We start from the raw sequence: 72,089 nt of genomic DNA on the forward strand, positions 1-72,089 counted from the left end.
CTCTTACCCTCCTTTCTGACTCCCTGAAAGCAGAAAATAAACTCATGTTGAGAGGTGCACCCCCTGCATCTGTAGGTAGAAGGACATCCTTATTGCCAGAGACAGGGAATCTGGGGCCAAGAAGCCTGTATGAACAACCCTTGGTACTTCGGCTGACTTGGTCTTGGTACTTTACCCCAAGACCAAATTCTGTTTAGATTCTTCACTAATTAAAAACCCAAAAGCCTAAGTTTCTTTGTCCTCTCAATTCCTCGCAAATTTATTGTTTCTTTGTCTAAAACTCTTCCTTCTTTGGCCAATTTTTAGGTCCTATTTCTATGAGACCTCCACGTGCACAAATTAAAATTTCTTTTTCTCCTGTTAAGCTTTGTAGTTTCAGTTTTACTATTAGTCTAGCCACAAGAACTCAAGAGAGGTGGAGGAGGAAATTTCCCCTTCCCTGACAGTATCCTTTGATTACATAATAAACTGGTAAATGCAGGTCCATGTTTCCCTGATATCTGTGAGCTGTTCCAGCACATGACTGAACCTGAGGAGGGGTCATGGGAATTTCTGATCTGTAGCCAAGTCAGTCAAAAGTGTGGGCAGCCTGGGGACCCACTATTTATGCTTGGCCCCTGAAGTGGGGGCAGTTTTGTGGGACTGAGCCCACAACCTGTGGGATCTGCACTAACTCCAGGCAGTTAGTGTCAGAGTTGCTTGGTGTGGGAAAGTCCACACACGTGGTGTCAGAAGTGTTTTGAGTGTGAGAGTAAAGAGCAACAACGAGTTTTTCCTTATACAGGTTTACATACATGACATATTGATTTGCATCAGAACTGAATGCATGAGGTAGGTATTAATAGTTCCATCTGACAGGCAGCTTTAGAGTGTTCCCACAGCCGGGAATTGGTTTTGCTAAGACCAAATCTTCATATTTCTATCGCCTTAGTTTCTGGCAGCTTATTTGTATCCTTCCCATATCTAGCAGGCCAAGAGCTTTTTGTTACTGTCTTTAAACCAGGCACTATTTTGCTTTACCTTTAGTAGCTAGCTGGCTGCTGAGCTGTTAGCAAGCATTTGGCCTATTTGAAAGCATTTGGTGATGACACCTGAGCCATGCTATTTGGCAGCTGAGAAGAATTGTTAAAGGTAGTAAGAGCAGCCAGAGAAACCTAATAAGGCATCGTTCCGGTTTGGAATGGCCACATCTTCTCGCTCTCTCATCCTTGGAGAAATGATTCCCATTTCATTTTCAAAAGTGGAGCTAGTGACACTGATTTTGAAAATAAACCTCAGGGAGAGTCTGAGCCCCTGGATTTCTTTCAAAGCTAGTGTTGCTCCTCTTCTCATCTGGATGACACCAAGTGTTTCATAGGAATGTGCAACATGTACTCTTCCATTTGTAATAATTTAGTATTACCTGAGATATTTGAAAAGGGCTTTATGATCATTTCAGCCCATTACTTCTCACTAGCCCTGCAGTAATTCAGCACTGAAGTCATCAGGCAGATATTATTAGAGCTATTAATACCAATAATAGTGATAAGTTTAATGCTATTGTCATCTTGTCAAATGGCCTGAACCCCAAGGAGCTGAAAATGACGACCGTCGATCTACAAGTATGAAAAAATGGTTTAAATCACATTCACACTATAGTGTCTTAGGATGCTGGGAAAATGTGCTGCAAGAGATTCAGCTTTGCATGCAAAGCACCACTGTCAGATTCCCCAGATGGCTCACTTAAAAGACATCCCACAGTCTAGAAACAACAACAGCAACAACACTACACAGGAATCTCATTATGACAAGGTCATTGTCACATGCAGATACACAACAGATCTATGTTGGATACTACTTAATACAAGTTTTCCCATTACAAGGAAAAGCATTTACGGATAGTCCCATGCAAATACACAAGTGATTCCACTTAGAATATATTTAAAATTTCTAACCGTGGCTTCTATGTCTCAGCAAGACTCATTCTTCTCTTATTAGTTTATCCATTGATTACATGGTTCAGCCTTTCTGATTCTTTAACTCTGAGACTTGTGCATGCTTTTGGACTTCTCAATATGCTTTCCCTTTCCCTGGATTGCTTCTCCACCAGATTGTTTCATGATTGGGTCCTTCTTATCATGCAAATTCAACTCAAGGGTCCTCTCCTCACAGGAGCCTTCACTGATCATGGTAGCTAGAGTCGGCCTTCAATGCAGATGTAGAACTGTTTCCTTTCTTCCTCATAGTGCTTATTAACATCTGAAATTATTTGTTCATGTCTATGTTTGATGTATCCCTCCACTCTGACCACCAGACTACTAGACTGTAAGCTCCGTAAGAGCAGAGAGTTTATCTGTTTTGCTCACCGTATGAGGAGAGATCCTGGAAAAAATTAGGTGCATGATAATTATAATACTTAATACTGCCTAGATCCATAAACCAGGCACACATTGCCCTCACTGCCTCATGTGTATTAATATATTTACTCCTCACAACAACCCTGTGAGTTAGGTACTGCTACAGACTGAATATGTGTGTTCCCATCAAATTCATATGTTGAAATCCTAACCCTCAAGGTGATGGCTTTGGGAGTTGGGATCTTTGGGTGGTGATTAGCTCATGAGGGTAGAACCCTCTTGTTTGGGATTAGTGCGTTATGAAAGAGACCCCAGAGAGCTAGACTGTCCCTTCTGCCATGTGTGATTACAGTGAGAAGATAGCTGTCTATGATTAAGCATGACCTCACCATACCTGGAATATGCTGGTGACTTGATCTTGAACTTTTCAGAATCCAAAACTGTGAGCAATAAACCTTTGTTTTTCATAAGCCAACCAGTCTATGGTATTATGTTATAGTAGCTAGAATGGACTAAAACAGGTACTATTATTGTTCCCACTTTGCAGATGAGAAAACTGAGGAACAGAGAGGCTAGGCATTTGCCTAAAGTTATACAACAGGTAACAGAACTAGGACTTCAACCCATAACTTCTGGGTCTAGAAGACAATAGCACAATGAATGTGGGCTGAAGAAATCAATGAAATAAATAACACATAGGAACATACACATTTATACAATATGTTCATACATTTATAGGAACACATACACAGCCATGTATTTACCAAAGTGCACTTCATTTCTAGAAGTTTAAACAAACTTATGCTGATGCATCTACATGGTACATAACTTTTCAGGTCATCTGACTGGAATTACTCATATTAACTGAGAGTGTGGGAGGAACCAAAGAAAGAAAACTCTCAAGATATCAATATTAACCCCATGGTCATGAAGTTCTAATACAGTTGACAAGATACCTAAGTGCTCCAAAGATATCATAAGGTGGAGTCATTTATAATGCACAAACTAATCATACCCTGAAATAAATTTAAAGTTACAGAAAACAGTTAATCTATTTAAAAATAAATTTCTAAGAACAGCAAAGTTTATAAAAATACACATTTTATAAAATTAAATAATCTAAAATTTTAAATGACCTTAAAAAGCATCTCATTCAACATCCCAAATAGTTGCACGAATTGTTGTTATACTCTTCAGAGCATTTTCATTTGTATACACACACACAGACGAGTGTATACGTATGTCCGTTTTCTCATTTGACTCCCTATATCACATAGAAAGACATATAAAATGATCCTCATTTTACCAATAAACAAATTGAGACTCATAAAATTTTGAGTAATTTGGCCAAGATCCACACTGCTCACAAGTATGGTTGGAGGAGAAGACTTGGAAGAGAAAATGATTAAAAATTTTTGCATGACTGCTATGTGTAAGCACTATGCTAGATGCTTTACATATGCTATTTTATTTAATTCTTACAGCAACAGTTAAAGGAGATCTTATTGGCTGTCCCCATTCACAGGATACAAATCCAATTTTAGAGAAAGAGAACAAATTGCCAAGGGTAACAGCTAATTAACAGGAAGTGAGTGAGGAGGCAAACCCATTTCTGACTACAACACAATGACTAGTTGAAATAATGATTCAATATTCTTATGTGCATTTTGTTATTACTAATGAAAAATCCACATTCACAAGGGTAAGTCTTAGTGATAGAGGTGTAAAATATTATAGTTGGGAAGAGGACTATGTTAAAAGTGATTTTGGTCAGTGAAAACTATGTAAAGTCAATGTTTTAAAAAATTACTTGCAAATCTTAATTCTAACCATTTAGCAGGAAATAGTCTCTTGTCATCCAGTCAATTCCTATTTTTAAAGCCTATCAGCAAAAGAAAAGATAAAGAAAATAATTAAAGCACTCATTGGTAGGAATAGATTTTTGGAATAATTTCTTCATATGTAAATAATTTTCAAGATAGTGGAATAATTTTTGCTATTTTATCTTAATGTTTGATGAGAAAAATTTTGCTAATTTAAAAGTTGGACTCATGCAGTTCTCACTTTTTAATACAAAAGCAAAAAGCATCATGGATAATTTGCATTTGAATCTCTGATGTAAAGTTTCAGTTATTAGGTTGCTAGGCATAGCACAGCGTGAAATCTTTTATTTTAGAGTTGAGCCATATCAACTATTTACATATAATCGTATAATTTCCCCATATCTTCTTTCCAGCATTAATTCACTATCTATTCCAGTGACTGAGCTTAAAATATTTTTCTCCATTTGATTAAGATACTTAAGATAATACAACAATGCTTTTATTAGTCAAAAGTTGTTTTCTTCTTGAAAATCTAAAATGGATTTTTTTTTTTTTTTTTTTTTTTTTTTTTTTTTGCGGTATGCACGCCTCTCACTGTTGTGGCCTCTCCCGTTGCGGAGCACAGGCTCCGGATGCGCAGGCCCAGCGGCCATGGCTCACGGGCCCAGCCGCTCCACGGCATGTGGGATCTTCCTGGACCGGGGCACGAACCCGTGTCCCCTGCATTGGCAGGCGGACTCTCAACCACTGCGCCACCGGGGAAGCCCTAAAATGGATTTTATATATCTATGTGGATATATAACTGTATATATATGAATATACACATACTGATAGCAGCTCTTTTGCCCTTTTTTTGTTTGCCCATTTCTGTTCCCCTGTAACCTTGAAAGAACCTAATTAAAGGAATGAGATCACTAGGCAGTTTAACCTAACTCGTGACTTATGCTCTCCTGAATGAGCACCCCAACTTGCCTAACCTTTTGATTCTTTTCCTAGATTAAAATAAGTAAGAATGAAGGATTAAGTAGTTAAGGAATGACTAGCTCTCTACTCCCAACTGTCCCCTTAGCAATCCTGCAGGCAGATCATGTGGGCAAGATAACATCTGAAGAAAGAATTGGTCTGCATGCAATGGAGAATGATGCAGAACCCAACCTCCTGCCTTGATGATTCACTGAGATTCTGCCCCCTTTTTTCTTTTAAAAACTGTCATGGCTGAGCAGAATCCTTGAAGCTGGTCTCAGGACATGAGTCCACCTTCTCCCCAGATTGCTACCTTTTCAGATTAAAGCATCTTTCCTTTCTACTGACACTTGCTTCTTGATTATTGGCTTTTGAGGGGCGAGCAGCCAAACCTGAGTTTGGTAACAATATGGATATTTATATATACATATGGATATATACATATAGATATATGTCCTGATCTTGGCTACTAGGACATTTCTTTTCTTTTCACAAGATATTAAAATCAACTGGAGATCTATCTAATATCTATCTATCTATCTACCGATCTATCTATCTAACTTTGTCCTTCCTATCATAGTGGTTTAGCATTCCATAAGGAATATACCAGTTAAAATGAAATTATTCTATTAAGGAAGGAAAAAATGATGTAATTTCTTTGAGCAATATTTTGTTTTGATTTGAATATATGTACAATTCAACTAACTCTAAGCTGTCATTACTTCAGAAAAACGAGTAGTGAAAACATGATAATTGTATAATATCTTTGTTCTGCTTGAAATAAAATAGTATTATAAATAATCACCATTATATTCCTTGAAGGTAGAGGCAAAGATACAGCCATTATCTTTTAAATTTTATAAACACACACACATCTGTATTGTTAAATAAGTTGTATGAAAAGTCTTACCTGCTGAAATGTGGATTAGTACTTAGACTTTTGAGAAAATCCAACAACTTCTTGTTCCTTAATTCACAGAACTTAAAAAAATTATTTTATGTGTCATATGTATGATACTTTGGACACATATGGGCTGTTCCATGTTTTTGTTGTTGTTGTTGTTGTTGTTGTTGTTCCATGGTTTTAATGTTTACATATCTCATATTCTGTCAGTTTTTTTTGGAGTAAATGGTTGGAATCTTTTCTTGTGATGAAACTAGCTCTATTACCAAAGATCAAAAAGACAGACTATATGGAAAATAAAACAGAAAATGTACATGAGCTAAAAGCAAATTTTTTATAACAAGAAATGCTGGAACAGGTTACTTTGGTGATAAAGTTGGAATTATTTTCTCTGAAAATGATTAGAAATAGGACATGTGTGAATCTCTCTGTGGGTCGTCTATGTCATTCTGTTTCAAGGAAGGGCAGTGATTTTTATTTTTTAATGGAAATACTTTAAACTTTTTGCTTATAGAAATAAAATGTACTTATAAAATTATAATAGAAAAGAAAGTAAAGCAAACTTGGAATTCTATATTTGAGTACTACTTTGAATATTTTAGTGCATTTCATCCATGTGCCAAAATACAAGTATATTCATTAATTCATTCATTACTCCATATGTAAACAAAAAAAAACCCATGAAGAATGTTGTTCATTATCCTATTATACAAAGGGTTAAGTCATGATCCACTGTAATTGCCCACCAGCATTGCACCCTGAGGGAAATTCAGGATGGAGAAAAACAGTATGAAAAATTAGGTGTTTTGCATAAGGCCCCTAGATAGTTAAGATACAAATCTAAGGAAGAATTTCAGTGACCCCAGATTCTTGCATCTTCCCATATATGGAAAAACATTAAAATCATTAACTTGAGATATCTGGGTTTTTTTCTGTGATTAGCAGTAATCTTTTACCAAGATGTATGCTTGACTACATGTATTTCCAAGCACCCCCCCAAAAAAAAAATCGTATATATACTGGCTCCTCCCCAACCTCTTCAGAGCTACTGACAGGCTGTTTCCTGGGCTATAGTCCTTAGAAAGATCCCTGAATAAAACATAACCCACAACGTTTACATGGTGTGTTTTTGTTTAAGTTGTGATATGTGTACATTTATTCCTTCAGCAAATGCTTATAATGCAATTCTGGGTGTCAGTCCATATTCTAGTCATTGAGGATAGTGGAAAAAAACAAAAACAAAAACAAAAACAGAAAAGACCATGGACTGGTAGGATTTATATTCTAGAGTGAGGAGACAGAAAAAAAAATCGGCAAGCAAATTCGTAGTTCGATTGATGATGATAGAAGCCTTGAAGAAAAAGCAGGGCTAGTCAAGTAATGAGTCTTGCTAATTTACACGGGGTGATCAGGGAAGGCCTCTTTATTCAGATGACTGAGGAAGAGGCCTGAAGAGACTGATGCTCCCACTACAAATGACTTAATAATTTAGAGAAAGTAAAACAACAACATAAACCTATGTGACAGCCTCATGCATTAGGAATCAAAGGAGGCAGGATCATGTCTGGGTTAGACGGAAAAGATCTCCTCGAATCTTGACTTGAATTTCTACTATTCTTTTCTACTAGACTGTAAGCTTCTCCAAACCTGTCTATTTCTCTGATACCAACACAATATCCTTCCTATCATAGTGTGTTGCACGTAGCATATTTGTAATCTGACACCTGAGATTTTAACCTCTCATATTGGATGCTGCTGTGAGGAATAAATTTTCTATGCAACAATGGTCTAATACATCTGATATTTAAGCACACTTTCCAAATCTCTCACAGTTTATATATGTTACTATTTTTTGGTTTATACAAAGAATGAAAGTTGAGTTTTCCTAGTTAATCTTCGAGAGTATACATAATGACAGTCTTTAACTTCTTCAGGAGACTTTTATCTATTAGCTGAGAATGAAGCAACTTTAACCTTTGGGTTATTACCAGAAACACCAGCTTTCCCAAGACACAAGATTTGCCGTATTGCATTTCTCCTTCACCATGATTATACAAAAGGGGCAAGGGACAGGATGATGGCTTTAGATATGCACAGTTCAAATGGCTATGATAATACATTGAGTAGTCCACCTATTAAATACATGAGGTTGTCCATATCTATTATTAAACATTCTTTAATGTCAATAGTTTTTATTGAATTATTCCACATATAAAATTTAAAAGGAAAAAAACCCTTAATTTCTAATGCTTCATAATAGCAATGGAAGGATATATAAAACAAAGAATGTTGCCCACCATCCAGTTCTATAAACCACTACAGTGCTAACCTACAATACACTCTGAAAGGAATTCAAGGCAAAGATCGAGATGAGGCACTCTGTGTTCTGAGAATACCAGCAAAACAGGCTCTTAGATAGTTAGAAATACTTCAGGAGAAAGTTTTTTATGAACCTGGATCCTTGTATCTCATACTTAGAAAAGCACTAAAACCATTAAGTAAGATTATCTGTTCCTAGTGATTAGCAGCAACCTTCTATTAAGATGTGTGCTTGATTGCACATATCCCTTTGCCAAAATCATATATAATACTGGCCTTCCCGCCATCTCTTCAGAACAGTTTGTCAGAGCTATCTGAGAGGCTGTCTCTCTGGCTATAGTCATCAGTAAGACACTGAATAAACTTAACTCACAGCTCTTATATATATATATATATTTTGCATTGACAGATACTAGCCCCAAATACTTTTAAATGCAGAATTCAGAGCAGATAAACATCTCTCTTTCCAGAAATAAAAGCAACACTGAGATATCAAGATCTTGTTTGTATCTCAGAAGTTTATCTAAATGAGTTACCAGCTTTTCAGGGTAGAGATATTCATGTAATGTTTGGGGGTGGTGATTCTGTCATTTGCCTTAGAAGCCTTACCTTTAGTTACATACTTATGAATGCTTCTTATTGGTGGGAATGTAAATTGGTGCAACCCCTATGGAAAACAGTATGGACCTTCCTCAAAAAATTAAAAACAGAACTACCATATGATGCAGCAATTGCATTCCTGGGTATTTATCTGAAGAACACACCACTAATTCAAAAAGATATATGCTCTCCTATGTTCATTGTTTCATTACTTATAACAGCCAAGATATGGAAAGAACCCAAGTGCCCATCAGTAGATGGATAAATATATATATATATATATATATACATATATACACACATAATGGAATATTACTAAGCCATAAAAAGGAATGAAATCTTGCCTTCTGTGACAACATGGATGGACCTACAGGGTATTACGCTAAGTGAAATAAGTCAGACAGAGACAAACACTGTATGATTTCACTTATATGTGGAATCTAAAAAACAAAACAAATGAATAAACATAACAAAACAGAAATACGGTTATAGATATAGAGAACAAGTAGGTGGTTGCCAGAGGGAAGGAGGGTGGCAGAAGGAAAGAAACAGGTGAGGGAGATTAAGAGGTACAAATTTCCAGTTGTTAAATAAATGAGTCACTGGTATGAAATGTATAGTGTGGGCAATATAGTCAATAACTATGTAATATATTTGTATGGTGACATATCATAAGTAGACTTTATCACAGTGATCCTTTTGAAATGTATGGAAATAACAAATCACTATATTGTGTAATAGGAAATACAGTGTTGTAGGTCAATTATACATCAAAAACAAACAAACTCACAGAAAAAGATATCAGATTTGTAGTTACCAGAGGCAGGTGCTGTGGGGAGGGGAACTGGATGAAAGTGGTCAAAAGTTACAAACTTCCAGTTGTCTGATGGAAGAGTGCTAGGGATGTAGTGTGTGGCATGGTGAGTATGGTTAACACTGCTGTGTGTTACATGTGAAGGATGTTAAGAGAGTGAATCCCAAGAGTTCTCACCACAAGGAAAAAAATGTTTCTATTTACTTAATTTTGTATTTATATGAGATGAGGAATGCTAACTAAACTTATTGTGATAATCATCTCATGATGTATGTAAATAAAATCATTATGCAGTACACCTTAAACTTAGTGCTGTATGTTGATTATAATCTCAATAGAACTGGAAGAAAAAAAAATAAAGCCCTTTCTTTGGTCTGATCTAAAACTCTTCTTATAGTTCAAGTCCAGAATATCATACTCTAATGTAATGAGGGACTCATATTATGTGAGGTGACAGAGTGTTTCTGCTCCAATTCATACGGCTGAAGGGAATTACAGATGACATTTTCTCCCGCCCTCCATTCATCAAGCAAATGAAGTAATTGAGACCAAGAAAGATTAAGTGACTTGACCTGGGGTGGTACAAGTTTTCCATGCGAGTCAGAGACAGAAAGTAGATGTGTGTTCCTTATTTCAAAGTGCCTATCTAAGTTACATTGAAGTGTAGCCAACCTGAAATCATGGGCAGAAACTTTACTATGGATAACATTTCAAAGGGAGATTCCATGTAAAAGGGGAAAACAAATGTAACATGTAAATCCTGCAGCAGTCAGTTCAAATTTGTCCTTTAAGGTCAGGCAATGGCACTACTCCATTTCGTATTATCTGGGGGTCTGGATATGACTGAAAAATCAATATGGAACCTCATCATCTTCCAAAGTTATTGAGCATCCTCTGTAAATGTGGTGTTGAAGTAAATGCGCTGCACAGCAGCCTCTTTCACAGTCTGGCCCCAGGGCCAGGGCTGCAATTTCTGCTTGAGATGTTTGCCTCAGACTGGCTTGGTGGCTGTGTCCCAACCAAGTAACATCTTGTTTCCCAGCTAAAATTCTCATCAAAATTCCTTTTAAATTTAGTGATTCCTTATCACCAAACACTATGTTCCCAAATCTTCTAATGCACATACTTTTTTCCAATACTGCTGGCTGTTTATTTTGCATATGTCCTTGCTCAAAAGATTCTCTTAGTCAAGAGACTTTCTATGATTTCACATGGTATATACTCTGACATATTTGTGCCTGGATAAGACTTCTGCTGCTTATGAAAGTGTTTTTAATCATTATTCATGGAAAAGGTTTAATTGTGCATCACCCAACTAGGATGTACTCGGGCAGTTGAACCCAATTATAACATAAGCAGAAGAAAACTAAGAGCAAATAGATGCTGCAAAAATTACATAATGTCTCCACTAATCAAATGTAAATTAATTTTACATTAGCTCATGCTTTGGATTATCCATGCTCCATTGGCTCCTGCTGTTAACTTTTACTATCCATAGATGTGAGATTAATGCGGATTGTTTTTGTTAACATTTGATGAATGTCAAAACATAGATTCTCACTTTCTACCAGTGATCTGTCTCTGATTTTCAGCCTATGCACTCTCATCTCTGTGGGAGTCGGATATATTCACCAGGGTTTTGCAAAATAATGAAATGGAACACTGTAATGAAAGTGCACATCCCTGGTGTCAGGTTTCTTTATGAATTCCAAAATCATTTAGTTCAGTGACTGAGGTTTAGAAGTGCCTTGGATGTGATTAAATGGGGATCAGTACACTCACAAACACTTACTCCTTTTTAAATGCTCACTTTCTAAAATGTCCCTCTCTTTAGAAATGTGAATTAACGTTGTAAAGGCACACATAAGGCCTTGGAAATGTTCTTTCATAATGTGGTATGCTACCTACATACGAGGTAGCATACGAGATTATTAAAGGGCATTTAATAATCTCCTTTTTCTTTTCTTTCTTTCTACAGCTCTGTTTACCTCAAGGCTGTGGGCCAACTGAAGGAGGCCAAAAGAGTTACGTGGTTAAAAAACATTGTTTGGCTTCTGTCAAGAACATATAGCTAGGCTCTTGACCAAAAAGTTATGCTGCTTGCGAAGTTGTAAACCAGATTTTGAATAATCCGATTAAATTAGATATAGGTCCTCAGTCATGTAAATATATGTTCTAAGCATCTCCATGTTATGAATCTATATTTGTATCAGACCTTATCTGATGGTGGATAATGGGCATGTCACATTTTGGCTGACTGAGATTTGTAATAATTTTATATTTTGGAGAAATTCACCATCTTGAGAGTCTTGGCAAAGCCAGAGATGACTTGGTCCCTTCACTGGAAAAACCTGAGCATATTACAGAGTCCAGTTGGGCAGATGCACCTACTTGAGAATTGGACTCTCCAGCTTTTGAATTGAAGAAGCAGAGGCAGTAGAGAACCCATTTTGGTGGCTAGTGGCTGCCTTGTTAGCAGTCATGTCATATTTCTAGGGTCGTTCTAGCTGGGCACCTAGTGCAAGCTATCCCCATTTAAATGGTTCCACGGTATAACGTTGGTGTTGGCCCTAACCATTACCAGTATTCCTTGTTCATGCACAGGTTTTGAAGCTGATTGACTAGACAATTTGTGAATTAGCCACTATCCTTCCAATACATTCACTGTCTGCTTAAATCATCCAAAGTTGGTTTCTACTGCTTGCAATTTACAGCCCTGAGTACTATTGTTATACTGTGCCATACATATTAGTGGATAATTATGCATTTTACATTTTGTTGATAATTTAGCTCCCTACAGGGAGTTTATCAATTGCTACATTGACAGGATTCTTTAGTGAATTAAAAAAAAAAATCACCGTTTTCTTTTTTATGACATTCTATTATTATATTTTCATCTTGATTCCACGGCGGAGATCCCAGTCTTTAGATTTAGTGGTGCACCATGGGCTGAACTTGCATCAGGGAGGATATAGTTTTAAAGATTTATAATTTGGTTCTATCTTGTTCATGTGTTTGGTTACTGAGCTAAATAGTCAAATGAAGAATCAAATTCATTACCATAGTATTGCCACTACCAAGATTAAACCACCTCAAATCTTGATTTATAATAAAAAATATCCCCCTGGAGAGACTTTATGTATAATCCAAAGAGAAACAGCAGACCTGAGGCAAAGATTTAGCCTTCAGGGTTATATAACTTTATACTATGTTTAATGTGGGGTTTAAAGCTCATGCTGTCGGACAAGAGGTTTTAGACTTCTGAGCAGAAACGTGCTGTACTTCTGAAATGAAGAGCAGTGAGAATATAATTCCCTCTACCATCACATTAGCAGCAAGACTTGCTCTTCAAATGTTTCCTGCTGGTTCCCACAGAGCACAGGAAGCAATGTTCTGATGATTAGGCAGCAATATCATTATAAAAGCCAAATGAATAATCATTGTGTTAATGAACTTTATCTCAAAAAAGATTCGTTTTTTAATGTTAAGCCTCTTCCAATATGAAAGGGAAAATGTATTTCAATTCCATTTCATCAACCAGAGATGTTCATAATATATACAATTTTATATCCTGTCTGCACATGTCTCTGTAGGTCTGCACACACAGTGACTTCAGTGGATGCTGCTGCTGATTCTATTAGATCTCTCTCTGTCTCTAACACACACACACACACACACACACACCTCTCCAGGAATAGAGCCACAGACTCTTTCATGAATAAGATAGATTGTATTTGTTAGTAACAAGCAACATGTGGTTTACAAATTAGTAATGACAATTAAATCCCTGAGAATCAAATTTTCCCACTTAAAAGAAATTTGGAGTGTTTCTTTAGAAAAAAATGAGATACTTACTAATTTTCTTTTGAAAAGTGATTTATGAGTTTTAGGTCAGGAGTTGTGTTCTGAAGACCAATATCTTTTAAGACACAGAACATTTTTTCCAAATAAATGAGAAAAACATTTGCTAGACAGCAACAGAATAAATTTTTTGTCCTTTGACAATGAACCCAAAATATCAGCATTCTCTGCTTTCTGTATCTTATACGTTCTGAAGGAAATTCCATGGACATAAAATGAGTTCTAATTATTGTTATTATCACCTCATTTACCTCTCTCTTTAGGTGCCACTGAACTGGATGCTAATATGAAAGAATGCTAGATAGGGTTCCTTCTGCGTAGGTACTCATAACTCAAAATGGACACTTTCAATCTGGACAAAATCATCCAAAAAGAAATACTGAATTTTTAAACACCCCAAGGGAGCTGTCTAGTCAAAAATTCTGCTGATTTTTACCTTAACAATTCTCAACTGTCGTGTCATGGACCAGTGACAGAAAAACCATGCATATTTTTTATCTACACTGTAGCCTAGTGTTTTGCAAAGCTTGGTATGTAGCATCATTTTAGATGACACATGAGCAAATATTTAATAAAATATGTAATTTAAACTACCTGTTAGAAAAAAATGTATTGATATCAAATTACAATGTGATTTCTTGCATGATTTTACCATCGTAAAGACTAGATAAAAAAGTTAATCAGGAGGAGGGGGAAGATGTCGGAAGAGTAAGATGCGGAGATCACCTTCCTCCCCACAGATACATCAGAAATACATCTACACGTGGAACAACTCCTACAGAACACCTATTGAAAGCTGGCAGAAGACCTCAGACCTCCCAAAAGGCAAGAAACTCCTCACGTCCCTGGGTAGGGCAAAAGGAAAAAAGAATAAACAGAGAGAAGAGAATAGGGACAGGACCTGTGCCAGTGGGAGGGAGCCGTGAAGGAGGAAAGGTTTCCACACACTAGGAAGCCCCTTCGCAGGTGGAGACTGCGGGTAGCGGAGGGGGGAGCTTGGGAACCGCGGAGGAGAGCGCACCAACAGGGGTGCGGAGGGAAAAGCGGAGAGATTCCCGCACAGAGGATCAGTGCCGACCAGCACTCACCAGCCCGAAAGGCTTCTCTGCTCACCCGCTGGGGCGGGCAGGGCTGGGAGCTGAGGCTCGGAGAGGACTGGCGGCGTGAACACAGCCTGAAGGGGTTAGTGCACCACGTCTAGCCGGGAGGGAGTCCAGGAAAAAGTCTGGACGTGCCGAAGAGGCAAGAGACTTTTTCTTCCCTCTTTGTTTCCTGGTGCGTGAGGAGAGGGGATTAAGAGTGCTGCTTAAAGAAGCTCCAGAGACGGGCGCGAGCCACGGCTAACAGCGCGGACCCCAGAGACGGGCATGAGACGCTAAGGCTGTTGCTGCCGCCACTAAGAAGCCTCTGTGTGAGCACAGGTCACGATCCACACCCCTCTTCCGGGGAGCCTGTGCAGCCCGCCACTGCCAGGGTCCCGGGATACAGGGACAACTTCCCCGGGAGAACGCACAGCACGCCTCAGGCTGGTGCAACGTCATGCCAGCCTCTGCCGCCGCAGGCTCCCCCTGCATCCGTACCCCTCCCTCACCCCGAGCCTGAGTGAGCCGGAGCCCCGGAATCAGCGTTTCCTTTAACCCCGTCCTGTCTGAGCGAAGAACAGACGCCCTCCTGCGACCTACACACAGAGGCGGGGCCAAATCCAAAGATGAACCTCGGGAGCTGTGAGAACAAAGAAGAGAAAGGGAAATCTCTCCCAGCAGCCTCAGGAGCAGCGGATTAAATCTCCACAATCAACTTTATGTACCCTGCATCTGTGGAATACCTGAATAGACAACGAATCATCCCAAATTGAGGAGGTAGACTTTGAGAGCAAGATTTATTATTTTTTCCCCTTTTACTCTTTTTGTGAGTGTGTATGTGTATGCTTCTGTGTGAGATTTTGTCTGTATAGCTTTGCTTTCACCATTTGTCCTAAGGTTCTTTCCGTCTGTTTTTTGGTTTTTTTTTTACTTAAAAATTTTCTTTTTCTTAATAATTATTTTTTATTTTAATAACTTTACTTTATTTTATTTTATCCTCTTTCTTTCTTTCTAATTTTTCTCCCTTTTATTCTGAGCCGTATGGATGAAAGGCTCTTGGTGCTGCAGCCAGGAGTCAGGGCTGTGCCTCTGAGGTGGGAGAGCCAACTTCCGGACACTGGTCCACAAGAGACCTCTCAGCTCCACATAATATCAAATGGCGAAAATCTCCCAGAGATCTCCATCTCAACACCAGCACCCAGCTTCACTCAACAACCAGCAAGCTACAGTGCTGGACACCCTATGCCAAACAACTAGCAAGACAGGAACACAACCCCACCCATTAGCAGAGAGGCTGCCTAAAATCATAATAAGGCCACAGACACCCCAAAACACACCACCAGACGTGGACCTGCCCACCAGAAAGACAAGATCCAGCCTCATCCACCAGAACACAGGCACTAGTCCCCTCCACCAGGAAGCCTACACAACTCACTGAACCAACTTTAGCCACTGGGGACAGACACCAAAAACAACGGGCACTATGAACCTGCAGCCTGCAAAAAGGAGACCCCAAACACAGTAAGATAAGCAAAATGAGAAGACAGAAAAACACACAGCAGATGAAGAAGCAAGGTAAAAACCCACCAGACATAACAAATGAAGAGGAAATAGGCAGTCTACCTGAAAAATAATTCAGAATAATGATAGTAAAGATGATCTAAAATCTTGGAAATAGAATAGACAAAATGCAAGAAACATTTAACAAGGACCTAGAAGAACTAAAGATGAAACAAGCAACGATGAACAACACAATAAATGAAATTAAAAATACTCTAGAAGAGATCAATAGCAGAATAACTGAGGCAGAAGAACAGATAAGTGACGTGGAAGATAAAATAGTGGAAATAACTACTGCAGAGCAGAATAAGGAAAAATGAATGAAAAGAACTGACGACAGTCTCAGAGACCTCTGGGACAACATTCAACACATCAACATTGGAATTATAGGGGTTCCAGAAGAAGAAGAGAAAAAAAAAGGGACTGAGAAAATATTTGAAGAGATTATAGTTGAAAACTTGCCTAATATGGGAAAGGAAATAGTTAATCAAGTCCAGGAAGCACAGAGAGTCCCATACAGGATAAATCCAAGGAGAAACATGCCAAGACACATATTAATCAAACTGTCAAAAATTAAATACAAAGAAAACATATTAAAAGAAGCAAGGGAAAAACAACAAATAACACACAAGGGAATCCCCATAAGGTTAACAGCTTATCTTTCAGCAGAAACTCTGAAAGCCAGAAGGGACTGGCAGGACATAGTTAAAGTGATGAAGGAGAAAAACCTACAACCAAGATTACTCTACCCAGCAAGGATCTCATTCAGATTTGATGGAGAAATTAAAAACTTTACAGACAAGCAAATGCTGAAAGAGTTCAGCACCACCAAACCAGCTTTAGAACAAACGCTAAAGGATCTTCTCTAGGCAAGAAACACAAGAGAAGGGAAAGACCTACAATAACAAACCCAAAACAATTAAGAAAATGGGAATAGGAACATACATATGGATAATTACCTTAAATGTAAATGGATTAAATGCTCCCACCAAAAGACACAGACTGGCTGAATGGATACAAAAACAAGACCCATATATATGCTGTCTACAAGAGACCCACTTCAGACCTAGAGAAACATACAGACTGAAAATGAGGGGATGGAAAAAGATATTCCATGCAAATGGAAACCAAAAGAAACCTGGAGTAGCAATTCTCATATCAGACAAAATAGACTTTAAAATAAAGACTATTAGAAGAGACAAAGAAGGACACTACATAATGATCAAGGGATTTATCCAAGAAGAAGATATAACAATTGTAAATATTTATGCACCTAACATAGGAGCACCTCAATATATAAGGCAAATACTAACAGCCATAAAAGGGGAAATTGACAGTAACACATTCATAGTAGGAGACTTTAACAACCCACTTTCACCAATGGACAGGCCATCCAAAATGAAAATAAATAAGGAAACCCAAGCTTTAAATGATACATTAAACAAGATGGACTTAATTGATATTTATAGGACATTCCATCCAAAAACAACAGAATACACATTTTTCTCAAGTGCTCATGGAACATTCTCCAGGATAGAACATATCTTGGGTCACAAATCAAGCCTTGGTACATTTAAGCAGATTGAAATCATTTCAAGTATCTTTTCCGACCACAAAGCTATGAGACTAGATATCAATTACAGGAAAAGTTCTGCAAAAAATACAAACACATGGAGGCTAAACAATACACTATGTAATAACAAAGTGATCACTGAAGAAATCAAAGAGGAAATCAAAAAATACCTAGAAACAAATGACAATGGAGACACGATGACCCAAAACCTATGGGATGCAGCAAAAGCAGTTCTAAGAGGGAAGTTTATAGCAATACAATCCTACCTTAAGAAACAGGAAACATCTCGAATAAACAACCTAACCTTGCACCTAAAGCAATTAGAGAAAGAAGAACAAAAAAAAAAAAACAAAGTTAGCAGAAGGAAAGAAATCATAAATATCAGATCAGAAATAAATGAAAAAGAAATGAAGGAAATGATAGCAAAGATCAATAAAACTAAAACCTAGTTCTTTGAGAAGATAAACAAAATTGATAAACCATTAGCCAGACTCATCAAAAAAAAAGGAAGAAGACTCAAATCAATAGAATTAGAAATGAAAAAGGAGAAGTAACAACTGACACTGCAGAAATACAAAAGATCATGAGAGATTACTACAAGCAACTCTATGCCTATAAAATGGACAACCTGGAAGAAATGGACAAATTCTTAGAATTGCACAATCTGCCAAGACTGAATCAGGAAGAAATAGAAAATATGAGCAGATCAATCACAAGCACTGAAATTGAAACTGTAATTAAAAATCTTCCAACAAACAAAAGCCCAAGACCAAATGGCTTCACAGGTGACTTCTATCAAACATTTAGAGAAGAGCTAACACCTATCCTTCTCAAACTCTTCCAAAATATAGCAGAGGGAGGAACACTTCCAAACTCATTCTACAAGGCCATCATCATCCTGATACCAAAACCAGACAAGGATGTCACAAAGAAAGAAAACTACAGGCCAATATCACTGATGAACATACATGCAAAATCCTCAACAACATACTAGCAAACAGAATCCAACAGCATGGTAAAAGGATCATACACCATGATCAAGTGGGGTTTATTCCAGGAATGCAAGGATTCTTCAATATACACATATCAATCAATGTGATACACCATATTAACAAATTGAAGGAGAAAAACCATATGGCCATCTCAATAGATGCAGAGAAAGTTTTCGACAAAATTCAACACCGTTTTATGATAAAAATCCTCCAGAAAGTAGGCATAGTGGGAACTTTCCTCAACATAATAAAGGCCATATATGACAAACTCTCGGCCAACATCGTCCTCAACGGTGAAAAACTGAATGCATTTCCACTAAGATCAGGAACAAGACAAGGTTGCCCACTCTCACCACTCTTACTCCACATAGTTTTGGAAGTTTTAGCCACAGCAATCAGAGAAGAAAAGGAAATAAAAGGAATCCAAATCAGAAAAGAAGAAATAAAGCTGTCACTGTTTGCAGATGACATGATCCTATACATAGAGAATCCTAAAGATGCTACCAGAAAACTACTAGAACTAATCAATGAATTTGGTAAAGTAGCAGGATACAAAATTAATGCACAGAAATCTCTGGCATTCCTGTACACTAATGATGAAAAATCTGAAAGTGAAATCAAGAAAACACTCCCATTTACCATTGCAACAAAAAGAATAAAATATCTAGGAATAAACCTACCTGAGGAGACAAAAGACCTGTATGCAGAAAATTATAAGACAGTGATGAAAGAAATTAAAGATGATACAAATAGATGGAGAGATATACCATGTTCTTGGATTGGAAGAATCAACATTGTGAAAATGACTCTACTACCCAAAGCAATCTACAGATTCAATGCAATCCCTATCAAACTACCACTGGCCTAAATGTAAGGCCAGAAACTATCAAACTCTTAGAGGAAAGCATAGGCAGCACACTCTATGACATAAGTCACAGCAAGATCCTTTTTAACCCACCTCCTAGAGAAATGGAAATAAAAACAAAAATAAACAAATGGGACCTAATGAAACTGCAAAGCTTTTGCACAGCAAAGGAAACCATAAACAAGACCAAAAGACAACCCTTAGAATGGGAGAAAATATTTGCAAATGAAGCAACCGACAAACGATTAATCTCCAAAATTTACAAGTAGCTCATGCAGCTCAATAACAAAAAAACAAACAACCCAATCCAAAAATGGGCAGAAGACCTAAATAGACATTTCTCCAAAGGAGATATACAGACTGCAACAAACACATGAAAGAATGCTCAACATCATTAATCATTAGGGAAATGCAAATCAAAACTACAATGAGATATCATCTCACACCAGTCAGAATGGCCATCATCAAAAAATCTAGAAATAATAAATGCTGGAGAGGGTGTGGAGAAAAGGGAACACTTTTGCACTGCTGGTGGGAATATGAATTGGTACAGCCACTATGGAGAACAGTATGGAGGTTCCTTAAAAAACTGCAAATAGAACTACCATATGACCCAGCAATCCCACTACTGGGCATATACCCTGAGAAAACCATAATTCAAAAAGAGTCATGTACCAAAATGTTCATTGCAGCTCTATTTACAATAGCCAGGAGATGGAAACAACCTAAGTATCCATCATCGGATGAATGGATAAAGAAGATGTGGCACATATATACAATGGAATATTACTCAGCCATAAAAAGAAATGAAATTGAGCTATTTGTAATGAGGTGGATGGACCTAGAGTCTGTCATACAGAGTGAAGTAAGTCAGAAAGAGAAAGACAAATACCGTACGCTAACACATATATATGGAATTTAAGAAAATAAATGTCACGAAGAACCTAGGGGTGAGACAGGAATAAAGACACAGACCTACTAGAGAATGGACTTGAGGATATGGGGAGGGCTAAGGGTAAGCTGTGACAAAATGAGAGAGTGGCATGGACATATATACACTACCAAACGTAAAATAGATAGCTAGTGGGAAGCAGTCGCATAGCACAGGGAGATTAGCTCGGTGCTTTGTGACCACCTAGGGGGTGGGAGGGAGGGAGGGAGATGCAAGAGGGAAGAGATATGGGAACATATGTATATGTATAACTGATTCACTTTGTTATAAAGCAGAAACTAACACACCATTTTAAAGCAACTATACTCCAATAAAGATGTTAAAAAAAAATAGAAGTAGAGTGAGATTATGCAGTTGAATATTCAATGGATTCAAATCTAATTTAAACTCACTTAGAAATGTTACCGAGTAAATCATAGTACAGATGCTAATGCTGACAGGACAAAATCATGATGTTTATATGTGACTGAATGACATCAGAGAAGCACTATTTTAACCTTAGTGAATTACTATTTCAGATAGGACTCAATCAAAACAGTGGATAACCATTATCCAAGTTTGAGTTCTACCCAAATCAAACCCCAAGACAAGAATTTGGATCCTGGCAGTTTATTTGGAGGTAATTCCAGACAGTACAGTGAGGTAGTGGGGAAGAGAGACATGAAGGTGGGGAAAACCATTCAGTGTGCATTAATATTGTGGGTAATTTCAGTCCTGTCCCATTGGGGACATTCTGATAGATGGTGTAAAACACACTAAAGAATTGTCCCACTGAAAGGCATGGATGCTGGGGTGTTTGCCCACAACTTTCCATCCATCTCTGGTTGGTGGTCACTCCTGGGGACATCAGGCCTCTGGCTTTTTTGTCCTGCCCTGAGGGGACCAGGTGATTTTTGGCAGAGATATGGGAAATGTTACGTGGTGTAGGGACCTCGCCTATACTTCCAGTAGCGTCAAAAGACATGGGAGATATCCTGACCGCATCTGCTTCAACCATTACTCTAAATGCTATAGAACTGATTTAAAATGGTTTTTAAGCGACCAGTAACACATGCCTTAATTTCCAGAGAAATTTTAAAATTGTATTGTAATTCTGAAAAAAATATTCACACCAGTATAGTATAAATGAGGTAAATTTATTAACCAAGCTATCTCCTCTACAACTAGATTGGATCAACAAGGATCTAATTCTATTCATTTTGCATTTTGTATTATAAATGGTGTTTGAGGAATTGGAAGGTGATGAGTTAATACTCATATATTCAACATGCCCATGAATATTTTCACATCATACGCTAAAATTTAATTCTGAAAATCAGGGATGAGAGGCAAAATAGATATTTGCAAGGAAAAATAGAAGAAAGATCAACAAATAGTTCATAACTGTTACTATCCAAAGGGGTTTTTAGGTCATCCCTTCTTCATTTTCCCTCTTATCACCAAACACTAATCCTTCTTGCTCAAGTCCATTAGTATTTATTTTCCTCGGCTGAATCCCAATTCATTTTACGCCAGCCATCTCTGAGGAGCTCAAGCACCTCATTTTTGGCTCTGCACTTGCTAGAGTCTGCACCATTACCCCACTGTTCTCATCTGGAAGGTTAATCTATCTCTATTTTCACTCTTTCGGCCTGCTGACAAGAAATAAATGTTGTGCCCTGAACCCTTAGTTTTTCAGAAATCTAAATATTAATTGGGATATAAGTGCCTATCTCAGAGGCTCAGGTGAGAAAGTTCAAGTACTGTTTGGAGATTTTTAATTGATCTGACTTCAGTTGGGATGGGAGTTTGCAGCTGAAGTAAGGGAGGTCCATGGAAGATTGCCCTGTCACTTTAAAATATGTCCTATTTTGCACCACTGTGTCTCCAGCACCAGCCTCTCACTGAGAGCAACAACTGGAGAAATAGGATATGTTTAAAAACAGTAACTTGACTCCTTAGCCACGCTTTGGCAGAGCTCTTCACTATTGATCAGAAATGGACTCGTAGTCTTTCTTCTCAGATTGCAAATTTATTTTTGCTCCTGCACAGTTCTGTAGCAAACTCCAATTCAGAATTGCAGTTGTACTCAGCCCTCTCCTCTGAGACACTGTTGCTGATACTCACTCTGGGAACACGTTTTGCTTCACATTCCATAGTACTATCCTTTGTGCAAAAGGCAAAATTGGAGTTAGTTAATTAAAAATCACTAGAAAGCTGTTGCATGCACATAGGTCCAAAAGAAATCACAGCCATTCTTAACTGAAAGTACATGGTGGTTCAAATAGGCATCGCTTATTTGGAGAAAACCAGAAACTACATGTGAGAAAAAATGCTAACCTTGGTCAATTATTTCTATGGCCTTTTATCTTTAATCTTCACATCTTCCATAAGGACTGACACTAGTTATGAATTTAATCAGCAATAATAGATGTTCAGTAAGTGTACTGAGTGAGGGAAAGGGTTTTAGGAATTGGAGATAGGGAGATCAATTAAGAATAGTAGGAGGGGATTCAGACCAGCCCTGCTCACTGTGACGCCTGGAAACACAGAGGGAGCTGGGTGAGCCTCGCTGCCCCTGCGCGGGGTCAGGAACATGCTCTGCCCTGGCTGGAGGCTCCCTGGCCAGCCGGGGCCTGCAGAGTGCGCGAGAGGAGCATCACACAGACGTGCTCCATTGAGCTCTCCACCCACAGGTCTCCTGGACTAGGCTCCCCATCCAGCAGTGTTTACTCGGCTCTTGGGGTCCCCTGGCCCATCCAGGATTCCCATCCACTCTTCTGCGCTGCTGGCGACATGCTTTGACCCATCATTTGGTTCTCTGGCCCCAGTTTTAGGACTGGAACTCCACAAATGGCGCTGACTGTGCATAGAAGGATTTGGCTTTAAAAAAATCCCAGACGTTATCATTCTACCTGGCCTAGCTTGTTCTCTCTTTTCATTTTACAAAAAAAAAAGTACTATAATTTAAAAGTACTAATAAAAACTGATTTCTGTAAAGGAACTTCTTTGTGGTACCTCCAACAAAATAATTGAAGCCACAAGGTCCCGGTCTTTTTAAAAGCAAATTAATTAAAATATTTTGAAGATGGTGAAAGGGGCTGATTTTAATAAGACAGGTTAGGTCAGAAACTTTAAAATCACAGTGCCTTTCACCTTGAAACCTGGACCCGGCACGGTGACCTTCACCGCTTTGGTTCAGTAGAATATAAACAGAGTTCCTTAATGCAAAGGGAAGTCTTTAAGGGGCTGCAGCAATGCAGCCACGTTCATGTAGCAATTCAGATATAAAAGTTCCATCCCGTAATGCCTGACTTTCCTAAAAACACCGACAGCCTCCGTGAGCAGACACAACTTTCTGTCATGTTCCAGCCGTCCTGCGAGTCTGACTCAGATCACTGGGAATGCCACAGGGCGTGGGGACGCTGTGGAAGGTAAACAGACCCACATGTGCTTATAAGGAGCCCATCATGGTTGTTCTCCTGGTAACTGGAAAAGGGAAAAAACTTTAAACGCCCACCCAGCCCACACGAACGAGTTCACAGGGCTTCCAGCAAAAAGGCTGTTCCGAAGCGTGACGCCAGGACGCAGGGCAGCCCGGGGGTGCCTGTTCACCCGGCATCGTTCCCGGGTTTTCCTCGCTGAAGCCTTTTTCCGCGGGTATCGTGATGACTGTTCCTGCTCCTCGTCCTCAGGCGTAGACACGCGGAGATTAGTCAGCACACCTAGACCTGAGCTTCTGCGTTCAAATAAATACACGCAAAGGCCACTGCCAAACACTGTTTGCAGCCCTCCTCTCTCATAACGGTGTTAGTGATTTAACTGACTTGAAGCGAAATACCACACCTTATTTGTGTCTTTTGTTGGATAAAGCCAGTCACCGCCCCCATCCCTCCTTTTTTCCCCAAGCTGTGGAGGGAGAGTTGCCCTCACTCTTCTAGAAACGTTTCCCTTGCCCATGTCTCCCCGTATATTTGGTTCTGTTCTTGTTCACGTCCCTCATTCTAAGGCCCGGGCTGAGGGCCTGTCTCAGCCTCTTGCTGGGTGGCAGCTCTGCCGGGTCCCCACCTGCTCCTACACCCACCGAGGGCTGGTGGCTGCTGCTTGACACAGCAGAGCCGCTTGCACCCTCAGAGAACAAAGGAGGACCAGAGGAGCCTCCAGGACCTGCATGTGGTGACTGTGAGCAAGGAAAACTCTCTGCCCTCTGGACGCACGTGTCAGGGAGACACAGGGGTGCCCGGCCCGGGTTGTCCTTCTTGCCACATGGGGCCCGGAAGACAGATCTAGATTTCCACGGTTGACCTGGAAACAAACTGTGCCTTCCAAAGCGTGGCTTTTCTAACTCAAGGTTGGTTACATGTTAAGCGTGCTCCTAACTTAGTAAGTTCATTCTCCTTTGGAGGAACTTTCTTACATGTAGTGATTTGTAGTCAACAGTGGCGGGTTGCCTCCTGGATACCTTTTTGGCATGCATACCAATTTAGTAAAAATCTTATACTTTGCCTACGTAGGCCTTTTCTGCAGAATTTTTAAAGTTACCAGTGTTGTTAAGCATCTTCAGCTCTGATGGGTGAAACGTCTTGCATACAAAATGATGAAGGAGTTGCTAAAAGTGCACACAGGAGGGGCTTCTGCTCAGAGTGTGTCAGAGCAGCTCTTGTACTTCATGCCTTCAACTCAACAAATGACCATATTCCTTAAAATAAAATGTGAAGTTGTTTTTTAAACAAACAAACAAAAGAATGGTTACTTCAAGTTGCTACAGTGTCCTCATTTGGGGAGGAAAAAGCAAAGTGGTTTATTCAGTTAGTTACGAGAAGTTGAGAGACTTGAAAGGAGCATAGAGAAGGGATTCACGTTCTCTATGGTGAGCACACATGAAGGGGACTCTTTTGCCTCCTCAGCATGTGGAACTGAATAAGAGTGTTGAATGAGCTCTCTATTCCATTCCATTGATCTATATATCTGTTTTTGTGCCAGTACCATACTGCTTTGATTAATGTAGCTTTGTAGTATTGCCTTAAGTCAGGGAGCATGATATTTCCAGTTCTGTTCTTCTTTCTCAAGATTACTTTGGCTATTTGGGATCTTTTGTGGTTCCATATAAATTTTAGGATTATTTGTTCTAGTTCTGTGAAAAATGTCATGGGTATTTTGATAGGGGTTGCATTAAATCTGTAGATTATTTTGGATAGTTTGGACATCTTAACAATATTAATTCTTCCAATTCATGGACATGGGATATCTTTCTATTTCTTTGTATAATCTTCAATTTCCATCACAGAAAAATAATAAAAAATTAATTTTAGAAAAGAGCTGAATGAGAGGCTGCAGGAGTGTGAAAGGAAAAAAAAAAAGGCATTCATTCTGGAAAGAATTATATTCCAAACACGAGCCAGGACTGTGGAGGATATTTTTTCTGAGTCCTTTATCGTTTATTCTATAAACAGTTATTACTCCTTACTATGTGCAGGGAGTGTGCTTTGGTTCAGGAACAACGATCAAGATCTTTTGCAAGAAAGCAAAGGGAGAAGTAATTTATAGGTTAAACGACATGGTAAAGTTGTATTAACTAATCACAACAGATAGGAGATTATCTGTATCCTGATTCAAACACATTTTTAGAAAATTACTAGACAATGGGAAAAATTTGAACACTGACTAGCTATTTGAAGTTATTCATGAAACACTGTCATTTCATTGAGGTTCGACAATACTATTATGTCTAAGTTTTAAAAGTGTCCTTATCTGAACCTACCGTATAGCACAGGAAACTCGACTCAATACTCTGTAATGACCTATATGGGATTAGAATCTAAAAAAAGAGTGGATATATGTATATGTATAACTGATTCACTTTGCTGTACAGCAGAAACTAACACAACATTGTAAATCAACTATACTCCATAAAAATTAATTTAAAAAAGAAATACACCCTGAAATATGCACAAATAGAATAAGAACAAAAAATAAAATGAAATTTAAAAGAAAGATCATGTCCATGGCTAGGCAGCTCTCAAATAATATATTGATTACTATACTAAGGCAGGGTCTAGTCTGAGAGCCTTAAGCAGTTAACGATCGTTTATGTTGGCTTGTCATAAACATTTATGAGCTCTTAGTATGTGACTGGAGTAAACGTGCAATGTAATCCTTCCCAACACCCCTTCAACAGCCTGCTACCAGGCTCTTTGTTCTCATCTCCATTTCTTAGAGTTGAGGCCAGAGCATGTCACCTCCCACTTCCAGGCCCTCGCTCCAATTTGTTGGGTTTCAATGCAATGGCTATTTTGGACAAGTGTCCTTTCACTGGGTACCTGCATCAGTGGAATGAAAGTGGTGTGACCCATAAACGAAAATAATTAAGGCATTTACCAAGTTTCAAAACAAATTCCACTTGAAATTAAAAAGCTATAATTTAAAACCATTTCTCTGTTCCCACGACATGCAAGAGAAACTGCTGTCTCACTCAGGTGCCTTAAGAGAGGTAAATGTTTTCCACCAACCAGAGGGATGGATTTTAGAAGATGGAATCATCTTGGAAGGCCATTATGAACATAATATGAGAATTCCATTTCTCAGCATTTCTCCTTTATGAATATAGGAAAATGGATTCAGAAAATAAACCTAAGCAAGCATTTGTCACTGATAAACCTTCCAATTGTTTGAAAAAAAAGTGGCCATTGTCTTGTAGCCTGAACATTTTTTCCCCTGGATGAACTAGAATTCATTTGCTTTATCTATAGAGCATAATTGCCTCTGTACCTTCCTGGCTGGAATTATACTTTAGTTCTGCCTGATTATACTGTCATTCACATCTGCAATGAGAACAGCAGAAAGAATAAGCAAAATATTAAACAGAGTTTGTTCTAAAGAACTGTTTCCTAGCCTCTATGTCAGGAGATGAACAGAAGCATTGCCCATACAATTATGAGCAAACCCTATTTATAGCACAAGTTCTTCCTCAAAGCACCCTTTTTTTTTCTGTTGAAATCATGCCAAATGGCTTAGTGTCGCTTGAGTAAATATTGTGCACTTACCAGTTTGGCTTGAAAGTAGTTTGGGAATTAGCTCTTGATCCATCAATGGGCAGCAAGGAAACTGCAGCTACTGAAAGGTCTGCTAACATTCTCCCCTGTAAGCAGTCCCTCAAGTCAGAGTCATTTTCTACTGCAAGAGTTGATTAATGGGAAAAGAACTCTCGTGCTAAAATAAAATGTCAATAATTTGGGCACAGAACAGTGTAGCTGGGTCAGTTTTAGAAGGCTTGCTCTGTGTACATTACAAAATGACTCATTCGTTCATTCATTCATTTGTTCACTCATTTATTCTTTTATTCAAACTATTCCCTGTGGGTTCTAGGATAAGGATGGGAATACAAAATGATTATGATATATTCCTTAACTTTAAGAAATCAATGATATAGACTGATAGATAATACTGTCAAAGATGTATTGAACATTTACTTAATAATTTGCTGAATGCTATTTAAAGCATTTTTGTTTTTTTTTTTAATCGAGGTAAAATTGGTATATAAGATTATGTTAGTTTCACATGTACAACATAACACTCTGATTTTTGTATGCATTACAGAGTGATTACTACAGTAAGTCTAGTTACCATCATCACTATACAATTGGCCCCCTTACTCATTACACCTGACACCCAATCCCCTTCTGTTCTGGTAACCACCAATCTGTTTTCTGTATCTATAAGTTTGTTTTGTTTGTTTGTTGTGTTTTTTAGGTTTTACATATAAGTGAAATTGTACGGTATTTGTCTTTTTCTGACTTATTTCACTTAGTGTAATACCTTCAAGGTCTATCTGTGTTGTCACAAATGGCAAGATGCCCTTCTTTTTAAAGGCTCAATAGTATTCCATTATGTATATATCTATATATATATCACATTTTCTTTATCCATTCATCCACTGATGAACAGTTAGATTGTTTTCATATCTTGGCTATTTTTAAAAATGCCGCAATGGACATAGGGATGCATGTATGTTTTCAAATTAGTATTTTCATAGTTTTTGGATAAATGCCCAGAAGTAGAATACCTGGATCATATGATAGTTCTATTCTTAATTTTTTGAGGAAATTCCTTACTATTTTCCATAGTGGCTGCACCAATTGACATTCCCACCAACAGTGTATAAAGGTTCTCTTTTCTCCACTTCCTCTCCAACACTTGATGGATTGTTTTATTTCATCCTCACAACACCTTTATCAGGTATATACTATTCTAATCTTCATTCTCAGATGAAGAAACTCATCCTTAGAGGCGGTATTTACTCCTAAAAACTATAGCATAGTGGGGCAAATGCTGTAAGAATGCAGAAGCAGGAGTGATTGATTCTGACTGAGGTTTAGACTACATACTTCAAAGGATGAGTAGTATTTAGATTTCATTTTGAAAGACAAATTGCAATCTCGTCCATGCTCCCATAGAAATTCTAATACAATTCTGTTACAGTACTTAGTATATTATATTTTATTTAATTGTATACATTTATATATTCCTCATGGAGTTACATCTTTACAGGCACCATTTTGACTGCCCAATGCCTTGAACTGTGTTCAAGACAGAGAAAGTTTTCAATACATTTATTCTGAATGCATATATGAGCAAGATTTCATTAGGTGTAGTAAAGTGAGATTTCCAGAAAAACAGAACAGCATTAGACTTGGAACAGAGATATGAATGTAATTGTGTTATTTGAGTAAAAATGAGTATACCCCCAGTTAAATGTAGGGTGTAAGGATTATAACTGGAGGAGAGGTCAGGAAAAGAGAAAACTGGAAAGGCAAGTTGCCTTTTGATTATGAATTGGTTTTTACTTGAACTTGATTCAAAGTCAGTGGGGGAGGTGATGAACATATGACCTGAGCTATGTTGGTAGATTATCAAGCCCAACATGAATTAACAAAAGGGTTAGTTGGAGGGTGAGATGAAGTTTTCTACCAAAAAGCTGATGGCTGGAATGGAAGTAGATACAGAAAGTGAATCAACAGCATTAATGACTGACAGAATCAAGGTGATGCTTCAGAGAGAGGAACAGAGTAGAATAGTAACCTTGGACTTTGAAGTGTGTCTGGGAAGAAAGTCTAGCTATTAATGTGATAAGTTTCAGGGTTAGAAGCAGAAAAACTTGGGTTTTAAATTCTCAAAATTCACAATGAATAGATCAACAAAAAAGCATGTGTCCCAAATTCCTCAGGGTTTTGACTATTAAGTGTCTAAGACATTTCCTGAGCTACTTAATCCAAAATTCTAGAGCAGTCTTCTTTACCTAAAAGATAGACTATCTGGCATCAGCTATCCTGAACATTCAAACATAGTCAGTTACATTTTCTCAAGGTCTCTTCTATACGAAAAATTTTTAGAATTCAAGTGAACTCCTGAAGAAGCCCCAAATGTATCCATAGTCTCTAAATGCCCTGAGGTGGAGCACACAAACAATGCTTGTGTCTTTGCTATAAGACTTGTAGAGCAATTCAACATGTTAGTCTATTGAGCCATCTAGATCCAGAAATTTCTTCGCAAACGTTCTAGCAGATTAGGGCTGTATTAGCTAGCAGAAAATTACAGACACCCCACCTCATGCTGACTTGGAAAATAAGGATATTTATGGCTTCCCATAACTGGGAGTCTAGAAGTAGGGCACATATCAGGATGATCTTGCTCACGTGTTCTTTCTCTGGAGTTCTCTGGAAACCACTTTCCTCTGTGTGTGGACTCAGTTGTCAGGAAGGCAGTGAAATGACTATAGGATTCGAGCACATGACTGTGTTTAGATAAAGCATGAGAAACAGAAGCTACTGGAAAGAAACCATTCCAGAAAATAGAAGAAAAATTACTCCAAACAAACAGCAAATGTTTCCTGTACTCTCACTGGCACAAATTGCACAATATATGTTCATGCTTGAGCCTATCACTGGCAGTAGGGTGGAATTACTCTTAGAATCTATCAGTGCCCAAGAGAAAAAAGAAATACAGGTTGCTGGTAATGAAGCTATTACAAGGGCAGAGTGAGCAATGGGGTCAGGGAAGTGACCCAGAGATCAGTAACTGCAAAAACCACTATTGCCTCTATACCTGGAGAATAAAAAGTGGGGAGAGCAGTGTAACCCAGTGCTGCTCCTGATAGACTTGCCTGTCACTGGGTAAGAACAACCCAAGAGACCTCTGCTTCACTCCCTTTGCTAGAATCCATTGTCACCTGCAGATTCTCTTTGCCGGAAGCAGAAAGACAACAGCTTTGCTCTTCTTACTCCTTATTTCCCATCCGGCGGCTCACACTGGCAATACCCATCTGCATGACAGTCTAAGAAAAGTCATTTGCAAGAATGATTCCGGGCTCAGGGTCTACAGACAAATAATCAGCATGCTCTCAGACCAAATAAGCCTGCACATGAAACCGAGAAGGATGCAAGTGAGGGTACGATTATAGCAGGTATCAGTTGCCCTGAAGCACATGGGCTATGTGGGTAAGAGACAAATACTGAATAAAAGTGGGTTTTGTTAGCATGGAAGAAAGGAGGATGGATATTGTGCAGGTTAGCAATACCATACGCAATAGCACTGACAATTAAGCCTACGATTCATCTTCAGTGACTAATACAAGTTTGAGAAAAGACCTTTGAAAATATCACTTGAATTAAAATCACATAAATAGTGTGTGTCTCTTGATGGTCTGAGAAGATTTCTTTGATTGCTTTTGATTTTATCGGTGAAACACCCTACGTGGACCAAGAGAAACATTCCTATGGGGGATATTGTTATCATTACAACACAAAACCTAAGAGGAGTAATTAATGCATTAACTAAGATCGCCTCATTAAGATGGAATGTGTTAGACATGCTCACACATTCTCAGTAAGTCTGACTGCTTTATCGCTTATTTGATGCTAACAGATTTCCTTCTCTGAGTTTTCACTTCACGTTGGCTCAGTGGGAGTCCAAGTATCATCACAACTGAGCTGGGAATAAAGATTTTGTCAGCTCTTTTCCTTGATGATCATATCATTTAGGACAAATTCCAAAGGGCAAGACAATCTAGGCTTCCAGTACAGCTAGAGTCCCATGCTGCAGTCCCACTGGACCTATTTGAGCTGCTTGGCAAAATATCAAAGATTGCTCCACTAACTTACTTCTATCCTTCCTGCCCTCTAGAAATTTCTAGTCTCTATGTCTTGTCAAACAAGAAAGACTTAAAGGCTTAAAGACTCTTCTTTCTCTTTGGTCATGAATACAACTCAAATGACAAGCCAACCTTTTATGAAATGTGGACTTATCCATATTTCACAACCATTTATGATACCATGTGATCATCCATCTGCTTTTTTGAACTACTCTTGCAATTCCATACTTTCTTTTGGTCAAATAAGTTCTGACCATGCTCTTGTTCTTTTTGGTTTTCTTACAAAATATGCTTTTTGTCCCTATTTTAATGCTCAAACACTCAATAATACTTATCATAATTGTAATTACATTAATTTTTGTCTTTTTTAAAAAAAACTACAAAGAAATGTAAGCTAGTCATAACAATTAAAAAAGAATAGAGGAATAGAAAATAAAAATAATCTTTTCTTCCCACCCTCAAATGTCTTCCATTTTTGGAAATGATGTTAAGTTTGTCCTTCTAGACTTAAAAAAATTATTAAAATGTTTAAATATGGGATATTTCAAACATACACAAAAAAGTAATGACTGAGTTAATATAAGTTAAGTGTTCTAATCAGTGCCTGGCATATAGTAAGCACTATTAAACTTTTGTTTAAATAAAAATATATCAAGTTATCCAGTGTCCAGGTTTGATGTGTTAATATTCTTCTATATTTGCATCAGATTTCTCTGTGCTTAAAGAGAAATAAAGCATTATAGATTCACTAAAACTTCAGACCCATGGCTTCTTACCCATCTCTCTCTATGCTGCCCGCCCCCAGCCATCGCCTCTGTCAAAGCTCTCCCTCTGGACTGTCTCAGAACAGACCTGTTCATAGGGAACAAGGACTGGCAGAAACCTCAGAATCTGATGCTTGGTATATAGCATCCTCATATGTGTTTTGGTAACTTTTGTACATATATATGTACGTCCATAATCAATATATGCTATTGTTTTGTGTATTTTTTAAGTTTACAAAACTGGCATCTTACTGAACACATTATTTTCTAACTTCATTTCCCCACTTCTCATTCAGATCTCCCCATTTTAACTCATGGAATTCTTGCTCACTGATTTTAATTTATGTATATTTTTCAATAGTATGATTAAATGGTATTTTATTCACTCATCTTTTGTTGACAGACTTTCAGGTTGTGTAAATTGTTATTACAAAGGAGGACAAAATGAAAATCTTTGTTCATGTTGCCTCAAGTACTCATGAAAGGCTTGCTCCAGGGTAAAGACCTAAACACACACTTTCTGGGTTGCAGTATCAGTGCATCTTAAAATTCACGAGGTATCATTAAATTATTCTCTAAATTAGCTGTATCAGTTGCCACTCTCACTGTAAAAGCTTAAAGAGTTTTCCTCTTTCTTGCATATTCACTAACAACTGTCCTGGTCAGACACTGAAATTTTGCCAACGGTATCTCTTAATAATTTTAGTTTGGCTTCCTTCGACATTTTTGAGGATATTTATCTTTTTTGATATGTTGGTGGGTGATCTGGCTTTACTTTTTCATAAACTATCCTTTGCTTATTTTTCTATTGGGCCATCTGTTTTTTCAATTGTTTTGTTCACTATTTATACTTGATATAGATTATTTCTTGGGTATTTACATTATAAATATTTCCTCTAGTATGTAGTTTATACTTACTCTGTTTATGGTATCTTTAATTTTAAGATAGTCGGATTTCTCATCTTTTGCCAATTGTAAATGTTTTTTACATTCTCTTTGGAAAGTTTTGAAGCTTAGCTTTTCGACATTTAGACCTTTAATCTGTCCAGAATCTATATTTGTGTATTGAGTAACAGAGATGCAGTTTTTTTTTTCTTTTTCCACACGAATAGCCAATTGTCCCAGTATCATTTATTCCTTTACAACTTTTTAAAAAAATGTCAGATTTGTGTTATCCTAAATTCCCATATGTTCAGCACATTTTTCTTGGCTCTCCATTAGATTCATCTGGTCTATTTTTCTGTCCTTCTTTTCTATTTTACATCTCTCCACTATCGCCATACTCTTTTAATTATTAGATGTTATTTAAAGAATTATTAGCTAGATTTCTTGATACTAAGCCATTCCTATTAAAAATGCTTTTGTTTTTTGTTTCTAACATGTGTATTTGTTTATAGTGGGACAAACTCTTGGCATAATCACACTTTTTTTTCTATGTTTATCAAATACTATGTGTTTCAAAAAAGGTTTTTCAGTATATAACCCTAAGAATTTTTAGCCTACTCGTTTTTCGCTATCCAGGTACAATAGCAAATGAGCTTCACATTCATTGCCTGACCCAGATGGAGGAGAAGGCACAAGAAAAATTTTGAAATTACACATTAGCAATAAGAACCTTCTGTTTTCTCCATACCTCTCACCACCTGCTATAGATTATGTATATTCCAAGGGCTGGAATGAGAGTAAATATGAAGTGAAGACTGTTTAGTGGTGGGTCCCCAGGGAAGGGCCACTGAAGCTCAGTTTCTCTTAGCCCTCTTCTTGGTGGGGGTTGGGGGGAGCAGTGATAATAAGAGATGAAAGAAACATCAGATAGACTTGGAGTTTGCAAAGGAATCCCCAAGCAGACCCTATGGTAGCATAAATATTCTAAATTTCCTTCATTCCCAGTGTGTCATTAGAATAGTAGAGGAGAAATGATTCTATCTACGTCTCTAGGACAATGGGCCCTGCACCCCTTACAAAGTTTCCCAGGTCTCCAGAATTGAACAGAAACAGTAAATGAGTTCCCATGTGCTTAGGAAGAGTATAGAAGTTGTTGAAGGACTTAGAAAACTTAACTAATTTCCCCACAGCCTCTTTGTTGCAATAGAACTGCAGGACTTTTTGGCCTTGGTAGCCAGAGGCACCTTCTGGATAGGCAGAAGTCAATGAGCTTGTGGAGCCATCTGGTCCTGGACTTATGTTTGTTGGTGGAGAGATATACCATGTTCTTGGATTGGAAGAATCAATATTGTGAAAATGAATATACTACCAAAATCAATCTATGATTCAATGCAATCCCTATCAAACTACCAATGGCATTTTTTACAGAACTAGAACAACACATCTTAAAATTTGTATTGAGACACAGAAGACCCCAAATAGCCAAAGCAATCTTGAGAGGAAAAAAATTGAGCTGGAGGAATCATATTCTCTGACTTCAGACTATACTATAAAGCTACAGTAATCAAGACAATATGGTACTGGCACAAAAACAGAAATACAGATCAATGGAACAGGATAGAAAGCCCAGAGATAAACCCACGCACGTATGGTCAACTAATCTATGACAAAGGAGGCAAGTCTATACAAGGATATACCACTTCAATAAGTGGTGCTGGGAAAACTGGGCAGCTACATGTAAAAGAATGAAATTAGAACACTCCCTAACACCGTACACAAAAATAAGCTCAAAATGGATTAAAGACCTAAATGTAAGACTGGACACTATAAAACCCTTAGAGGAAAACATAGGAAGAACACTCTTTTACATAAATCACAGCAAGAACTTTTTTGACCCACCTCCTAGAGTAATGGAAATAAAAACAAAAATAAACAACTGGGACCTAATGAAACTTATAAGCTTTTGTACAGCAAAGGAAACTATAAACAAGACAAAAAGACAACTATCAGAATGGGAGAAAATATTTGCAAATGAATCAACAGACAGAGGATTAATCTCCAAAATATATAAATAGCTCATGCAGCTCAATATTAAAAAAAGCCAAACAACTTAATCAAAAAATGGGCAGAAGACCTAAATAGACATTTCTCCAAAGAAGACATACAGATGACCAAGAGGCACATGAAAAGCTGCTCAACATCATTAATTATTAGAGAAATGCAAATCAAAACCACAATGAGGTATAACCTCATGCCGGTTAGAATGGGCATCATGAGAAAATCTACAAACAACAAATGCTGGAGAGGGTGTGGAGAAAAGGAAACCCTCTTGCACTGTCGGTGGGAATGTAAATTGATACAGCCACTATGGAGAACAGCATGGAGGTTCCTTAAAAGACTAAAAATAGAATTACCATATGATCTAGCAATCCCAGTACTGGGCATATACTCAGAGAAAACCATAATTCAAAAAGACACTTGCACCCCAATGTTCATTGCAGCACTATTTACAATAGCCAGGTCATGGAAGCAACCTAAATGCCCACTGACAGACGAATGGATAAAGAAGATGTGGTACATGGGGCTTCCCTGGTGGCACAGTGGTTGAGAGTCCGCCTGCCAATGCAGGGGACACGGGTTCATGCCCCGGTCCGGGAAGATCCCACATGCCGTGGAGCAGCTGGGCCCGTGAGCCATGGCCACTGAGCCTGCGCGTCCGGAGCCTGTGCTCCACAATGGGAGAGGCCACAAAAGTGAGAGGCCCGCGTACCACAAAAAAAAAAAAAAAAAAAAAAAGATGTGGTACATATATACAATGGAATATTACTCAGCCATAAAAAGGAATGAAATTGGGTCATTTGTAGACATGGATGGACCTAGAGACTCTCATACAGAGTGAAAAAGAAAGAGAAAAACAAATATCGTATATTAACTCATATATGTGGAATCTAGAAAAATGGTACAGATGAACCAGTTTGCAAGGCAGAAATAGAAATACAGATGTAGAGAACAAACCTATGGATACCAAGGGGGGAAAGCAAGGGTGGTGATGGTGGTGGTGGGATGAATTGAGAGATTGGGATTGACATATATACACTAATACGTATAAAATAGATAACTAATAAGAACCTGCTGTACAAAATAATATATAAAACAAAAAAACAAAAACAAAACAAGACAAAACAATAAGAACAAAAAGATTTGAGGGAAAAAAAAAAAAAAGAAGTCAATGGACCTGCAGAGACCTGTATGGGCTTTTGCCCACAAAACAAAGATAAAAACAAAAACAAATTTGGGGCCTTTAAACTACCCTGTGCTCCCTGTAGCACTACAAACAATAGAATTCTACATATCACCTGTATTGGGGTTACCTAGAGGTCTCAATGGGAAGTCATGATCACTTTTTTGGTGTGTAATGGTAGTGAGAGGAAGGTGGATTCAGCAATTAACTTAGAGTGCCATTGACCTTGAATCTCCTGATACTTTCTTTCTCATGAATTTAATTAAATTATTTTATGTAATTATATTTTTAATGACTCACTCCCCAAAAGACTGAAAGCACCTTGAGAGGAAGAATTATGGTTGCCTGTTTACCACTCTATCCCTAAGCCAAGCAGAGTGCCTGGTGCATAGTGAATGTTCAGTAAATAATTGTTTCATGAATGAATGCTCAAACCATACACACACACACACACACACACACACACACACATAAGGCTCGTATCTAATTATAATAGAAAGAGCCCTAGTGTGGGATTTAGGTGTTCTAGGTATAATCCTTATCTATTCACTAATTATGTGTGACCTTGGCAAGTCATAACCTTTTCAGAACTTCAGTTCTTCTGCAAAATGGAATGATTAGATTTAAATCAGTGATTTACGAAATGTCCTTGCTCTGCAGATATTTTCGAGAACAGGACAGGATTAGAGAATGTGTGCAGTGGGCAGGCTTAGTACCTCTAGTGTCTAACTCATTAAGAACAAGATTAATTTATTTTAAATATTAGGCTTAACATTTGAAGAGTGTGTCTGTAGCTTACAAACACACACACACACACACACACACACACACACACACACACACACACACACACACCACACAATCGGGGAGAATATCTCCAAGTTTTCTTACGTCTTCTTGAGATAGGCTGGTCTATAACCAGAAAAGACAGCAGCGTGTTTCTCTTCATCTTAGCTTTATAGTAAGTTGTTAAAAACCCTGTAAGCATTGTTAAGAATCTGGATTGTTTAGTCAAGAATTGGTAGAAAAAGAGTTATAATAACCTTTATAGTAACAGGAATTGCAATAGTAAGCTGGTCCTATATTGTTCTGTATCTAGAAACCTCATGTATGTATTCTACTGAACAGAAAAAATAAATAAGTATTCTCGTAAGTGTTTGATGTGTGTGTGTGACGTTAACATATCTGCAGTTACCTAACTTTTACCATGTATTTTACTAAGAATTTTTTTTAAAACTGATAAAATACAGCAGCACTATAAAGTAGATACAATTCTCTTTCCTTTTTATATCTCTTCAGTCAAAATGTTTATTGGGCATCTATACATCCTTGTTAACATTCAATGGAATGGGCAATGAATATGAAAGTAAAGACATACAAACTCCATGCTTTCATGGCACTAATATGAGAATTGAGTGGTGGGGACAGAAAAAAAAAAACAGATAAATAAATTCATAATATACTTTGAGGGATTTCCCTGGTTGCGCAGTGGATAAGATTCTGTGCTCCCCATGCAGGGGGCCCAAGTTTGACCCCTAGTCAGGGGACTAGATCCCACATGCATGCAGCATCTAAGAGTTCACATGCCACAACTGAGAAGCCCACGTGCTGCAACTAAGGAGCCTGCTTGCCGCAGCTAAGACCCAGTGCAACCAAATAAATATTAGAAAATATACTTTTAGATAGAGATGGTTCATCACTCTTACTAAAGATATTCAGATATCTCTAAAAAAAATAAAGAGGGCAATGGAATAGAGCATGATGAGGGTGGAGTTGGAGGAGAAGAAAAGTTACATTTGAGAGAGTTGTTGGGAAAAATCTGAGTAGAGAACACTTGAGCTGAGATCTGTGTAATGATCTTGCAGACACTAAGCGTGAACTCCAGATAAAATACAAACAACTATGAGAAGACAACTGGCGAGTGAGCAAAAGTGATGATATTCTAGAGGGGAACTGACATTTGGAAAGAGGAAAGAGCACAAGGTGAATTTCTGGTGGCTACGGTTTTTAGTCTGAGGGTAAGTCATAATCAGTCTCACACAGGCAATTAAAACTCCAAAAGAAAACTCGGTGTTTTTGGCAAGGTGCACTGGGGGGTTAGAGTTTGAGGAACCACTTCCCCTCGAAAGTCAGACAGTAGTCCTTCCTGCAAAGGAGATATTCAGAAAGGGGAGACCCAAGTCTGTGATTTAACTCTACTGACATCCTAGGCTGACCTCTGAAACGTGCCTGTGTGGACCATGCTGCCAGAAACTCAGCTAAGGATGAAGGAACTGACATTTTAGTTGCTTCCCTTAGGGGAATGAGTTTAAGAAAAAAATGCATAGTGCTCAGTTTAGTCATCTACTGAAAGGAATTAACAAGACTGAAAAAAATGCAGAAGTATAACCATGGTATTATTTCAGAAGACAATATCAAATATTGTTGATATCAATCTTACCACAAATTGATCTCTATGTTTTATGTCTCCCTATCATAATTCCAGCAAACCTGGTTTTAAAATTCATATGGAAATGTTGAGGACCTAGAATATCCAGAGCAAACTTGAGAAAGATAAAGTTGGAAGATTATGCTACATAATTTCAAGATTAACATATGGTGATCAAATAATTATTTTACTGGCAAAAAGATCAATAAATGTGTTAAATTAATAGGATAGAGAGCTAAGAATTCAATAGGTACTTATATGTCTATTTTATTTTTTTAGACAAAGACATGAAAACCATCCAATGGGAGATAAAACAGTCAACAAATGGTGTTGGAAAAACTGGATATCCCCAGAGAAAACAATATACCTAGACACCTACCCTACACTTAACACAAATATTAATTTGAGATCTCTTATAGAATTAAATATAAATAGAAAAACTATAGAGCTTTTAGAGAAAAATACAGGAGAAAATTTTTGTGAGTTGGGTGTAAGTAAAGATTTCTTAGGACACAAGAATCAAAACCATAAAAGAAAAAATGATAAAGTTAGATTTCCTCAAAACTAAATATTTCTCCTCATTAAAAATAAAATCTCACAACTTTGAAATGAAAACATGCATAAAATTTATAAAGTGTAAGTAGATAAATAGTTAAACAACACAGAGTTAGCTCGAATGGGCTCCCAATGGCCTAACTGGGAACAATGTGGACCTTACAATTAATGAGTAATGGATTATAATCGTTTAAGTAAAAATGATCTGTGAAACTACTGATAAATAAGTAAATAAATAAAGTACATGGGGTAGTAACATGATTCTAATAGTAGAAGGGCAACCAATAAAAGAAGAAGTGATGATAAAATTGAGACCTATTATTCTGCAGCTATCTTAGGGATAATTATTGTAGGCAAGCCATCAGTAGGTGCTAATATCTGTGGGTGAAATTTAAATAAGAGAGGATATTCACACGGTCTCATATATATATGCTGAGGTTACTTATGAATTATGAATGAACAATGGTAAGTTTAAAGTGAAGGAATCTGGCAGACTCTACCTTTAACCAAGAGATCAAAGTAAACATCACTAGTAATGGGACAAACTGATAACATTCACTTCTTCAAGTGATTCACTGAAAAGGACACAGCATTACTCACATGGTCTTACATGAGACAAACCCAATTGAGGAACATTCTACAAAACAACCGACCTGTACTATTCAAATGTCAGTGTTATGAAATAAAAAAAAAAAAAAAAGAATGAGAAATTATTCCAGATTAAAGACTAAACAACCATGAGACCTGATTATCCTAGATTAGTTCATAAATGGGTGAAAATCCTATTACGGACAATTAGTGAAATTGAATAAGGACTTTATTATTAGTATTGTTAATGTCAAATTTTCTGAATGTGATCATTTGTTTCACTTTGGTTATGTAAGAAAATGACCTTGTTTTGAGAGAGAGAGAGAGAAGCATATAGCAAATGCAGTGAAAGGTACCAATTTCTGAAGGATATATGGGTATTAATTGAATTATTCTTGTGACTTTTAAGGTTTAATTTTTTTTCAAAGAGAAAAATTCAAAACATAACAAAAATAATCTAAATACAATTTTTTTCTGCTGTTTACTTAGGAGAGATTCTCTTCACACATGGATTGATCTTAATCAGTGATTAGGGCCTTTCCTCAGCACGTGGAGGTTTTTTTAATGATATCATTTTTTAATGTTGCTTTTCCAAATGTTCTCATGCTTCTTTTCCACCATGAGAAAAAGTACTTTTCTTATATTTTTAATGCCATTATCCATCCCACATACTTTGTATATTTCTCTTTCATTTTTAATGAATATATTTTAAAATATTTCTGCCCTATCTTTCTGCCTTCTAGTGGCTCTTTTCAAGATGGTTCTCCAAATCACTGATTTTATTTCCACACTGTTAAAATTCAGGATTCTACTACTGCATAGATCCTTTCCCTAAACCTCTCTGTTATCATTTTATATTTCAGCTCAACCTATTTTCTGAAAATCTTGCTCCTACTTTTTCTTAGAGTTTTTTTCTACCTGCATCCAAAAGAAGATGCCAGCTTCACCTAACACTTCTTAGTAAGTCATTATCAGGGGTTTTCCTTTCTGTGAGTTTTCACATAATGCTTCTTTTCTTGTCATATACTGCAGTATTTTGTTTTCATTCTCACCTATGAAACTGCTGACTCATCCAAAAAGGATGAGAGGGCAAGCTAGTCTGCCATTTGCTAATAGAAGACTTGTCTTAGTGCAGTGCTCCTAATCATTCTAATGCTTCTATGTTAGACTGAGTTGAGGTCTGTACCTTTACCTCATGCTGGCTACCTGAGGTATGTTTTATATGAGGAGAACTTTCTAACTCTTCCTGCAGGATGTGCTCACAAGATTCCACTTCCCAGTATTCAAATTGCCTTTACAGTTTTCCCCTCCTTGCACAATTTTTTTTTTTTTTTTTGGTGTTTAGTCACTAAATGCTTGGAGATGCTCCAGATAGTTGTCTGTATATTAGAGAGATAAGTAAGTCCTATACGCCTGTTGGTATAGATTTATTTTTTTAACTAAGAAGGACAGGTAGTAAAGGAAGGTACAAGTGTCTTTTTTCTTTGTTTGTTTCCAAATATTTATTTATTTATCTATTTATTTTTATTTATTTATTTTGGCCACACTGGGCAGCTTGTGGGATCTTAGTTCCCCAACCATGGATCGAACCCGGGCCCGCGGTAGTGAAAGCACAGAGTCCTAATCACTGGGCTGCCAGGGAGTTCCCCCAAATACTTACTGGGTTCCTGCTCTGTATCAGGTACTGTTCTTACCATTTTACGTTCATTATCAAAAGTCACAAGAGTCTTGTTATTACCCTCAGAACATCATAGAATTGCTGGGTCATAAATGATTATAATTTTACCCCCTGTCCTAGACCTATCAAACTTTTGGAACTAGAATTTGGATCTAAACCAAACTTTTAGGTCCTGGCAATAAACTGACTTCCTCTCTTAGAATTTTTAAAATTGAGTATTAATTATTTCCTGTGGCTTCAAAGTCAGGCAAAAGTGGGTAGAAGATTCATCAGAGTCAGATAGTCTAATCATTTTAGCTAAGTTTCCCCATTATTTTTATCTTTAAAAAATAAGTTTTAATTAATGGTAGAATAAACTTTTGAGCAAAGAGTCAACTAAGAAAATAAGAGATATAATTTTAATCCCAGTGATGAATGCCTATTTTCCTATCTTGAATTGAGTCCTTTTGTTTCTTAGGTATATTTTCAAAATTCATATTTTGTGTTCTGCAGTAACTACAATATACTGGAGCAAGGGCATGTTCTTTACTTTGAAAATTGCTTTGAAGGCGTATATCTTAAAATAAATCAAGTTAAGATATAACTTTTGTTATTAGTTTGTAGTTGTATAGTTGTACATTGCAGTGAATGTGGCTGGATTTATATCTACTTTTAGGGATTTATTGGTGTTTTCTTTATGGCTTGATATATAAACAATCATTTTAAATGTTCCATTGGCTCTTGAAAAGAAGGTGCAGTACTTACATAGGATTTAGGATTTGAAATACAGTTATACATAAAACATACCCTGTTAATATATTACTCAGGCCTTTCTTTTTGTTTACTTGCTCTATCAAAGACTGTTAAAAAATTTCAATTAAATTTGTGTCTCTGGCTATTTCTCTATATATTTCTTAGCATATGTTTTAAGTATTTAAATTCTATGTTAAATACTTAAAAGTTTACTACTATTTCTACTTTCGGTACACTGGGGCATGTGTTTTTAGCATACAAACGTGAACTATAAAAATTACATATATAATATAGTAATTCTTTTCTTTTTTGGATTATTTCATCCATCAAAGGCTGATAGGTTATATTAAAAAATTCTATGACTGTTTCTATTTCTCCTATGTCTAAGTACTTATTTTATATATTTAGATACTAGGTTATCACTTTTTGAAGTCTCATCACAGTTGGACGCTCACCATGGATTGTATGTTTTTAACCTTTATCTGCTTAAAAGCTCATCTTGAACTCCACTTTCATGTTGTTATTGGAATCCCTGCCTTACTTTTATTGCATTTGTATTATATATATTTGCCCTTCTTTTTCCTTTTAGTCTTTCAGGTGTACTTTTTTTCACCCCGCACCTTGCTGAAAGTATATAGTTTATTTATGTATATGTATATATATGTCTACTTACTTATTTTTTAGACTATATCCAAGATTAAGTGCTTTCATTGAAGTATAATTTACATGTAGTGAAACACACTTCTTAAATATATAATTTGGCGATTTTGGTGTGTAACGAATACATCATTCAAGAAAGAGAATATTTTCATTACTGCAGAAACTGCCCCCTCACGTCCTTCTCTAGTAAACTCTGTTCCCGAAAGAACCACTCTTCTCATTTTTATAATCACAGATTAATTTTTCCTGTCATCAACCTTTCTATAAATGTGACCATACCTAACATACTGATATGTAGTCTGGCTTATTTTACTCCAAATGGTGTTTTCAAGACTCATTTTAAATTTCAAGACTCATTTAAAAATTATTTTGTTGCTTGAATCAGTAATTCCTTTTACTCATTTCTGAGAAGCATTTCATTACACAGATATACCGTAATTTTTATACTATACTATTCTCCTTTTGATGGAGAATACTTAGGTTATTTACAGTGTTATTTAGGTTGTTTCCACTGTCATTTAGGTTATTTCCATTGTCATTTAGGTTACTGCCACCTTTCACTTATTACGAATAAGAAGCTACTATGAAAATTCTTAGATGAGTCTTTTGATATGAGTATACATATTTAAAGCTTATGTATGAAATTGCCACATAAGTTTCCATAGTGATTATATCATTTTTAACCCCACCTGCAATGGAACAAGTTGCTCTACAACAGCAGTAGTTGAAACAGAGTGTGTACACACCTGGAGTTCCTGAGACCTTTTCAGGAGGTTTGAAAAAAATTCAAACTATTTTCCTAATAATACTAAGATGGTATTTCTACCATGTTGATATCTGCACTTTTGGAAGAAAAGCAATGGGGGCAAGGGGGGAGGTAAAAATAAATCTGATGTTTATTATAGCATAATTAGAGCAGTAGCACCAAACTGTACAGATAGCCATTGTTTTCTTCACTGCCATACACTTAGAGTTAAGAGAAAGAGATAAGAATAAAGAAAGAAAGAAAGAAAGAAAGAAAGGAAGGAAGGAAGGAAGGAAGACAAAGAAAGAAAGAAGTCAGTACTACAGAAGAATGTCCTTGCTGAAGCAGTAAAAATCGCTAATTTTACTAAATTTTCACCCTTTAGTACACAGGTTTTTTTTTTTAACATCTTTATTGGAGTATAATCGCTTTGGAGTTGTGTTAGTTTCTGCTGTATAACAAAGTGAATCAGCTAAATGTATAGATATATCCCCATAAACCCTCCCTCTTGCGTCTCCCTCCCACCCTCTCTATCCCACCCCTCTAGGTGGTCACAAACCACCGAGCTGATCTCCCTGTGCTATGCAGCTGCTTCCCACTAGCCATCTATTTTACTTTTGGTAGTGTATATATGTCCATGCCACTCTCTCACTTTGTCCCAGCTTGCTCTTCCCCCTCCCCGTGTCCTCAAGTCCATTCTCTATGTCTGCATCTTTATTCCTGTCCTGCCCCTAGGTTCATCAGAGCCATTTTTTTTTTTAGATTCCATATATATGAGTACACTTAATTTTAATATTCTTTGCGAGAAATAGGAAGTACACATAAATCTCTACTATTGTATTCTGAAGTATAATGGCTATCTTGACAAACAGCACCTTAACTGTGAGGGAAACTGGCTGTCTTTTTCATGGAACACCATTTTTACTTAAAAAATGACTGACAGTCTATGATTATTCAGAGTGGATATTTGTTAAACATTTTTCAAAAATTAACTAATTGTGTCTGTCACTCCAAGGAAAACAACTGACTGTACGTGTTACCAGTGATGAAAGTTGAGCTTTTAAGCAAAAATTAGAATGCAAAAAAAACTTATATGCACTGGCTTCCCAATATTTAAAGATGTAGTTGATAAATTTGGTGGTGATATAAATGAATGCGATAATGCATAATGAAATATGTCAACATTTAGAAGATCTCAATAACTTAGTAAAACAAATATTTTGCAAATAAACAATGTACAATGTTATAAAATCATGCTTGAGTGAAAGATCTATCCAAAGTTTGATAGATCATTTGATTTTAATGTAACAGAATGCGAAAAGCTTACTGATACGTGTTTTAGTTTCTAAAACTGCTGTAAAGAATTACCAAAAACTTGATGGCTTAAAATAGCAGAAAGTTATTCTCCCACATTTTTAGAGGCCATAAATCCAACACCAAGGTGTTGGCAAGGCGGAGTTCCATTTCAAGACTTTAGGGGAGAATAACTTTCTGCTATTTTAAGCCATCGAGTTAGTGCCTCACCTAGATAATCCAGGATAGTCTCCTCCTCTCAAAATCCTTAAGTCAATCACATCTTTTGTCATAGAAAGTAATATTCACAGGTTCCAGGGATTAGGACATGGGAATATTTTGAGGGAGGCCGTCGTTCAGCCCGCTACCAGATGGTTTTGTATTCCATGTTGTAACTAACATTTAAGGCACTACCGCATTTTGAGGTTTGGTATATTATAAAAGAATATACACATTAGCTGAAAATTCTTTAAAAAATACTCCTTCCTTTTATAGTTACATTTCTGTTTGACGCTGGATTTTCTTCAGCTACCTCAGCAAATACAACTTGTCACAATAGAATGAACAAATCAACAAATATAAGACTGCAGCGTCCATTAAGCCAAGTATTAAAAAAAATTTACAAAACCAGAAAACTATGCTATACTTGTCACCAAATATTATTTTTATTTTGGAAAACATAGTAATTTTTCAAGAATATTTATTGTTTATTTTAACATTTACTGGGTAAATTATCATAATTTTAAATTCAGTAATAAATTATGTGTTTTTAAAATTTTCTGTTTTATTTTCTAATGTGGTAAATATGATATGAAAATCCACATTATGCAAAGCTCTTTGGGGTTTTCAACAATTTTTAAGAGGGTAAAGTAATTCTGAGACTACAAAGTTTGAAAAGCACTGCTCCACGTCCTTTACAAAATTTGTGGTCAATCTTTTAAAATTTTGTGACTGTAGTGGCTAAGGAATTGTATCTCATTGTGGTTTTAGTTTGCCTTACCTTGATGACAGTGACATTGAGTACCTTACTGGTTAATCCATATGCCTTTTTTGAAAAAAATGCAGCTTCTTCTAATTCCTTGTAATATTTTATTTGACCTAATCAACACATAAAATGTGTTGCTTAATTTAAAAATAATTTGAGGTATATATTTATAGAGAGAGAGAGAGTTTACTCTTGAACAATGCAGGGGTTAGGAGTGCAAACCCCTCCCCCTTTATAGTTGGCCTTCCATATCCTCAGTTCTGCATCTGTAGATTCAACCAAACTCAGATCATGTAGTACTGTAGTACGTATTTATTGAAAAGAATCTGCATGTAAGTGGATCAGTGCAGTTCAAATCCATGCTGTTCAAGGGTCAACTGTATATATGTCATTGATTTTTAATTGATTTATGTTATCATCAGAGAACATATTCTGTATAATTTTCACTCTTTCAAATTTATAGAGACTTATTTTGTGGCCCTGTCTATGGTCTATCTAGATAAATGTTCCATATTCAATTTAAAAGAATGTGTAGAACTACCATATGACCTAGCAATCCCACTACTGGGCACAATATCCTGAGAAAACCGTAATTCAGAAAGAGTCATGTACCACAATGTTCATTGCAGCACTATTTACAATAGCCAGGACATGGATGCAACCTAAGTGTCCATCGACAGATGAATGGATAAAGAAGATGTGGCACATATATCAATGAAATATTACTCGGCCATTAAAAGACACGAAATTGAGTTATTTGTAGTGAGGTGGATGGACCTAGAGTCTGTCATACAAAGTGAAGTAAGTCAGAAAGAGAAAAACAAATACCATATGGTAACACACATATATGGAATCTAAAAAAACAAAATGGTTCTGAAGAACCTGTGGGCAGGACAGGAATAAAGACGCAGACGTAGAGAATGGACTTGAGGACACGGGGAGGGGGGAGGGGTAAACTGGGACGAAGTGAGAGAGCGGCATGGACATATATACACTACCGAATGTAAAATAGCTAGCTAGTGGGAAGCAGCCACATAGCACAGGGAGATCAGCTCAGTGCTTTGTGACCACCCAGAGGTGTGGGATAGGGAGGGTGGGAGGGAGACGCAAGAGGGAGGGGATATGGGGATATATGTATATGTATAGCTGATTAACTTTGTTATACAGCAGCAACTAACACAACATTGTAAAGCATTTATACTCCAATAAGGATGTTAAAAAAAAGAATGTGTACTGTGAAGATTTGCTTGTTTGGTTGCATCTCTCCTTCCTCCAGTAATTACTCCACACCTTCCTAAAGGAGGTCTGATGATGACCCACCCTTCCTTAAAAATCGCTCGTGGCTCTCTAATGCCAAATTCTATGGGGATCTTTACCTACTTTTCCAGATTCATGTCTAATTTTGTTACCTGAGCATTTGGGGCTGTTCCTAGAACATGCCGTCTCATTCATTCTTCTGTACCTTTCCAATCCCACTTCCTGTACTTCTGAGTACCCTTTCTTCCTCACACACCTTGTAAAGTCTCACACTCAAGACCTTCAAATGTCACGTCCTGTCTATGACTTGCATAAATATTTTTTAGATTATTTTGTTAGGAATGTTATTTATATGTTCTCTAGGCTTTCAAATTTTCTTTTTTGTCCATTTCTTTTATAAAAAATGAAGAGAGAAGTATGAAAACTTCCACATTTAATTTTCAATTTGTTTACGTCTCCCCTAGTTCTATCAGTTTGCCTAATACATTTAAGAGTTTTTCTTCTGAATTGCACACGTGTTTAGAATTGTTATGCCTTCGTGTTGAACTGATGCTTTTTATCATTATGAAAAGGTTCTCTTTATCTCACAATATTCCTTGTCTTGAAGTTTCCTTCATCTGCTATAACTAAAACCACACCAGCTTTCTTAATGTTTTCATGGTATATACTTTTTCATATACTTCCAACATTTTTGTGTCTATGTATTTAAACTGCATATCTTGTAAGTACCTTAGAGATGTTTCCTGATATTTCTACTTAGTCTGACAATCACTGCCTTTGATAAAAATGTGTTGTCCATTTATAATAAATGCAATTATAAAAAATAGTAAGTTTGCCTCTTTGTCACCTTTGTTCCTCGTTTCTTGCCTTCTGTGGATGAACTGAGTGTTTTTTTATGATTATATTTTAATTCTTCAAATGACTTTTCAACTATTCTTTCTATCTTGGGGGATATGGCTTAATTTATCATAGACCACCATGAATTAAGATTGTACCACTTTCCATATAATTGGATTATTATTCATTTATTCTCCCTGCTTCCTCTGTGCTATTGTTATCATATACATATATATATATATATTACTTTTATGTGTTACAAAATCCCAGAATATATATATTTTTTCAGTATAAGAAAAGAAATAACTAGTCATTTTAATTTGTATAATGTTTCTTTCTGATGCTATTCATTCCCTCCTACAGTTATAAATTTCCATCTGGTATCATTAGGTTTTCCAGTTGAAAAATTTTATTTAGCATTTCTTTTTGTACATTTATTTTATGCTGGTGAAAATTCTTCCAGCTTTCATTTATCTAACAATATATTAATTTCACCTTTTCTTGAAGGTTATTTTTTACCGCATACAGAATTTTAGGTTGACAGATTTTTTTTTTTCTGTCAGCACTTTTTAAAGATGTTATTGTACTATTTTCTGGACTCTTGTTTCTGATGAAGTCAACCATTATTCTTATCCCTGTTCCAATATGATCAAAAGAAATATGTTTCTTTTATGCTGACTGACTTTAACATTTTCTCTTTTTTTCTGGCATTTTCACTTTTGATGTGCTTTCATATGTATTTCAACTGCTTGGGGTTTACTGAAGTTATTAAATCTGTAAATTTATATTTTTCAGTGAATTTGGAAAATGTTCCTCCATTGTATCTTCAAATATTTTTTCCTGCCCCATTTTTCCTATCCTTCTGTGATTCGAATTACACATCAATTAGATTGTTTGATACTGTCCTAAATGTCACTGAAATTTTATTTTCTTTCAGTCTTTATTTTCTGTGTTTAATTTATAATAACTTCTCTTCAGATTCAATGATATTTTCTTCTGATGTGACCAGCTTTTTTTAGGTCAATCCAAAATTTTTTTCAAATTCTAGAAGATTCATTTAGCTTTTTGATACTGTCATTTCTCTAATGGTGTTTCTCATCATTTTATCAGCTCTGTCCTCTTACAGATTTTTAAACTTATTTATAATACCTACTAAGTTATACATCTAGGACATGTGTTGATCTTCTATTGACTGCTTTCTTGTCCAAATTATTTGCCACATTTTTCTTATGCTTTGTATGTGTAGTAATTTCTTTATCACTGCACATCATGGGCAATATGAATGATATACTGTAGAGCCTCTGAATATTATCTGCCTCTAAAGAACATAGGGTTTTATACTTGCAGGCAGTTAAATTACTGGTAGATCACTTTGATCCTAGAGAGACTTGGTTTTAGGCTTAGTTATAATGGGTAAATTTTGGTTTTAATTTTACTCATAAGGTATGTAGTTCTGAGTCCTGAGCTAACTTGTAAGATATGGTTCTACTGAGGTGTTAAGGGAAAGGCCACAGCATTCAAAAAGCTATTCAACAAACTTGTTGGAACTTGATTTGTAAACTCTGTCTTCCTACATGCAGGCAACTGCTGAAATCTCTGCCTCTTGCATACTGCTTTCTTCTAGGCTTCTTGAATCCTCCCTCTGCATACATATCTTAAAATATTGTTCAAGAATCTGAAGCAGTTACATGCAGAGTTTAGAATTTCCCCTCTTTGGCTTCTTCCTTTCCAGGAGTTTCCTCCAATTCCCAGCTACTCTGATAGCACTAAGCTCTAACTTTTTTCTCTTCAGCCTATTTCTGTTCAAACTGTAATCTCACTCTGTGGTAGAACACTAGGAAATGCTTTTAAGGAAAAAGCTATTCAAACATGGCATTCTTTCTCTCAAGAATTATGTCCTCTACAGTTTCTGGCTGTTTGTTTATTGGTAGCTTTAGGTATTTATTTTAATATTTTGTACAGAATTTATACACAGTGGTCACAGGATTAATGTAACACAACCTTTTCTGCCATTTTCAGAACTGGCATTCCCCTACTGATGAGAAAAATTTTCTTTCAATAAGAATATTAATTTCATTACCAGTGAAAGTAACAAAAATATTTGATCTGTTACTTTATCTTACATTTTCTGTTTTATATACTTTTTTGATAATGTTTATATTTTTCAATCTAATTTTTTCCCTTTTATAACTTGATAGACACAGAATAAAAAAGGAAAAGATGGACTGTTTGGTAGTCATGGTCCAAGTAGCATAATCATTTTAAAACTGTTCAATTGATCAATAATATATTAAAAGCCAATTTATCTGTGACAGCCCCTTCCTTCCAAAAGTCAGTCAATCAGAAACACATTCACTCTAATACATATGCCACTAAGTGCCACACAATCAAAAAGAGTTTCATCCAAGTAACTATGCTTTTACCGATGATGTCACCCCACGTGCACCTCTGAGATTCCACCAATCTCTGAACTCTATGATTTTTAAAATTCTCATGTATGATTAGTAGTCTGCTCTGCCTGGAGAGACTGTGCCTGATTATCAACATTCTTCTATACTGTAATAAGCAATAAAATCATCTTCAGAATTTTTTTTTTAGCTTCTCAGTGATGGTTGTGTCACCCTTTAACAGTATAAAGCCTGTTGTAAATTTTACTAATTATTACTATTATATATCCCTATCAGTGTCAGGATGAATGCCCTCTTCCCTCTCAGTCTTCGCTCTACTTTTGTTGAACTACCAGTTTTTTGGTGTGATATTCACGGTTCATTTTATATATTTATCTGATTATCTTATACTTAAATATGTTTTTCTTTTTTCATTAAGATGAGTTCTAATTTATATCCATAATTATACAAGTCATTACAGTTAATTTTATATTTAAGTTGCTTCTTTGTGTGTTCTTTATTTTGATTCATTTTTGGATTACTTGAAATTTGCCCCTGGGTAATTTTTATCAGGAGCTCTTCCTAGTTTATTTCCTGCATTTTTATATATCCAAGATTTTTTGTTTTGTCTTGTTCTGCCTTCAGACTATAATAATAATATGTTTGAGTACAGCCTTTGTTGATACAACCTTTCAGCCTTCACCCTGAACACCTAGCCTCTTGTTTTGTAGTATTACTGTTGCAGAGCTGTAGAATCATGATAACCTATACTTTTTGCTGTTGTTGTTAGTAACCTTACATTTGTTTTCTGCCCTGATGCCTTTACGGTACTTTTACCAGGGCTCGAACCCACGTCCCCTGCATTGGCAGGTGGATTCTTAACCACTGCACCACCAAGGAAGCCCTACAGTGAGTCTTTTTAACCTAAACTACAGTTCTTTCCTCTTTATATGGCATTACTTCTACTATATCTTTAAATATTCATTTATTTTCCACTTAATTTATTCCCTAATTATTATTGTAGAAAAAAACCCAAAACTATACATCATGGAATACGTCTTTTATGATCCAGTCACTCACTATCTTTTACATTTATCTTTCAGTGAATCCTTTCAACTCCACACCTGATGCTTTAGACACATAGACCTGCTTTCTGAATCCTTATTCAACATTCATAATCAAGATTTTCATTTTGTATAAAGCATTTCTAGAACTCCTAGATAGAATTGTTCAATGTCTCCATTCTACTACCACTGGTACCAACAAATATTTTAGCAGAGCAGAGATGAAACTCAATTACTTTTACATGTTCTCCTTTACTAGACTGTAGCTATTTACAAGGTAAGTAACCTATATGATTTGTCCTAGTGTCATGTGCATTTACCATAGTGCTTGGCATAGAGGAAGTGCTGTTCAATAAATGTTTGCAGAATGAATGAATGGACTTACAGTTGGCATTTATTGATATATTGATCAGGGAGTTATAAAACTGGGATTTTATCATGCTTGGAAACCTCCTAATTATTTGATTTTGTAGCTCTGTGCCCTTGTGTTCTCAGTTGTACTTCGGTGGGATTTAGGTACGTAATTAATAAGTTCTCTTCTAGCTCTGAAATGCCATGACTCTCTAATTACATTTCTCCCTGCATCTTTATTTCTTCTGGATAGTAGGTAGGTCTGTATAGAAATTCAACAAAAACTTAAGTCCATCAGGGAAAAAAAAGACAATAACATAGTTTTTACTATATGCAAGACACACAGTTTATCTCATTTGATCATTACAACCCAATCATGTAGATAATATTATTATCCTCATTTTACATATATACAACCTGAGACATATAGAGATTAAGTACTATGCTCATGTTCACACATCGCCTGTAAGTGATGTAGCTAATATTTGGAAGCTAGGTAGACTTACTCTTCTGTTCTGTGCTCTTAACTAGCATTCTATGCTGCTTCTCATTGTTTTAGACAGCTAGAATTCCATTTAAATATAAATCTTCTTTTTCAATGAAGATCATTATTGCTTGCTCATAGTAGGTGTTCACTGTATGTATTTGTTGAATGACTGCATAAACTTTCGTGATTTACCTGACCAACGTGTTGTTATAGCATGCACACTATAGCTGCAAGCACTCTGTAAATATAACATAGCACATCTAATTAGATTTCTTGCACTTTTCCATATTTATGTGTAGTGAATGCTAAAATAAAACACAGTTGAGATCTTTATAAAGCACCAAAAGCAGCATTAAAAGAAGAAAAATTTAAAAACTAAAATATTTTTCAAGTTCTTATATTTCAGCTCAAAAATGCTACAAATAAGAGCATTATTTACAAAATACGGTGGTAATAATGCCTCCTGCAGATTAGCATAGAGAATGTATATCAGCAATAAAATTGTAAATGTATTAGGCAGGTATAATACCCTGTGTTCAATGTTCTCAGGACATAGTGGCATTCAAATCTGAACAAAAATTCAGATGTTAGTATAGTCTTTATAGCCTTTGTAATTTTAAAAATAGAATTAAACAAAATCCCGTTATGGTGGGTACAACTCTATTAAAATGTTAATATGTATAGTTTAAGATTAAAAGTACCATAGAGTCACTATATAAAATATAGAAAACACTGACAAGCAAGAGGATTTAATCCTATAATCCTACAATTAAAAAATAATCATTGGCAACATTTGGGTATGTCTCCTTCCTGTCTTGTGTAGGTAGGGGTGCGTGTGCATGTGTGTGTGTGTGTGTGTGTGTGTGTGTGTGAGTGAGAGAGAAAGAGAAAGAGAGAGAGAGAGAATTTGAGCATATTCCAATATGTAGATGAGGATATGTTGGCAATGACACTGATATTCCAAATGAAATGTCTCCTGCTCCCTCATAATCTTCAAGGACACTCCACCTGTTGCAGAGTCCCCATTATTTTTGGAACGACTAGCATTTGCTTTGATTCCTCTGTTGTTTCAGCTTCCCAGTCTTAAATACTTTCTGTTCAAAACCACTTTGCTGCTGCCACTACTGATACAGCCCAACGTGAGAATATCTGTGTCTGTGCCAAGAGTTCCTGCCTGATGTTGGCTCCATGCGGATTTAGGAAGATCACTCCTCTCCCCTACTCTGTAGTCTATATTGTCACCAGGAGCTGACCATGTGGGATCTCCTGGCCTCTGTGAGTCACACAGTAATTCATGGAGACACCTCCTTAAGATTCTCTCTCTAACTACCCTGTTTATAGGGACCCCGTACAAAAAAAAAAAAAAAAAAATGAGATCAGATGAGCGACCAGGTGCTAATAAATCCATTTTTTTTCTTGACTCTTTTCTTTCTGCAATAACGTACTAGGATCCACCATACAAATTCATCAATACTCAGCCACTGTTTACATACAAAAATCAGCAATTTTCACATGCTTTGACATAATGACATTCTCTTTCTGGTCTTTGAGCCTGAACCCCAGAGGCCCTGTGGCTAATTCCTAACATTCCTCCGCCATTCATTCTCTTTGTATTCTCCCTTGTAGTAACTGAGCCCCCTTTAATTTTAATTAGACACAGCTACACAGAGACTAGCTTTGCTTCTATTCCTCCAGCATGGCATCTATCTAGCATACCCACACGCAGCGCAGCATTAATGTCCTTTGTGCTCTGCTCTGGATCCAGAGTCAGAAGATAGGGGCTTGCTCTCTGGGTCTGTCAAATCTAAGGCAGACGGCATAGTAAATCTCACCTAGTTCTCCTGGCCTCAGAGGCGTCCTCTTGAAGGACAGGGAATAGACCAGATGCCTGGCCCATTGCCTTCATGAAATGGCTGGTTTCTAGTATACCTTCCAGCTTTAAAATTACGTGGTTCTAATGAACATACACAGTCTCTGTTTAAACTTTTTCAAAGTTACTCACGCATGTAGGTAATTTTACTTTCTCCCTTTGGATATTTTTCACAAATCTTGATTTAGTGCCTAATGCGATTATAAAACAAGTTTAGCTTGTATGTCATACGTACGCATGTGCCTACATTTGTATTTTGTATTCCTCATAGCATCTAACAATAAGACTCATTAAATACTTTTCAAACTTTACTTAATTCATGGTAAGAAGATGGACCTTAGTCTTCTCAATACCTAGTAAAATTTAGTGCATGAAACGTGAGCGATAAAATTCAAAAACAGATTGCTTTGAAATTTTAAGCAACTAAGGTGCTATTTAGTAATATACTGCTTAAAGGTTCTAGTTAACACTTTCATGGCCTAAAAGGATTAATGTGGTTTCCAAATAATAATAATAATAACAATAACAATTATAATACCATGTGTTATAATGCATCATTTTTGTAGCACTAAGAAAAGAAAAAGATGCCAATTAAACTATGACTGACTGTAAGATATATCCTGATTTCAGAAATACAAAAAAGGTAAAAAAAAAAAAGTCTTAGAATTGATAAATTACTGAAGCAAGAGATAATAATAACCACAGAAACAGTGCTAATACCACTATAACTCTTACGGTGTTAGTAAGATAAAGTGTCTTACAAGCATGCTCTTATTTATACCATGAGGTAGATGGTTCTATTTTATGAACATAAAATGAAGGATTAGAGAAAAATAGCAATTTTCCCAAGGTTGTAGAATCTGGTAGATCCACCTCTATCAGACTCTATATAGAGTGATTTTTTAAAGTAAGTATACTATAATCTAGGTGTGGTGTATTTCTTTCAAAAGCAGGCACTTCTAACTGGAGAAATTAATTATGTTTGGATTACTTGGTTTGCACCCTAAACACTGGTGAATTGGAATGAAATCTCCAGAGTATCCTATTCTACATGTATTTTTCATACTCAAGGTTAATCATTTTTCTCTGTTAGTAAATTGGCTTGTTTTCTTTCATTCTTTTTAACAAGATGCCAGGGGGACATAGTATTGACTGTGGGATGAAGTTCAAGTGTTGTAAGGATTCCCTAAACAAAATGTATTTCTGTAGTTCTTAATCAGGCAATGTGTGAAGGATTTACATCAGGATCTTCTGCACAGATGATGAATGAAAGTCCCCCAATTTCACCTCCTTGGAGATATAAAATATAATTGGTGTACTGTATTAAAAAGCTAACAGTTAGATCTCCTTGTTGCTGATCAAGGACATATTTTTTTTTTTTGCTCCAGAGGGAGTAGAAGACAAATTTGTACTGTCAATTTTCAGTTATCTGGGTACTGATTGTTTAGTTCTCTCTCTCTTTCTTTGCTGGTGTGAGGCCCCTGAAACACATTTGAGATCTTTAGTACTTGGACAATGAACAACTTGAAAGCGAAAAGATATACCTTCACTTAATTTTTCAGCTTATTAGCAGCTCTTGAAGAGTTTAGATGGATGAAAATGAATAAGAACCATGTGATTGTGAGCAGACTACACAGCTACATAAATCCCGAAGGTTAGTCACCAACAAAACCAAGATGGCAGTGTCTGTCATTTACTAGATGTGTGGACTCAGATCAAATATGAACCCTGACAATCTTACAAGGTTTGTGTGTGTATTAAAAAATGTATTTGTATTTTATAAACTGGAAAGTGTCTTATAAGTTGTAAAGCACCTATACATTAGCATTTTATTTTCCTACTTGCCATTATCAACTTACTGTTCATTTGATCAGGTTAATTATAGTGTCAATATCACTGAGAATTAGAATTATTTTAAGGCAACACTTCTCAAATGGCTTGCCATAAAGGACCATTAAAACTCTAGCATGGGCTTCCCCAGCGGCGCAGTGGTTGGGAGTCTGCCTGCCGATGCGGGGGACGCAGGTTCGTGCCCCGTTCCGGGAGGATCCCACATGCCGCGGAGAGGCTGGGCCCGTGAGCCATGGCCGCTGGGCCTGCGCGTCCGGAGCCTGTGCTCCGCGATGGGAGAGGCCGCAACGGTGAGAGGCCCGCGTACCGCAAAAACAAACAAAAAAAACAAACAAAAAAACTTTGGCATGGACATAGATACACTACCAACTGTAAAACAGATAGCTAGTGGGAAGCAGCCGCATACCACAGGGAGATCAGCTCGGTGCTTTGTGACCACCGAGAGGGGTGGGATAGGGAGGATGGGAGGGAGACACAAGAGGGAGGAGATATGGGAACATATGTATAACTGATTCACTTTGTTATAAAGCAGAAACTAACGCACCACTGTAAAGCAATTATACTCCAATAAAGATGTTAAAAAAAAAAAAGAAACTAAAGAAACATTAAAAGAAAAAAGGTGCACTTTATTATGTATATTTAAATCACAATAAAAAATATGCCGTAAAAAAAAACACACACTTTTTTCATCCATTGTGAACTGATAATTTTATACATAGCAAAGAAATTGATTATTAAAAAATAATATAAATAAAAAGAAAGATATTAAAAAATACAAATTTCAATTAGTTGTCATTAAATTCAATGGGCATAAAATTAATGTGCTGAGTTGCTATAAAAGTTTCTAAACTCTTCCTCCTCATGACTGTATTTATTTCATTGTGAATTGGTTATTAACTTTTCAGAGACCAGTACTGTTCTGATCACACTTTTAGTAGCACTGGACTTGGGGACCACACAATATGGTACTTAACAGGGTTACAAGACTGCAAAACCTGGACCCCGATTACCCTCAGTGCTGGTCTTCTCACCATTCTTTGAAGATGTCACCCTCACTCTCAACATCAAGACCATCAAGACTTGAGCATGCTGCTTCCTCTGTCTGGCACGATCCTACCACCATGCTTTGCCTTGATGATACCATCTTTTCCTTTAAATTCCCAATTATACTTCACTTCTTCAGGAAACCCTTTCTTGAACTCTCAGACTCAGTTATGTTACTTTGTTATAGGTTCTCATTACACACCTACTTCTTCTTTACATTTCCTTTACCTATAAATTCTGTTTGTGATAATTTGTTGCCTATTAACAACCACACACTGAAACCTTCTCAAGGCCAAGGACTGTGTGAATGTCTTTCAATTTCTGAATCCCGGCGCTAATAACTGCTTCTCACATAGTAAGAATGTGACAGATATTGCTGACTGATGGACTATTTTTCTGGGCTAAGTAAGTTTAAGAGTTGGTTACACAAAAGAATTTCCCTTAATAAATGCTAACACCTGCCCCCTTTCCCATTTTAAATTATTGAACACATAGGTTAAGTGTGCCATTTTAAACATGTCAACAACAAAGCAAATTCTGCCAAACTTCATGTGGGCAGTGAATAAAATATAATAGGCATGGTTATTTTTTCATATAGTCATGAGAACTATTCACTGAAGTACAACTTCAAGAAATCAATTTGTTAAGGATTTTGTGTCATTTTCATGCAAGCAGTCAAAATTTTCTTGACAGAGCAATATATTGTGGCAATGACTTTTACTACTACTTGGTATCTATTTTACAACAATGTAGTGTTACTGATAAAAATCAAGACGGCTCAATTTTGTGATAGTACAGCAATTTATGTCTTTTCCAGGGAACCTCAGAAACCTCATTTTGTTTCTCTTAAACATTTATTCCAAAAATATTTATATGCCATAGATTTATGTTTACTTATTGAATGAACAAATATTTCTATTCATGACTTGAAATTCCCATATAGCACATACACTTACTTTGGCATGGCCAACTTAAGATATTATTTCATCATTTGGTTTGTATCTATGCTATTAAATTATGATTTAAGCTTATATGGTCATTTTCCAAATTTTTCACTTTCTATTAACTTTTCTAACAAGGAAATTTTCCATCATTCATCCATCTACAAATCTACATTTATAAAAGCATGAAAAAAAACTAAGAAATATGCTAAGCATTTAGTACACTTCTCCACTTTCTGTAATTTAGTTTAGAGATAGGATATTTGGTGGGTTATGTATGAGGGAGTGACTGTCTTCGACTTCTTATTTATATGCTTTACAAAGAAGCAGTGAGAATAAAATGTACTGAATAAAATGTATTAAGTAGAAGCAGGCCAATTTTACTGCTGTAATAAATAGAAAAAATCAAATTAAATTGAAAAAAATATATATTGTTAAAGGCATTAAGGAACTGAATAAATAAGGAGGACTAAATATATTAAATTTCCTTATTAGTTTACCATAGCTGTGTAACAAATTACTATCTTAAATTGAGTGGTTTAAACCAGCACCATTTTTAGCTCATAGTTCTTTAGTTCAGAAATCTGTGCCCAGCACGACAAGGCTCTTTGGGGTCTTACAAGACTGAAGTCAACCTGTCACCTGGAGATGTAGTTCTTACCTGAGGCACAGAATACTTTCCCAACCTCACTGGTTGTTGGGAGGATTTATTTTATTTTATGGTGGTTGTAGAAATGAGGTCCTAGTTTTGCTGTAGCCCTTGGCTAGGGACCACCTTCAGCCCCACAGGGAACCCCTCTCTCTTGGCACTTCACAGCATGGATATCTGCCCTCTTCAAGTCAGATAGAGTGCTTATCTATGATTTCCTCTTCTGCAACAAGCCAGAAACAACTCTGTGATTTTAAAGGGCCCTTGTGATTAGATTAGGTCTACCTGGATCTAATTATGCCATATAACATAATCTAGTCCTAATAGTAAATTTCATCATATTCAGGACTATGCAGAGCAATTATCCCAGGGGTAGATAATCTTGGAGGATACCTTAATATTCTGATTACCAAAACATTCAATGAGAGGAGAAATTAATGTATAAATTGAGAATCACCAGCTACTTTTACTTGTGGGCATTTAGTGATTCTGAGTTGGACTAAGGATAAGTCTTAGTCCATAAAGACGGCACCTACCATGCAAAAGAGAAACCAACAAGAGACTGGCTTGATGAATTCGAAACCAGAGGAGCCCCAAACAAGACATTTGTTGAATTCTGGTAGGCTGGGGCTACAAAGAGCAAAGCAGAGTAAAATCTACTGCTGTATCATGGTACTTAGGAGACGTGGTTCCTATAGACAGCAGATATTTTCCACAAATGAGTGTTCAACTATCTTGAGGCTACTTGGGCAGAGATAAAGAGCTGAGCTCCAATCTGCAAAGGCATCCTTGTCTTTTAGAGTTTAAGGGACAGAGACAAGCCAGATTCTCAATCAAAAGCACTGCCATACCTGTGGAACAGAGACAAACTAGTGGTGGACTAAGACTTACTAATTGCAACCCAGCTCTGACCCAACTCAATCTTTGACTAGGATATATTGAAACATCACCTCTTTTAACTGATTAAGGGAGGAAAGGGTGAATATTAGCTGGTGGAAGGTAACATCTGAAGCTTCTGTGATTCATTTATACATAGCATGTGGCATAAAATTTTAAAAAAATTCTAGACATAAAAAGAGTGGGGTAGGGCTTCCCTTGTGGTACAGTGGTTGAGAATCCACCTGCAATGCAGGGGACACGGGTTCGTGCCCTGGTCCAGGAAGATCCCACATGCTGTGGAGTAACTAAGCCCATGTGCCACAACTACTGAGCCTGCACTCTAGAGCCCGCGAGCCACAACTACTGAAGCCCATGCACCTAAAGCTCGTGCTCTGCAACAAGAGAAGCCACTGCAATGAGAAGCCCGCACAGTGCAACGAAGAGTAACCTCTGCTCGCCACAACTACAGAAAAGCCCATGTGCAGCAACGAAGACCCAATGCAGCCAAAAATAAATAAATAAATAAATAAATAAATGTATTAAAAAAAAAAAAAAGTGAGGTAAATGTGACTCATAATCAAGAAATAACACAAGCCATGGAAATATACTCACAAATGAAACTGTGATTGGAGTTAGGAGCCAAGAGATTGACAATAATTTTGATGAATATGGGAAATAAAAAAATAGAAAAGATGGACAAAATAAAAGTATGAAGAATTTAAAAACTGTAATCTATAAAAATAATCAAAATATAATTCTAGAAGTAGAAAAATTAATATCTGAAAGTAAGAGCTCATTAATTGAACTTGAAATAAGAGAAAAATAAATTAGTGACCTTAGACATGTCAGTAGAAATTCTCCAAATTATAGTATATGGAGAAAAATTAGAAGGGAAAGAAACAAAAGAGACCAGAAGAGGACAAAAAAAAAAGGGTAATATGTATATTTGGAGTCCAGATGTAAAGGAGAGAGACTAGAGCAGAAGAGATATATACAGGGGTAATATCTAGAATTTTTCAAATCTGGTGACATATACCAACTCAGACCACAGACCCAAGAAACCTACTGAATAAGAAGCCCAATAAATATTAGAAAACTACACATGACAATAAAGTCAATGAAAAGGAAAAGTTAAAAGTTAAAAGAAGCACTACCTTCAAAGTTTCAACAATAAGACTAACAGCTGACTTTTCAAAAGAAACTGTGGAAGGCAGAAGACAATGTAATGATATGCTTATAATGCTGAAAGAAAAAGATCAAAAGAGCCAATGAAAAAATTTAAGTAATTAACCAGCAAAATGAACATGGAATAAATAAGACAGAAATTGAGAAATTCTGTCACTAGCTACCTGTCAATACTAATCTTAGTGGAATTAAATTAGAAATTAATATGAAAAATAACTAGAAAATCCCCAATTTTTGGAAATTAAACAGCTTAATTCTGAATCACCTATAGATCACAGAATAAATCACAATAGAAACTGGAAAATATTTTAAGGTAAATTACATATAATATGCAACATTAAAATTGAGGGATGCAGAAAATCATTGTTCAGAGGGAAATATATAGCTCTAAATAACATTATAACATTGATATATGATATTGTACACATGAATAATATTCTATATGTAAATATTCTTATATAATTTCATTATTTTATATTTATTTATATATAAACACATTATTTCTCTCTATTTACATATTTTCATCATCCCAACATATATTTTTCATTAGCATTGTGAAATGCCACTCTATTATAAAATCATTACCATATATTTATGTATGATGATTTTTCAGCCTAATTAGATTATTTGATAGTATTACAGATTTCATAGTTTAATAAACAAAAGTTTTCATCCTTCCTGCTGATTTACTTAACTTTAAAGTGAAAGCAATCCTTATCTTAAGAACAAAACTTTGGAAGTGATATAAAAGCATTGTACAAGGAGTCAGTAGAAATTAAGAAAATAACCAATTGATATATAGTTCACAATGGAATTTTTATTTTAAAAAACACACCAAATTTTTCTCTGAATAATATTAAAAATGACAAGATCATATGATTGTGAGGTTGGTGTCTTGGTAACATCAAGTAAAATATAGACAACTTAACTTCACCAAGTAATATTTTTCCTTAAGGCTACTGCACTCTAGAAAAAGGAAATTTTATAAAAGTCTATAAAGTTCTATAGAATACATAGAAGGAAAATGAAATACTATTAACTACAGGCAGAAGGGTAAATGTTAATTGCAAGATTACATCATTATCAAATATTTAAAATAAGTTGTGAAATTTTGCAGCCTTAAACAATGGCCATTTTCTAGATGACCTCAGTTAATGTGTTTTGGTACCTGGCACAATGGAATCTGAACACAAATGAAGCACGGAAAATAGTGTTTTGTACTATTAATCTGGTAAGATTTTTATGGTAGGACAAAAAGACAAATGTTTCAGTAGAAAGAACAGTCAGAACCCAGTTCTTTGCATAATTACTTGTGCGAACCTGGGCAAGTCATAAACTTTTATTTACATGGACAAACTCTGAAATCATACAGATACAGATGACATAAATTTCATATTTCTCATTTGGAATTTTCACACTGAATGTATCTTATTAAAACAAATAATAGACTTGCCATTGAACCTTCAAAACCTAGGAAAACTTCTGCTCTATTGAGCCTAATACTGGTGAAGAACTTTATACTTTACAAAATCTTTGTATATCTTTTCTCACTAGATTATCCTAACCAGCCAGGGATTTAGGAAGGCATAAGATAATTAGCAGTTTATATGTATTTATGAGCAACATGATCCGACCTACATGATCACCAAACCAAATCTGTGGTCAAGTACAGCACTTTATAATGGAGTTTTGCTATTTCACATAGAATTTAATTTGGTCAAACAATACAAAACAAGGAAAACCTATGTTCATATCATATAGCCTCATCTGTATTCACACTACCTCTTCCAGATCACAAATATCAGCAGGGATAAATATGTAAGAATAGTTTCAGGAGTAATGAGTTATGCCTTGCTGTTTGACACTGTTGGAAACGCTATCAGAAGTACAGGCTCCAGGCAAGGAGGAAGAAAGCTTTTTCATATGGGGAGAATAATGGTAATTGGGCAAGGAGGCTCTCATTACTTCCTACAGACACTGTATTCCAGCGTTTCACTCAAGTGAATAATGAACCTGCTTACACTCTTTACGACAGCTGAATCTCTTGACATACTCATTAGCGAGCTAGGGTCAAGAAAGAGTTCTGAAAGCCCAAGATGGGTAGGGGACTGTTAGGCAAGTTCCTTTTTTAGCTATACCATTCATAACATGTGTGGCTGATTTCTTAGTTTTAGTTAATTATTTATTGATTCATTACCCTGTCATTCAAGATCTTGAACCAGCCTTTGGGCCTGATCTACTCTGGAGTTCACCCTCATTGGGCAACTTCTTATTCTGCAACAATTTCCTTCATAAAGCACATGTATTATATTTTTAAAAAACACAAAGGTCCATAGTGACCACTTTCAGAACAGTATCATTGAAGAAGCAACAGGAAAGACCATGACTTAAACAAGGCTGGGATATGGTGAGAACCCCAAGGAATGCAGTAGAGGACAGAGGCAGCTATCAAAGGAAAATAAAGCAGGCCTCTAATTTGGAAGCAGCTGCAAGGAAGGCAGTGGACACAGAAGCTAGTTAAGAAAAATGCTGAAGCTGAGCCACCAGAGACAGTCACGGGTCTCAGTAAACCACACGCTCGTTCAGAACCCCTGCAAAAGAATTTTTAAGTCAAGGTGCAGAACCCTGCACTTGCCCTGTTGCATTTCATTTTCAAATATTGAGGCCATTATTGTAATCTGCAAAGACCTTTTCAGATCCTGCTCTACTAATCAGGTGTTTGGTATTCTGCTGTGTTGTATATCATGTGCAGATGTGACAAGCTCCCCCTCTATAGCGAGTTAAGTCACAGATAAAAGTGCTGAAATAAGAGAAGGCCAAAGGAAGAAAATCATTAAAATTGCCACTTAAAACTTAAAATTCCTTTCATGTCTCCCATTTAGGAGTTTTCTTTTGCTATAATCTCGAACTTTAATGATCTCCTACTCTACTGTCATTTGTTAAAATTCTATGTCATTTTTTGTGGCCCAGCAACAGTCAACTCTTTCAAAAGCCTAACAAGATACCACAAGCACAATCTGACGGTTACATCTGCTGATTATATAGGGCTACTTATAGGGCTCTTGCAAAGCTTATCTTCTGCCTTGTTTTAGATACACTCCCCTATTTCCTTACCCAGTTTTACAACTCCATGAGTTCTGGGATTATGTCTTATCTACCATCTTACCCTGCCTCTACTTAGCAGAGGTTTGGGCTTTTTGTGTAGGATGTATTTCCCAAATATCTGCTAATGAGTACCTATTATCTAAGCACTCTGGTCAGGCCTATTAAAATCAAGAAGCAGGATTAAAAGATTAAAGTATGTTCTTTCCTTGAAATGAATGTTTTCTTCCATCTGTTTATGGAACATGGAGAACTTTTTCAGCAAAACTAGCTCTTGCATTCATATTTTTCTCCTCAATTGAAATCAAAAGCAAAAAAAATCAGTGCTACCATCAACTCTTTTCCTAATGTTATCCTCCTTGGTCTGATTTAATAGATTTTATGGAATTTAATGGCACATGAGCTGGCTTTTCCTTTTCTCAGCTTAAATCACTAAGCAATTCAAAATATGGACGGTCCATATTTATGAATCCTCTGCCTCAAGTAGAAGAGAATTAGGGGTGACTAAAATAAATCCTTCATATACTTTTGGAGCTGAGTCTTTCATGAAAGGCCTTACCAGCTACGCCACAAAGATTACAGTTGCCAAAATACAATCAAGCAAATAAATAGGACAGAATTCCATCCAATAAGTGAGTGTTGCATATTTTATTCCACAATGTGGTTATCTATGATTTATAACCTTCCATTTTTCATGCAGAGAACGTTGCCTATATTCCAAGAGGTTATAAACCTTGATTTTTTTTTTGATGCATAGTTCAATCTGCATTATTTGCTACAGAAAACAATACTTGTGGGACACATAAATTTTACTTTACCTCCACTGGCATAATATAATAAATGATTCATCAAGTACACTGTAAAGGGGAGAAAAAACACTCTAGCTATATACAGTTGTTTGGACATTAATTTGTTCCCATAATAAGGCTCTGCTTTATGATAAACTGTGTGTAAACCTGGTTTATCCAATATACTTTGACACCATGCTGATTCTATATGCAAGAATTGCCTGCCACATTAACTGTGATATAACCAAGTGAGCTATCAACCACTGAATAATATCTTCAATAATCTGATGGCTCTGGCTCCACGACTTGCAATTATTCAACTCAATAGGTCTTGATAGTCCAGGACCATTACTTTGGAAACATCAGCTGAGAGAATCTGAGACCCACCTAACTGCTCTGCTATGTCCAAAGGAGGAAGGAATCTAGCTTTGGGCTTCCGGTGACAAAGTTACCCAACGTCAGTACTATTTCATATGTAGATATGATATAGATCTCAAGTTATTGTCAAGATCCTCCATTCTGATTTTTTGATCAGAGATGCCTAGATAGACTACTTATCCTTGTTCATTTGGATAAAAATTATCTTAATAAGAACTATTTATTGAGTGCCTATTACTGTGCCAGTTGTTTAATATTTACTATCTTGTTTTATGAGTTTTAAGAGCCTTATGTGTTGGAACTGGTTCATAATGGCTCTTGAGAACACATTCCACTCATGTCTTCCCAAGTCCGCATTCACTGATATTGCAGTGATCGCCTGATTGGCCGTGGTGAAAGTATGATACCACAAAAATGGACAAATACTACAAATAAGGGCTTTTCAAATTTCTGGTTTAATAGCATACCACTGTGACCTTTGGAAGTAGATATTATTTCTATCTTATCAATGAAGTAATTAAAGCTCAAAGAGGTAAAGTATCTTGCTTATAGTCAGTATAGTCAGTGTGTAAATTTCAGACAGAAGTTTGCATTGTAGTCTATTACACACCAGAACGCAGGCTCTTCCCAATATGCGTAAATTTTTGAGGATGCTTACACACTCAAGCGGGGTCAGCCATTGTGAATAAATTGACTGTTCTTCAATAAATTCAATCAAATGTTTACTTTCCCTAATGCGTTGGTTATATTGAATTTTTTTAAAAAAGTGCAAATAGCCAGTTATCTCAGTAGAGTTTTTGCATAATAAAACTGTTTTTGTTTGTTTTTTTCAGTTTACTGTGTTTTTTATGGGGATGACTGCTAGGATGAAGTTTTGGTACCTTCTTCTCTTAGTGATATTGACAGTATATTTTAACATTCACTTCACAACTAACAAATTTAGCAGGAACCACAAGGGGATGGAATGGCAGGAAGAAGGGAGAGGTGGGAAAGGAATTTTAAAATGTATCATGACATAAGGAACAACGAAACATTTTTTTTAAAAAAGCATGGTGGAAGTACATTTAGAAGTTGTAGCGATTTTTCCTTCAACAGATTATCAATAGCAAAAAGATACATAGTTTTTCTCTCTACAAGCAGGATAAAATTCCATGTCATTCTTTATAGTAATCCAGAAGAGTTTCTAAATTCAAACCATTTTACTTGTTTGACCGCTTGTCTTGTTTCTGTAATTTGTTGATGGAAATGACTAAGATGTCAAAACATTGCTCTGTATGGTCCCACAAGGGAAGGAATGTTTTAGGAGGAAAATTCTGAAGGCGGTTTAGAGGCAAACTAAAAACAAATTTGGACTTTGCACTGAAAAATCAAAACACATTTTTTGCTTGTCTGTGCTTTGATTTTCAAACCACTTCTCCCATGTGGACACTTAATACTCTAGTTTGTGAAAGGTCCATGAAGCCCATTTTCAGTTGTTTATCATACACTCATGAACCTGAATGAGTCAATGACACCATTTCTTGCTTGCACACTGGGAATAATTCAACCATTTTGATTGAGTTGACTAGCCAAATATAAATGAAATAAATCAAACCAGTTATTTGGAATAATGGATAGGCTAAATGATTGCTTAAAATATCTGCAGTCTATCAATATCTTTCTATTATTTTGTGAATAGAGACATGTGTTACAAAAGGTCAACACTTTATCAAGTGTAAAATCTATTATCCTGAAATGTTTATTTTAAAGATCAAATGAATTGCTATAATTTAAATATACGCTTACAATGAAAACGTGAGTTTCAAAACACCATTATAAAAACATGTATTTTTGTAAACACGTACATTTATTCTTTCTCATTTTAGGGCAAAGGGAATGACTGCAGTACTACTTTCAACTTGCCGTTGTATGGCTTTTGCAAAAATTGGCCAAGGTAGTGCTTTACAAATAATAAACCTAAACCATTGACCTCACTACCAGGATTCCATGGTGGAGAGAAGAAAGATTAAGAAAGAAAGATTAAGATTAAGAGATCTGAGATTTTGCAGTTAAGACCTAGGAAGAAAGAACTAGAATATTTATCCTATGGAGGAAAATGTGAGAGAATGCAAATGTATTAATATAACATGGGGAGTATAAAATATTTTACTTTAGATGTTCTGGCGTTTTACTTTGTAGCATTGTATATGGTCCATTTTTATAAATGTTTCAGGGCTGATTAAGTAAAACACATTTGCTTGATTTAAAAAAAAAAAGCAAACGTGTAAGAACCAATTTCTGGGACACAGTCGTCAGTATGCCAGACACCCTTCATAAAGGTAAATTCTGACATGTCCGAGTCTTTGGAAGCAGATTTCTCTCTTGGAAACCACGTCAGGTAGATGTGCTGCTGCCACTAACCTGGCAAGTAATGATCTGCCAGGGTGGTCTACAAAATGTTAAAACTAAAGACCCCTAGTGTCGAGTTTTCCTTCTCAGACAAGCCACTTACCCTCCGTGTAATCTTCATCTTGAACTCCAATGGTTCATAAGCTCCATAGTGAGGGGGACCATATCAGGATTATTTAGCAATGCATACATACCTGGCTACTAGCACAGTGCATGGCAAATAGCAGTTTCACAATAAGTATTTGTGGAATGAGATTTAGTGAATCCTAACTTTTCTCAGGGTCCATGTATTTATCTGTAAAATGGGAATGGACCAAATATAACTCAAAATGTGGTTGTTGAGAAGAAAATTGAGATTCTGTATGTGAATGTATTTTTTAAAAGGCTACTCTTAAATTTTTCACTTTACAAGTATTTATCCTTTTTCATTATTTATAGCAGCCATATGTAAAATACATACATTCTTCACCTGGAGAGGATTGGTTGTAGTAGATATTAGAAAAAAAATTGACATTAAAACCAGGTGATTTTTTTCAACCTTGGATTTTCCTCTTGCAAATTTGATGGTTATTTTTTTAAATGGAATTATTTCTGCATTATTATGAACTTCTGGCAGTATTACCTTAGGCAGATTGAAATTATTTCAAGATAATTATTCTATTATTTAACGGTATCATGTTACTGCTCCCTTTGCTGAAACAATGTTCTGTGGTCATATACCATGGAATTCTCCAGGCAATGCTTAAAATTGTATCTTTGCATATTTTATGTTTTTCTCTGATTGAATTTTTCTCTAAGTGTTGAGTCCCTGTGTAATTCCTACTTATCATTTTTAGCTTCAGCCAGCTCTATATAAGTCCCTCAATGTTACTGCTCCAGTCTCCAAACAAGGGAATTGATCATAGGCTTAATATTGATGACCTAATTTGATAAACTATAACATGAGTTATTCAATGAACATCTATATTATACTATAGAAAACTCATAAGATAGGGACAGATTACATTTGATCCCTGCAATTACTACTGTTATTGTAATATCCTAAAGTTCTACCAAAACTATTTTAAAATTAGTCTACAATATTAAATACTTTTGTCAAGAAAGTAATTTTCTTTAAAATAATGAAGAATAGCGACTCCTTTAAAAAGAAGAAACAAATGCATTTTGAAAAGGAGAAGGAAAAAAAGCTGTTTGTTAAGTCTACAATGTGCCAAGTACTGTGACAGGGAATTTACACATAGAATCTTCAGCAGCAGGTCTGAGATATTATCTCATTTTACATATAAGAAAATGATTCTCAGACACTTGCAGTAACATGATTGATACCACACAGTTAGTAAGTGGTGCAGAGCATGTATAATTTTAAAATAAGTATTACGTTTTAGGATAGTGCTAGATTTACAGAAAAATTGTGAAGATAGTACACAGAATTCCCATATATCCCCAGCTATTAACTTTTATGTTAGTATGGAACATTTATCACAACTAATGAACTAATATTCATACATTATTATTATTATCTAAAGTCTGTATTTTATTTTTCTTAGCTTCTACCTAACCTCGTTTTTCTTTTCCAGGATCCCTCTGAAGATACCACATTACATGGAGTTGTTATATACCTTTAGGCCTTTTCTTGTCTGTGACAGTTTATGAGATTTTCCTTGTTTTTGGGCATCTTTACAGTTTTGATTAGTATAGTATAATCCTTGCTCTGGCCCTAGAATCAGACATTTCTCCAAAGAGTTCTAATACCTTTTATTGGAGAATGGTATTGGAAACCAGGACACCAGGTATTGGACACCAGGTTCCCATTTCCATTGCTCCTAGGTGTGGTGTGGTTGCTTCTAGGACTCAGCGATAGAGTAGGGAAATATTTTTGAATATACTAATCTCTCTCTCTCTCTCTCTATCTATATATATGTATATACATATATAAAGTTCTCTATGTTTATATATGGTTTTCTATCTCTATATATGTACAAATTTATAAATATTTCTATGTGTTTCCATCTGTACCCATAGTAAGTTAATATGAGTTTACACTGATGTCTCAGACACTGGATGGTGGGAGACAGGTGTTTCACTGTTGGAGTGGGACATTACAGATTAGCAAAGCCGGGAATAAATGATCCGTGAATCCTTACTAACAATTAAAAAACAAAACAAAACTGTCTCTCACCATCCACCATCAATTTACTTAATTTTTCAATTTCAGTGTACATGTATAATGGTTTCAGAATTGTCAGCTGTGGTCTGCACGAAACAATTTTACCAACTGGAGTACAGGCTGGAGACCCAGGGAAGAGCTAATGTTGCAGCTCAAGTCTGAAGGACTTTTGCTGGAAGAATTTTTTCTTGCCTAGGGAAGGTCAGTCTTTGTTTTATTAAGAACTTCAACTGATGGGATGAGGCCCACCCACATTATGGAGGGCAATTTACTTAAAGTCCACTGTTTAAAATGTTAATCTTATCCAAGAAACACGCTTACAGAAACATCCAGAGTAATATCTGATGAAATATCTGGACACCATGGCCTAGTCAAGTTGATACATAAAATTAATGATCACACCCTTTATTTTTTGTTTCTTGAGAGTTTCTGTCATGAATGGGTTTGAATTTTGTCAAATTCTTTTACTGCATATATTAGTATGATCCTTTGTTTTTCAGTCTATTTTTTTATCAAAGTTAGTTGATTTACAATATTATATTAGTTCCAGGTGTAAAACATATTGACTCAATATTTTCATAGATTATACTCCATTTAAAGTTATTATAAAATATTGGCTATATTACCTGTGCCATACAATATATCCTTGTAGCTTATTTACATTGTAGTGGGTTTTTTTTACTACTAGTTTTTTACATAGTAGTTTTTACCTCTTAATCCCCTACCATACATATAGCTGATTCACTTTGTTATACAGCAGAAACTAACACAACATTGTAAAGCAATTATACTCCAATAAAGATGTTAAAAAAAAAAAAAATTCCCCTACCAGTACCTTGCTCCTCCCTTCTTTTCTCTCCCTACTGGTAATGGTTCAGTGTATTAATATGATGAATTACATTGACTGATTTATAAGTGTTGTGCTGATCTTACATTACTGGAACAAACTCCACTTGGTTATTATCCTTTTTATGTTTTGCTGAGTTTGATGTGCTAATAATATGTTCAGGATTTTTGAATCTATGGTCAATAAAGGTAATAGTCTGTAGTTTTCTTGTAATTTTTTTGGAAGTGTTGCTTCTACTTCTAATATGTGGCAGAGACTGTGTCTTTTTGCTACAAATGTAACTGTGCTTATATAATCCTGCTATCAACTTGTTCTCCAAACCTGGTTGACTTATATCATCTCTAGATCTAATTCTCCAATGGTGGAATTAAAGGGTATGTTTAGATAAAGTGTCCATTTCAGTTCCAGAAATATGATATCCATTCGTACATGTAATAACAAAACCCCAAATTAAATGATTGTTTTAAGTTTCATAAAAGTCATGGTCATTGTATTATTTCATCCTCCCAACTACTCCCTGTGGTTGAGTAAATCAGGTACTGCTTTCATTATTCAGGATGAAGCTACCAAAGTTCATAAAAATTAAGTTTTCCAAGATTGCAGTTTCTAAGTGTTGTTAGGATTCAAACTCAAGGTCTTTGGGCCAGCATGTCAAATATTTTCATTTTTACAAGACCACAGATTTATTGCATTCATAAGTAAATTCACTCCCCAAAGACCATTCTTCCAAATACCATATTCTCCCAGAGACTATTCCTGCTCTTGCTTAGAAACTTGTTCCATGCATAAGAGGCAAACTGGAAGGAAAGTTCTCAGCAGCTCTGTTGTATAAAAAATGGAATATGCTCAGAAGCCTACCTGTTCTCTTCTTTCTTTCTTGTGCTGTACTTACTAAGTTCAGTTTTCTGCTGTAAATGTAAATCATATTATTACATTTTAAATTTATTTTTTCAAAATGCAATTTGGCCTAACCAGCAAATGTATAACTGTTCTGCAAGCCCAAATTGCAGAATGGGTATTAGAGGGATATAATTAAGTATCAGGGGGGAGGAGGGAGAGTTTCTGTACCCTGCCCAAGGAAAGGAAGAGTGACTTCACAGTCTTCTGCATTTGCCACCATACTGATATCTTCATATCCTTTTAGCTACAAAGAGCTTTGTTAAGCATTGCACTCCACAGTAATAACAGATTTATAATATATGGATCACTTCCTGAGGCTGTCTGTCAAAAGTGTTTGCTAATGTGCTTTCAAAACAAAAGTCAGGTCTAGAGAGTTTCTAACTCCTCATGGAAA

This window comes from Globicephala melas, chromosome 11 (genome assembly GCF_963455315.2).
Source record: "Globicephala melas chromosome 11, mGloMel1.2, whole genome shotgun sequence".
Taxonomy (NCBI): Eukaryota; Metazoa; Chordata; class Mammalia; order Artiodactyla; family Delphinidae; genus Globicephala; species Globicephala melas.